This window comes from Equus asinus, chromosome 20, assembly GCF_041296235.1.
Source record: "Equus asinus isolate D_3611 breed Donkey chromosome 20, EquAss-T2T_v2, whole genome shotgun sequence".
NCBI classification, from domain to species: Eukaryota; Metazoa; Chordata; class Mammalia; order Perissodactyla; family Equidae; genus Equus; species Equus asinus.
Genome location: NC_091809.1, coordinates 88,233,097 through 88,305,185, shown reverse-complemented (window position 1 = coordinate 88,305,185; position 72,089 = coordinate 88,233,097). Strand labels below are relative to the sequence as shown.

At 39.5% G+C, this 72,089-nt stretch overlaps 3 protein-coding genes and 3 pseudogenes across 3 annotated transcripts; 2 read left to right on the top strand and 4 right to left on the bottom strand.

The window, feature by feature from the left end:
- Positions 1-915: 915 nt before the first annotated feature.
- LOC106830382 (olfactory receptor 51I1-like) lies at positions 916-1,824 on the bottom strand. Its single transcript, XM_014839961.2, has one exon. It carries the CDS (start codon positions 1,822-1,824, stop codon positions 916-918), a length of 909 nt encoding a protein of 302 aa, XP_014695447.2.
- Positions 1,825-16,421: 14,597 nt separating this feature from the next.
- Positions 16,422-17,414, bottom strand: LOC106830380 (olfactory receptor 51M1-like). Its single transcript, XM_014839960.2, has one exon. It carries the CDS (start codon positions 17,412-17,414, stop codon positions 16,422-16,424), a length of 993 nt encoding a protein of 330 aa, XP_014695446.2.
- Positions 17,415-27,897: 10,483 nt separating this feature from the next.
- Positions 27,898-28,785, top strand: LOC106830167 (olfactory receptor 51Q1-like; annotated as a pseudogene).
- An 8,822-nt stretch (positions 28,786-37,607) lies between these two features.
- On the bottom strand, positions 37,608-38,518 carry LOC106830166 (olfactory receptor 51B6-like; annotated as a pseudogene).
- A 6,563-nt stretch (positions 38,519-45,081) lies between these two features.
- LOC106830379 (olfactory receptor 51B6-like) lies at positions 45,082-46,022 on the bottom strand (annotated as a pseudogene).
- An 8,453-nt stretch (positions 46,023-54,475) lies between these two features.
- LOC106830165 (olfactory receptor 51B5-like) lies at positions 54,476-55,414 on the top strand. The gene has a single exon (XM_014839588.3). The coding sequence runs from the start codon at positions 54,476-54,478 to the stop codon at positions 55,412-55,414; it is 939 nt and encodes a 312-aa protein (XP_014695074.2).
- Positions 55,415-72,089: the final 16,675 nt, after the last annotated feature.

Sequence of the window (72,089 nt, the reverse complement as noted above, 5' to 3'; positions counted from 1 at the left end):
CAAATATTTATTAAATAGCTAGAATATTCCAGACATTATAGGAGTCCCTGGGTGTATGTAGTAAGCAAAAGAGACAGTCTATGCCTTATGGACATAAAATGTACTGGGCTAGAGAGACAATAAAAAAATAAAACATATACAGATGATTACTTGATTACAAATGTGACATGTTTATGGGAGAAATGACAAGAAACAAAAGGTGCTGTTAATGCATAATAGAATGGGGGGGGCAGGGGACAACCAACCTTAACATCCTACTATGAGGGAGATAGGGACAATGTAAACCCAGGCCCCTACAAATCCAAGGAAAATAAGGCTCTCAATAAATTTTCCTCTCTCATGTTACCCCACTAACATTTATTCTGCAGTGACTTCAACTCAGTACAACTTCTGAAACCTCACACATCAAATTCTCCAACTGACTGAAGATATCCAGCTGACTGAACACCTGTTAATCTGGGTCAACTATTTACCTATTGGTGGCCAGTTAGTTTTTCCAGTTTTTTTAAATCTTATATCAAACATTGCTGAAATGAAAATTCTTACTCAAATTAAAGTCTCTTATTCACTTCTTATTCAAGTGACCATGAACAAGCATAAGAGTATAAATCTACAGAAGTGCTAAGAAGTGGAATTTCTGGGTTAAAGAGTATGTTCATTTTAAGTTGACACAAACAACAAAATAGCAGAAAAAACACTATACTATACTAATACAGATTACAGCATATAGTGTACAAAAATGTTTGTTCTCTACACATTCTGTAACATGCAGCATCATTAAGCCTTCTAATTTTGACCAAGTGATGAGCACTCCCTCCCTCCCAGACCACCTTTGGTGATATAACCACCTGGCTTGAGGGTAACCACTTCATTGGCCCTAATCTCCTTCATATTTTCTTTGAGGAAAGAGTTGGATTAGCCCCTGGCGAATCTGCTTGGTCTTAATGCTGTAATGATGGGATTGAGTACAGGAGGCACCAGAAGATAGACATTGGCCAGGAGTAGTCGGAGAGCAGGTGCAGCATGCTTCCTGAAGCGGTGCAACAGAGCGACACTAATCATGGGCACATAGTACACAAGCACTGCACAGATATGTGATACACATGTACTGAGGGCCTTCCACCGTCCCTCCCCAGAGGTAATGCCCAGCACTGTGTAGAGGATCAGCACGTACGAGATGATGATGAGCAGCGAGTCCAGCCCAAAAGTGGAAGTAACAATGCAGAGCCCCAGAATGCTGTTGGGATGAGTGTCCCCACAGGGCAGCTGGATTAGATCTGAGTGAAGACAATAGGAGTGGGAGAGGATGTTGTGGCCACAGAAGGGAAGACGCTTCAGGAGAAAGGGCAGTGGAAACATGAGCATCATACTCTTCAGTCCAAGTACAGCACCAGTGCCAGCAATACGAGAAAGGGTCAGGATGGTGGTATACCGCAGTGGATTGTAGATGGCCACAAAGCTGTCCACAGACATGGCCAGCAGAACTCCTGACTCAAGGATGGAAAATGAATGTATGGAGAACATTTGCAAAAGGCAAGCTTCAAAGCAGATCTCATTGGCACCGAAAAGGAAGATGCCCAGCACAGTGGGCAGTGTAGAAGCAGAGACACCAAGCTCTGCAAAGGCTAGCATAGCTAGGAATAGGTACATCGGCTGGTGCAGAGAGGTGTTTTTCTTGATCACTGTGAGGATCAGACTATTGCCCACAAGGGCCACAAGATCTGTGAAGCAGAATGGGAAGATAAACCAAGAGTACAAGTCCTCTAGACCAGGGAGACCAGTCAGTAGAAAATATTTTGGGGTGAATTGGCTGCTGTTGAACATTTTCCTGAGTCTGGAGTCTGGGGAATTCAACCTAGGCAGGGACCAGGGATGCAAACTAGAGTGAGACACACAAAGATTATTGAAGACAGAGGGACCAACAAATTTCTCTGTATGGTACTATCTGCCGAAGTATGTCCTTCCTCCCGTGCATAACCACTTGCTTTTGGTCTTCAATGCTAAATAAAAATGTGGAGTCATGATTGCAAAAAAGTATACTCCAGAATAAGGAAATCTGGTAGAGTATTTTATCATTCATAATTCAAACTATCCCCATAGTGGTTTCACTAAGTATATTTGTTAGGAATTAAATGTTTCTCACATCCCTATAAAGAGATGGTATTGTGTGGTTTAAAGAAGATATCATTGCAAAGACATTGACATAAAGAAAGCAGTAATCTTTCAGACATTATACAATTCCCTTTTAGAGCATGTTGGGTTTTAATTTACTGATGAGGACAGGGATTAAGAACAAAAGTATTTCAATGTCAGTGTAGAATTGCTCAGTAGATAAAGATTCTAAATATCCATCCCTGCCAGTCCAAGCAGCATCAAAGAATGTTCTCCATTTGAAACACAGAATTATCTAGGTTTACCTGGAGAAAACATCCTTAAAATGGGCTCAGTTCTCCATGTTCATCCCACAACCTCCTGGATGATTACTTTGGTTTTTACACATGGTGGGAGAGAGTGTAGAAAAAAGTCTAGCTATAAAGGTTAATGAAAAGATGTATTTTTCCCAATGGAATTCCATCAATGGAAAGAATTATTCTACTCATTGAAAAATTCCTCTCCTGTTGTGAATACACACATTGCAATGTGATTAACCAATGCTTACTGTGTGTTTGGACACACGGACAAGAGACCTAGAGTATAGTGCCTTCAGATCATGTGTCTGAAACTGCAGAAATAATGACAATTTTAATCCACGATGGCCCACCTCAGTAGCGCTCATGCCTTCTGAAACCCTGCCTGGGAAGGCAACTGGTATCTGTTTACATTATCTAAGACAAATATATCTGTTAAGGTGAAAAGAAAAGACCTCTGCATACCAAGCAGATATATCTGTGATGGTTGGAAGATCAACCAAACTTCTGTGCTAGAAAAAAAAAAAATGAGAGAGGAAAAAATTGCTCTCTCACTTATCAGATATAGAAAATAGATCTGACCACCCCAACTGGAAACAAGCGAAACCAGAATGAGATAAGGGGGAATGTACTGGAGATGAGGAAGCTGGAGGTATTAAAAGATGTGATACAGTTGAATCTGCAGATATGATTTTAAACTCCTGATTTTTTCTTTCCAGTGGTCTATTCTGTGAACTTACTTTAAATCTGTAATATGAAGACAATCCCACATAGAATAAAAATTAAGAGGAGACAATATAATAATGTATATAAAAGAATTTTATAAACTATCAGTAATCACCAGTTATAAGAAAGGAACATTGGCCATTTCAGGAGACATTAGATCTTCAATGAAGAACTATGCCTTCTCACTGAGGGATAAACTTTAGTGATGACATAGGGGTGTCCCTTAACTAGGAACCACTTATGTTGCTGATACTCTGAGGTTGATCTCTTCTCTAATTAATATTTGGGCTATACTGTCCCTTTCAACTCAACCCTTCCTTGCCTCAATTTAGCATCTTATTAGCTAAGTCATTTACTTCCTGCTTAAAGTGCTTGATGTTTCGATATATTTTTAGAAATTTCCTTGGATTATTTAGCACTATTCATTTATAATTGTATACCTTATTTATGGATCCCACATTTCACGTTACGTATTTTGGAATTTCAGAGCAGTTCGCATAAAAGGTAGGACTGCAGACCGTGGGGTCAGGTTTTCTCAGCTGGAATCCCGGCTCAGTCACTTTCTGTCTGGGTCTCCATTTCTCCACCTGTAAAGCAGACATAATCATAATACATAGCCCCATAGACTTGTTTTGAGGCTTGAACAAGTTAATGTGTAGGGAGCAGTTAGCCTACATTACATTTTCAATAATTGTTACTATTGGTGAAATAATAATGCTAATAATTATATCATCAATATAAATCAGGCATTGAATTTTTATATCTTTTTTCATTCGGATCATTCTCTCCCCATCCTTATGGATAATATTTATTTTTTAATTTATTTTGCAAATAAGCAAATTTCTTAATTGCCTAAAATTTTCCAGATTGAAGATAGCAACGTTGTACGTTTATCCTGGTCTTATACTGCGTCACTACAAGTATCTGGAATATCTCTAGAAAATCATTTGACACTGCTTCCTGATCCTTCAAGGACACTTCATCTCACACAGATTAAAAGAGTCTGTTGCTTTCCACAAGCTCCTCTGAGTATTAAACACAAACAAGCAAAGAAACAAAAACATGTTTGCATGAGGAGTGAGCCACTGCATAGAACTGTCAGTACTGAGTATCACCTGCCATGTAAAAGGGAGCAGAAAAGTTGAGAGAGAATGTGCCTGGCCATGATGCAGGCTCTGGGGAGGGAAAAGTGGTCCAGGAGCCAGCCTAAACTTTGGGTTTGACATCTTCATAGTCTATTAGCTAGTATCTTAATTTTGGAGACTACAACAACAAAAGTGAAGCAAACTGATTCTAACATGCATGATATCCCCTGGCACTTCAAAATAGTCTGGTATAGAGGAGGTTAGTGGCATCCGAACATCATCCATCAATTTTAATTAATAAGGTAAGTAGTGACTTTTGTTCCCCACACCACTGTTTAAGATTGACAAATAAATGGCAAGAAATAGGATATATTGGAGTATATGAGGAAGCCATTCAGTGTAAATCTAATTTGGCCTGACCTTGCTTTTCCAAAAGCACCAGATGTGGCCGTTGAGCATGCATTGTATATCTGCTTTAAGCATTGGCTATGTCCCAAAGACAAGAACAAATGGCCTTAAAGATGCAGCTTCCCCCATATTGGCATTTCCTTATGGATAAGCAGCTCTCCCTAAGGTAGGAACTGATCGCTGTGCACACCCACAGGTCGACCACCCAGCTCGAGACAACAGACCTGCTACCTGCTGTGTCCACAGAGACAACAGACTTACTATCTGCTGTGTCCATCAATTGCTGTGCCAACACAGCAATCTTGTGACTATTGGTAAAAGGGACATTTCAAACATATGTGAAACATGCTCTTTGAGGGTATATAACCACTCTGTACACTCCACTTCTTTGGTGTCCTTCCTTCCTTAGGGAAGGAATGTCGCAGGCTATATGGTCGTCCCATTTGGCTCAGAATAAATGCACCCCAATTTTCATTTATAGAGCGGTTATGGACTATTTTTGTCGACAAGATAAAAGGAAAATTCTTTACAACTATACATGCATCCTCTCTGAATGGCGCACCTTCTAATGCCTATGACACTCCGATGAGGAGATTTAGCAACCTGACTTGACTCCTCTCTAAATCCTGACACACCCTAACTTGTCTTTCTCTCCTGGTCATTCCTCTGATTTTTTTTTTAAATCTTGTTTTGTTTCTGTTATTATTGTTTTCTTTTCTTAAGCTGTCTAGAATTCAGTTCACCTAAAAATTGTATTTTAAAACAAATACAACCTCCACCACTCCTTCATAACATGTGACTCAAACATAGGTTCCATGATGTCCTTCCTTGCTAGTGCATACAGTTGATCACTTTCTTCAGCAGCCTCCCCCAGCACTTCTCTCTGGAATCAGTCGGTTCCATACATTGCACTTTAGTTGTTTAGGTGACTTTCTCCTAGTTGTCTTCCAGCTCTTCCAAAGAAGACCTAGAGACTATTTTTAAGCATACCTTCAAGGATTAATAAATGGAAAAGGATAAAGGGAAGGAAGGCAACAGGAAAGAAGGTACACACTAATTTACAGTGATGCTATTCTAGGCTGGGAGTTTGGTGAGAAAAGTATTTTTCCTTCTTTTATCAGATGACAGCCTCTTTGAGGACACAAAAATAATGTAATGTCCTTTGCCTTCATTGTATAGGAGGAGTTGTTATGTAGGAAGTCAGAGATTGACACTAATGAATGAGATGCAAGGGTTAAATGGGAAATATTATAAGGAGAGGTTAAAGCCTGGTGTCTGGAAAAGAGGGGGACAAGTAAGAACAATGAGAACAGAAAAGAAAATGTACTGATTTAGTGCTATGTATCAGCTACTCTGGAAGGGTGCCCTGTGTATGCTATCTTCATACGTCATCTTATTTATTCTCAATATACACAAAATGACATAATCAACCCATTTTACAACTTGGGAGACTAAGAAATGGGCATTTGAAGTGACTTGACAAAGTCGCAGTGGCAAAAGTGAAATTAAAGATAGGAGGGAAAGGAATCCTGAACCAAAGCCGTAGGAGGAACCAGTGATAAGGAGTGAGATGGGAGCCTGGTCAGCCCGAGAGGTGGGTGAGGGAAGAGTGAAAAGCATAGGGCATCCGAGGAACTGGGTTTCAGAGCAACCAGACCCTAAAGCTTATGTAGCTGCCTGCGTGGGATGGAGAGGAGAAGGCATATTGGTACTGAAGGTGAACAAGAAGAGGGTAAATAGGCTTAAGAAATGAAGATAGATTTAAAAACAGAATTAAATATCTAATTTAAAACAAATTGGCTTTGGGGACGAAAATAGAGGACTCCTCGCCCCAGGTTTTCTGAATTAACAGAGAGGCGATGGATAAAACAGATTCTAAGTGTTCCTCTGCCACACCAAGGCTTTTGAACAAAAGTATGTCCTCCAGGGAGGAGTCTTTTGTGACAGAAAGAAAGGGGAAATAAGGTGTGTGCTGGAAATGAGCTGCATCTCAGAACAAAAACCACAGGGTCAGCTCACCAGAACAAATTTCCCATTCTGACCCAATAGGCTGGACTTCCAGGGCAAACGCCACTCCTTCTCTATGAAGGCCCACCTGCCCTCACTGTAGCTGGTCTCAGGGCTAGTCTGCAGCTCACTGGCTGGAGGCAGAGGCTGACTGGTCTTCTTCTTTATCATGACTCCAGAACTTTTATCATCTCTCCTTCCCTCAGTTTTTCCTATCAGTCCCCTGGGAGACACAAGCAAATCAGCCTCAGGAGAACATGCTGCCTCTGGGCCTGCAGAAACAATTGGGCCAAGAGCAGACGATCCTCAGATGTGTTCCTTGGGGAACCATAAGTCAAAATCTGAGAAAATATAGAACAGGATCATGCGCATGCACGAGCGAGTATGTGTGTGTATGGACATGTCTCTGTGAGTATGCTTTTATGCACATATGCAAGTATGTAAATTTATGTAAATGTACACATGAACCCTTGCCTGTGCACTCATATGTGTGCAGGTGTATGTACAACCATGCTCCTTTATGTAGAATTTTATTTGCAAGTTCGTATTAATCTATGAGCATGCGTATCTTTCCATATATACATTTATCAATGGATGTGTGTACATTCATGTCTGTGTACGTCCATGCATGTATTGCATTTCTCTTTATACATATGTATTTGTATAATAGCATAAGTTTATTTAAAGATCCTTCTAAAACACTCTGATACTTGTTTTATGTCCTAAGCCTTACTGGTGAGGGACATTCCTGTGTCCTATGGGCCCAGCAGAAATCCCTTGTGCCGAACTGGTAAAGCACGATCTAAGGGGCCCTTTTAATTTGTATCTTGTACTCAGATCTGGGGGTTCTTTCCTTAGGTTAGCAACTCACAGACATGCCTCTGTCACATCACCACCCACAGATTTGATTCACTCTCAAACTCAATTGTTCTCACTCTGATAATAAATTAGGTTTTCATGTTTCTTTCAGCTAAATTTCCCCTCTTGTTAGGGCTCTGAGAAAGCAACAGCCTCACTCACTGTGTCCCCGTAGCTGAGTCTAAGTTCTGTTGCACGCTGCATCTCCCTCTTCTAAATCACCCACAGTACCGAAGTAGAAGCACCTGATGGCACTGTCTGCTTTCTCTCTCTCTCTCCTTTTTTTAAGGAAGATTAGCCCTGAGCTAACTGCTGCCAATTCTCCTCTTTTTGCTAAGGAAGACTGGCCCTGAGCTAACATCCATGCCCATCTTCCTCTACTTTATATGTGGGACACCTACCACAGCATGGCTTGCCAAGCAGTGCCATGTCCACAGCCGGGATCTGAACATGCAAACCCCAGGCCACCGAAGTGGAACCTACCCACTTAACTGCTGCACCACTGGGCCAGCCCCTGCCTTCTCTCTTTAACTTTACTTTTTCGTTGTGAATGTATGAAAGGTCTCGGAACCTGTTTCCTCTATGTAAAAGGGAATGATTGTACTTGCTTCCAAAGGCAAAAAATAGAATTTAATGAGATAACTTAATTGAACAAATCTCAAAAACAGTAGGCACTCAAAGTACTTTTTCTTCGTGGCAAACAGAATCCCACTGGCAAAGAAATCATTCTCAGTTTCTTTTAGAATTAACCTTGGCCTTCTCTAACTCTCCTCCTCCTCTTGCCCTTGCCCCTGGGAACCACCATTGACATTTTGTTTTGGAGCAGGCACTGACTCTGCTGGTGGCCCCCTCAGCCATCCATCTGAGATCTAGTCCTAACGATGGCCTTCACAAATGGTCATCTCTCCCAGCCTCCCCTGAGGTAGAATCCTCCATCTCCAGATCAGGCAGGTCTTTGCAGCCAGAATTGCCAGGATGATTTCCTCATTTTCAGCTGCTCAGTTGCTCCTGTGTTCTGAATTATCACCAAATCCTCGAAAGGCTGGCTGCATAAGACTCTCATCTTATGGCAGTGTCCTTGTTCATGTTCTATTCTAAAAGCTCATGAGGAGGATCTGTTACCTAGTCTGGTTGCAAGAGGAAATGCTCATGAATTTCCCCCAAATCAGCAATCTAGATTCATTTAGGTGTGGAAACATCATCCTTGTCATTGCTTTTGTATACTTTGTGTCATTTAAGATCTCTCGTTCCCAAAACATAGAGTTGATGGTTAAGCAACTACACTGGGATGAGGAAGTCTTTTGGTGAAGTTGAATAAAGACTGATTACATGCTTGGCACTCAGGTTTTCCAACAAACCGTTTAGAGGTAAGATTTCCTGTTCCTCCTCCATAGCTACCTCAGCTTGCACTCTGAGAAGAGCTCCATTCTACTTTCCCTGAAATTAACCAGAGATTAAGTGATCTCTGTTCACTAACAGCTTATTTGTCGGGATCACTTTTTCTGTTCCAGCTACAGCTTAGAGTCAGTCCTATCAGGAGTCTATCCTCCTACTTTATGTAAACATAACAATCTGTCAAACAAGAATTAGAACATCTGTTTTACAAATGGGAATCAAGAGAGGATAAATGTGTCATGGATGAAAGACTGGATTAGGAGATGCAGCAAAGATATTTCATAAAAACAATTTATTTTAACTTATTTCATTTCTCTGGCTGCTTTCCCATCATCATACTTCAGGGGCCTGGATGGAGGGGGCCATTGTTATTTCTATGTTTTTAACAATTCTTATTTAACTGGCAGCTCTTAGAAATCAAGTTGTTCTGTGCTTTATGGGCACTTTCTCCTTGAATTCTCACTATATCTTTATAAAGGATATACCATTTATTCCTGATTTTGTGGATGAGGAACTTGGCTCTTAGGATAAATTAATTTAAAACCATGCTAACTCATTCTTACAATGGTAATCAGAATCACAAGTAAACTATTAATTTATTGTTATTGCATTAATTACACTTTGATATAAAAACCTGTGGCAATTCGCAGTATTGAATTATGTTATTCTGGTCTCACTCTGAATCAATTTCTATCAACTTTTTTTCTTAAGTATAGGTAACGTGTACGTACTTCTTTGCATGTCTTCTAATTTTTTTCGTTGAGACTGAACATTTTAGATAAGAAATTGCAGCATTCTGGATTTTAATTTTTTTCTGGAATGCTGTTATTGTTAGTTTTTGTTTCTTTTTATAATAACTTGCCTGGACTAAAACTAAGGGATTTTCCTCCCTTATGGTATGTGGCTGGTGATGCCTCTGCTCACATTTTATATTCTTATTTTGATTTTTTCAGCCTATCTGTCTAGGGTGTCACCCCTGTGTCTGCATAGTTTATATGTTGTTTTCAAACACCTTTTCTCAGTAAGGTTTCCATCCTTGTCAATGGATTTGTGTATGAGCTGGGGAATGCATCCAAAGATCAAGCAGTTCTCAAAGCTGACTTTTACTTTCTGCTAGGCCTCCTGGGTCTCTCCTGCACGTGCTCATAGTTCCCCAGTCAGCCATGAAGGTGTGGAGAGTAGGCTCCTGGCTCTCTCAATTCCAGAATCTCTGTGTAAAATTTCTCCGTGGTGCACTGCTTGCCCCATCCTGGACCACAGTTTGGGGCTAGTAGATCTCTGGGATTTCCCTGTTAATTTATCACCAGTTTTGCCACTTTTACGGATAATGCTGCTGCATTTTCACCCTCTACCCCAAATCATCTTCGCTCTTCAACAGCAAGATGTCAAAGCCCCATTCTGGGGAAATTACAGTTCTCACCAACCACAGGGAGTGGTTGGAAAGTAGAAGCAGACCCAGACAAGAATGTCATAGGCTTGCACTAATCCTACTAAATGTTCTAGCAGTTTTCCGTGACTAAATAGTCCTCAACTTGTTATTTGTGTTTGGTCAATTTTCAGAGTCCTGAAATGGTTGCTTTTGACAATTTTTTTTTTCAGTTTTATTCCTGTGTTTGGGGAAAAGATTTGCTGAATTCTTTACATTGCTATAATTGGAAGTCTCCCATCTGTGGCTAGAATTTAAATGTAGTTATAGTAATAATGAAAACAGTTTGAAATGCATACAACTTATTACACATTTAACTTTTTTTCATTTATAGCATGAATGAATTCATATTTTGACCATTTACAAAATATTCATGACATCAGCACAGTCATAGATTATTTTTCCTTCTCATTTGGGACAAATTTCTTAACCTTGTTTGAACTCTAATAGTGAGAAATCCCATTCATTCAAATGTCATTTATCATATATTTAAGGCATTGTTAGATATTAAAAGATTAGTAGAGTAATGTCTAAAAAATTATATGAACATTTAAGATTCAGAAAAATGGAACAATTTCTGTCTTTTAAGATTAGTGTTACTGCCTGGTCTTGGGAAATCTGAATTCTTTTTCAATAATGGGTAAAAACTGGGTCATAAGTGAGTAAGTTATAGATGAAAAAGTATTAATAGTTTTAGAGAACAGATAGTTGACCAGATAAATAACCAGGGGCTTAATTTATTTCATGTTTAACTACAGAAATTAAGAGGATGAACAGAACTCAAGGAAAGTTTAGACCCAATTCAGATGCAATACACATTTACCACTAGTCCAAGTTCACTTTAAAATAACACTACACCACTTCATGGGGAGTGTGAGTACCTTATCATGACAAAATGGTCCTAATTCCTTCCTCCCATCCCTTGTATCATTGCTGTTGTTCATTTGACTTATATATAAGCATACATAAGCATATATATATTATTTATACATAAGCATACATAACTGAATACTTTATTGCTATTATTTTCAACAAAAACCTCTAATCTATTAGATAATTTAAGAACAAGAAAAATAAAAGCTTTTATTTTAGCTTCATTTATTCTTTCTACAGCACTCTCCATTTCTTTATGTAGATCTGAGTTTCCAACCTATATCATTTTCTTTCTCTCTAAGAACTTCTTTTAACACTTCTTGCAAAGCAGATCTTTGGCAACAAATTCCCTCTATTTTTATTTATCTGAGAAAGACTTTACTTCTTCACTTGTGAAGGATGATTTCACAGGGTATAAAGTTCTAGACTGATGGTATTTTTTCTCTCTCAACACTATATATATCATTTTGTTCTCTTCTTTCCTGCATGGTTTCTGAGGAGAAGTTGGATGTAATTCTTAGCTTTCTTCTTCTATATATAAGATGTTTTTATCCTCTTTTTTTTTTTTTTTTTTTAGGATTTTTAATCTTATCTTTGATCTTGTGCAGTTGGAAAATGATATGCTTAGGTATAAATTTTTGGCATTCATCTTGCTTGGTGTTCGCTGACCTGCTTACATCTGTGGTTTTGTGTCTGACATTAGTTTTGGGAAATTCTGTCATTATTGTTTCATATGTTTCTTCTGTTTCTTTCTCTATTTCTTTTTCTTCTGGTATTATCATTACACATGTGTTACAACTTTTGTAGTTGTCCACAGTCCTTGGATATTCTGTTTTGTTTTTTTTTAGTCTTTGTTCTCTTTGCTTTTCAGTTTTTAAGGATGGTATTGAATATCCTCAAGCTCAGAGATTCTTTCCTCAGCCATGTCCAGTATAGTGACAAGCCTATCAAAGGCATTCTTCATTTCCATTCCAGTGTTTTTGATCTCCTCATTTCTTTTTGCTTCTTTCTCATAATTTCCATATTTCTGCTTACATTGTCCATTTGTTCTTACATGCTGTACTTTATTCCCTACAGCCCTTCCCAATCTGACAATTCCAATGTCTCCGTCACATCTGGTTCTGATGCTTCTTCTGTTTTTCCAAATTGTGTTTTTTGCCTTTTGCTATCCCTTGTAGTATTTTATGGATAGTTGGATGTGATGTAAAATACCCTCCTCAGCAAAAAGAGGAGGATTGGCAGTAGATGTTAGCTCAGGGCTAATCTTCCTCAAAAAAAAAAACTTAATTTAGAAATAAATTCCTCAAGAAAGACTTTTGTTGACTCCTACATGATTTCAGATCTCACTATTATAGTTCCATTTGTGCCCCATTATTCTATTGAAGTCCTTAGAAAAATGGGTCATGATTGCTTGATTTGTGTCTGCTGTGCTGAGGGTAAAAGGAACAGCTGTAAACAGACTTTAGTGATATGATGGTGAGATGTGGTGGAGGGGAAGCATTCAATAGTCCTACGATTAGGTGTCAATGTTTTAGTGAGTTTGGGCTCCTGGACAGTGAACCTTAGAAGTATTTCTCAGGTTTTTTTTCTCTCTCCTTAGGTGGCATGGTATGGTTAGAGTGGGTTGAAGTTGGGTATTTCCCTTCCTCCAGGTCAGTTAGGCTCTGATAACAGCCCAGTAGGTTAGGCCCTGGTTAATTAGTTTCCCTTGAGTGCAGGCCTTGTTAAAAGACAGTGCTCTGACTTATTTGAATATACTTCCTTTTCTCCTCTCCCTGCTGAAAGGCCTAAGGCATTTTTCTCAGATATTTACTGAAGGACGCTGATAGAGCTTCTCGCAGTAGCTGGCAAATAATAGTCATTCAATACATTTTTATTGAATGAATAATCTGGTCTGCTCCAAAAGGGAAAATAGTTTCAGGTGTGTGTTATTATTTTGTTCTCCTGGTGTGTAAAAGGGAGCTGTTTGTCATTAGAAAGCTCTTCTCTTCAAGAGCAAGCCATGTTGAGTCGCCATTTCCAAGGACTGTTTTTCATGGTTCAACTTACTCATTTCCATGCGAGGTGTAAAACATTGATGAGTGACAGTGTTCTGAAGATCACTTTCATGCATGACTCAATATCTTGGCGTATTTTCTATAGATATGCTGATCAACAAGTGGAACTCAGATTCAATTCTACTTTATGGACCCAATCCTGTGCTAAGCATGAATAAATAATAATGGAAAATAACATGGTGGTACCTGCCCTCATGTAGCTAATTATCTAGTGAGCACAGCAAACACAAATCAAGCAATCATGACCTATTTTGCTAAGGACTTCAATAGAATAATGGGGCACAAAAGAAACTATAATAGTGAAATCTAAAGTCATGTAGGAGTCAACAAAAGTCTTTCTTGAGGAATCCATTTCTAAGTTAATCTTTTTTTTTTTTTTTTGAGGAAGGTTAGCCCTGAGCTAACATCTGCTGCCAATCCTCCTCTTTTTGCTGAGGAAAACTGGCCCTGAGCTAACATCCATGCCCATCTTCCTCTACTTTATATGTGGGATGCCTACCACAGCATGGCTTGACCAGTGGTGTGTAGGTCTGCACCCAGGATCTGAACCAGCAAAACCATGGTGGCCACCAAAGCAGAACACGGGAACTTAACAGCTGCACCGCCAGGCTGGCCTCTTAAGTTAAATTTTAAGGCCTTTTTCCCTAGAGTTATTATCTAGAGTTTCCTGTTTATCATTCTCAACATCGTTTTTAATATTTTTCATATATATTTTGTATCATCAGACTGCTTCATGTTCACTAATTTTATTGGTGAAATATGATATCTCTTTGTTATTTATTTTGTGCTTTCCAAATTTCTAGTGAAGGTAAACATGTTTTCAGAAATTTATTTGCACATTACTTTTTCTCTTCTGGGCATTGCTTATATCTTTGCTCAATTTCTTATTGGATTCCTTGTCTTTATTTTTTATTGATTTATAGATGTTCTTTATATATCCTGGACACTATATCTCGATTTGCTCACCTAGACATGAGTTGTAGATATCATCTCTTAGGCCTGTTTGTATTGTCTCTTTGTTTTGGTGTCTTCTATTTTACTATATTTTAATACCTATCAACCTACCTTCCTACCTACCTACCAACCTACCTACCTATCTATTCCCCAGTATTTTCTTTTAAACATTTATGCCTTTAAATGAATGTTTTTTTCACATGTACTGTAAGGTAAAGATCAAATTCTATCTTCCTTATTAATAAAAAATAGGCTAGCACTGTTTATGGAATAATCCCACATTTTTCAACTGTTTTTAATATTATCCCTTTCAAGTACCATTGTATCTGGAGATCTTCTTCTGGAATGTTGTTACCACTATCTCTTCAACACTACCTGCTACCAACATCTCTCCTTTCATTTAGACCAGGCAAACAGAACAAAAGCCAAGATCTGAATCAGAAACCAGTCTAGCAGTTATCAACCATCTGTATACCACTCTAAGGAATTCTCTCAGATTATGCATTGGCTAAAGAAAAAATGAAGAGACATGGGAGGCTGGGATATGGGGACAGGAAAAGTGGCCTTGAGTGGAGGCAGCAGTGAGGTAATTCCTGCCCTAGGAACCTCTAAACTCTGAAGTACATAGTGAGAAAGAGAGAATTTAGTTTATTAAAGAGATTCAGCAGGTTTTCCTTTGGACCCAGATCAGGCAGAAGGAGTGGTGGACTATATACAAGATTTCCCATGCCCTAGACCTGTGAAGAACAACTCTCGGGAATCACTTCCTGGTCTTAGTCATTTTAACCCGTGGCAGAGGAAGCAGAGCGTCCAGAGGGCCTGATTAAAGCAGGACCAGGAAAATGATGGGGAGCACCCCTTCAGATGCCATCAGAAAGGAGTCATCTTGGGCTTCCTGGAAGTGAAGAGGGAAAGCTTCCTTAGAGAGGTTCTGTCTCTTAGCTTTAGATCCCAATTTATGCATTTATGTATCCAGAAATTCGTTTAGTACCTATTTATGGAGTATCTATTATGTGCCAGTCATTGTATTTATACAGTTTTACTGGTGAAGGAGACATGTATAATTCCTCCAAGCAGCTTAATTTAGTAATCTATTCTGGAAGACCAAAAAAAAAAAAAAAAAAAGAGCAAACAAAACTAAACACAAAGCAGTACATTACTATGTGACAAATGTTACAGTGGTAAATACAGGGTTGTGAGGGGACAGATGGAGCATCTGCTCTGGTGTTAGAGAGAAGGCCTGTCAGTGAAAATGTCAATGAGGAAGCAACCTCAATGCTGAGACTCTAACATGAATTTCATTTAGTCATTGATGGGCAAACTTCTCTGCTGATTTTAGGTTTTAGGTTCACTACATCCTGAGCAATGGGATTATGATTTAGACATGCTTGTAGTAGTTTCTTTCATGGAAACTTTGTCACATTTCATGTCTTTGTGCAAGATCTCACAACTAACGTGCCTAGAGGCAAATGCTGACTTCACCATACTGTCAGACCTGAGGTTTGGGACTCATGGGCCCATAGGAAAGGTAAAATCAGAGATCAGGAGTCAGAGGTAGTGTCAAAGGCTTCTACTTGATGGAAAAGGCCAGGAGGGAGCATATCTTCAGATACATTTGGAGGGGTTCTGCCTGAATCAGCCATTAGGGGAGTTCTGATACTACCCTCAAGATTGTGACTCAAGGAATCAAAGGATAGTGCTTAGCCAGGATAGAAACCAAAGAGAAGCACCTTGGCCAGGAAGAGAAGAGGCAAGCAGTCCCAAGGAGCTGCAGGAGGAAGTGCATTTCCTGAGGTGAATTATAACAACTGACGTTTATCTGTTCTCTGCCAAGATCTGTTCTGGGTAATTTTTATTGTTTATTTACTTTTAGATTTTGTTTAGTTTCATTTTAGTTTTAGTTTTTGCACATTGATAATGACCCTTTAATAGAGTTTTTCTGTGGGCAGTTTTTGTTGCTACCAAAATAGCTAGATCTTGTATATAGGCAGAGGCATTATAATTCGAGCAACAGAAGGTCAGCATCCCTAACCCATAAATCAGGAAAGATACTCACTACATTTTATTTACAGCAGTGGAAAAAATCTTGGGGAACATGAAGTGTAATAATTGGTAAATCCTTGGCCTGATTTTGGGTCTTCTTCTAAAAATACCCAGTGGAATTTTTAGCAGTAAATCCTTGGCCTGATTTTGGGTCTTCTTCTAAAAATACCCAGTGGAATTTTTAGCCCCAGGACTTAGCATTTGCCTTTCTAAGACCCAGGAGCTTGCTTATGGCATGGCGGATGTCCTTGGTCTTAATACTGTATATGATTGGATTAAGCATGGGAGGCACAAAGAGGTAAATGTTGGCCATAAGAAGGTGGACAGCAGGTGGAGCATCCTTCCCAAAGCGGTGCACCAGGGACAATCCCATCATGGGCACAAAGAACACCAGCACAGCACAGAGGTGTGAAGTACATGTTTGGAAGACTCGAAGCCGCTCCTCTTGAGAAGTGAGTCTTGCCACTGTGTACAGGATGACACCATAGGACATAGCAATGAGCACCAGATCCAGCATCACAGTGAATACCACCAGAGCCAACCCATACAAGTTGTTGAATGTGGTGTCTGCACAGGCCAAGTGTATCACCTCCTGGTGTAGGCAAAAAGAATGGGAGAGGACTCGAGGCCCACAGTAAGGAAAAGCCTTCAGGAGGAGGACAATGGGAACAAGGGCCACAGGTCCCCGGAAGATGACAACCAGGCCTGCCCTGACCACTCGCTGGCCAGTGATAATGACAGAGTACCTCAGGGGGTGGCAGATTGCCACAAAGCGGTCAAAGGACATGACAAGGAGCACTGAGGACTCCATGAAGGAAAATGAGTGGATGCAGAACATCTGGATTTGACAGGCTTCAAAGTAGATACTATGGGAATTGAACCAGAAGATTCCCATAGTAGTGGGCAAGGTGGACATTGAGAGTCCCAGGTCAGTGAGGGCCAGAAAGGACAGTAGATAGTACATAGGTGTGTGCAGACGAGAGTTTGTCTTAACAATTATCAGAATGAAACAATTGCCCGAGATGGCCACCAGGTACATAAGGAAAAAGAGGATAAAAATCCAGTGTTCGATGGCTTCCAATCCAGGAAAGCCAGTGAGGTAGAGCATGGGGCTAAACTGAGTGATGTTGGGCAAGGTCATAAGCTGAAGACTGGGGGGATATTGGGCCAGCATTCCTCAGGGACTGAGCTGAAAATAAATGGATATTTTTGGTTATTAATTCTTCAGTTTCACTAACATTCACACCATTATTAGTAGAATCATGGCCTTCATCATCTTTGGTATCATCTACTTCACTGCTTTCAATTCAATCATCCTCACTACCTGATTGAAACTTTCTTTGATAGTACCACTTTCCCCAGCCTCACCTACAATTTCCGTTATTTCTATTTCTTCCCAGTCTCCTTTGGGGCTTCTTTTCACTGCTCATCCCCGAAATATAGCAGTTCTCATCCTTGGCAATTTTCTGGCAATACTTTACTTTTCCTCCCCAGGCAATATCATCACTCTTATGACCTCATTTACCATGCATATGTTGATAAATATCAAATCTATACTCCATAACTTCTCTTCTTTGTTTGATTTCCAGGCTCATATCTAATAGTATGCTGAGCATCTGTATCTAAACGTTTCATACTTATCTCAAAAGCGTGTGAAAAATATAACTTATAATAACTTCCTCCAAAAGAATTTTCATTTATTGGTTTTCATTAACTCAGTAGTAAAAGTATGGACTTCTGAAATAAGTTGAGGAAGAGATATTAATTTGAGAAATATTAGTATACAGGTAGAATGAGGAAATCTGAGAAGTGAACATAGAAAGTTTCCAGTATTGAGCCCTGAGCAAATCTGAAATTTAGAGGTGGAGAAGAGAAGACTCCACTAGAAGAAACTGAGGGGGAAAATGCCAGTTAGATAAAAAGAAAACCAAGAGAGTGTGGCCTTAGATACATTTCAAGAGGGATTAATGTTACTGAGAGGTCAAGGTAATAAGAGCTAAGTGACCAAAAGCTTTAGCAATGTGGAAGTCACAGCTGCTCTTGAGAAGAGCAGTTTCAGTGGAGTGGGTGCATATAAAATATCCCTGCGCACCCCCAAAAAGGCTATGTTCAAGATTTTTGATGCCCCGGGGCCGGCCCATGGCGTAGCTAAGTGCGCACCTTCCTCTTCGGCAGCCAGGGGTTTGCCAGTTCGGATCCCGGGTGTGGACATGGCACCGCTTGGCAAGCCATGTTGTGGTAGGTATCCCACATATAAAGTAGAGGAAGTTGGGCACAGATGTTAGCTCAGGGCCAGTCTTCATCAGCAAAAAGAGGAGGATTGGCAGCAGTTAGCTCAGGGCTAATCTTCCTCAAAAAAAAAAAAAAGATTTCTGATGCCCCCTGCTGGGATCATGGCCGCTTCTGGGCCAGAACAGCCACAGTTCCCAGATATTTTCTGCAGGACAACTTGAGTGGACAACCACGCCCAGCCTTGAAGTACTAATAAATCAGTTATATGAAAAAAAAAAAAAAAGAGTGTTCCTGAGAGGACTGGAAGAGTGAGAGAACAGGTGGTCTAGGGCAATGTACTAGGATTCCAGGCAGTGATGAAGGTCCCCTTGCTGTTCAGAAATTCACAGTGGAACCAGTCAGCGTTTAGTGTGTTGTTAATCACTACATTTACCTGCTCAAATGCAGGAGAGAAGTTTGCAGAGAGTTGAATTTAACCAAATCATAGTTAGGATAGGCCAGCATGACTAAAGTTAAGGGTACAGGCAAAGGAGTGATTATGATGATGTACTGTGAACACTAAACTGGATAAAAAGAAAAGTTAAAACACGAGAGAGTGAGGGAGAGTAAAAAGGGATCATGGTTCTGGAGTATGTGATGGGATTGAATTGTTGATTTAAGGTAAAGGGCAAAATCTTTGATGAGAGAAGATCAAGGAGCAGAGAGTCAGGCTGCTGACCGAATCAAAGGAGGGACTATTGAAGTCACTGAGAATTATGCCTGGATCAGTAATGGAAAGAGAAAAGTGCATCAGTGCAAAAATCTTCGGTGAATAAAGAGATGACTGGAAAGGTGGTCGGTGCATGCAACGTGGAGGAATAGCAGCGAGAATGCATGCTAGCATGAGCAGAAAAGATTGAGGGAAGAGGTGGCATGAAGAAAACATGTTCAGAAAGACCAGAGCCAGCCCTTCATCACTTTGACAAGAGGGTGAAAACTCTCCACACTTACACTCTCCATTTCTTCACCCATCAATTTCCTACTCAACCAACCACCCAATGATTTCTTGTTTTTAAACCACTTCTCTAAAGCAATGTTCTGTAAATTCACCAGTGACCTCTAGCGGCAAAATTCAATGGACTCTTAATCATACCTGATTTCTTTGCAAAGATTTTGTTTATGGCTGTACCTTCCTTTTTAAAACTCTCTCTTAAATTTTTTATGCCAATACTTGCTGATTCTCTTTTGTTATGACAGTTCACATTCAGTCCCTTTCATCCATTGCTCAAATGTTTGTGTTACTCAGTCTCCTGACCTTGGACACTTTTTCGCTCATTGCATTTTCCATTCTTCTTATTGTTATTATTAGTGGTAGTAGTAGTAGTAAACTGATGATGCCTAAATGTTATCTTTAGTCCAGACAATTCTGCTATGCATCAGGTCCGAATTTTTGCTTTCCTATTAGATGTCTCCAAATGGATGCCAATTAAATCCAACACGTCTAATATTGAGCCCATCATCTACCCTCTCCACATGTGATTCTCCTTTTTATGCATTTTTTTATAATATCATTCACCACTTTCCAGTCATACAAGAAATCATTTTGGATCTTGTGCTTTACTTGACACTCTCTCTCTTCCCATATCTAATTTTTAACCAGGTTAAGTATTTTCTACCTCCTAAATATCCCTGTAATCTATTCCTTTGTCTCCACCCCTGTGCTCACTGTCATATTTCTTAGTTTTTCTCTACCTGCTTAACTGACTGTATGTCACTTAACTTGCAAGTCCTGACAGCCTCTCTCCTTGATCCATCCCCCACTGCAGTCATGGGGGTTATCCAGAGAATGCTAACTCTGTCAGTCACTGCACTGTACTCAGTCCTTCAATAGCTCCCCTTTCCCTGGGTTAAAGTTCAAACTTGTAGCAGAGCTGTAGTGACAGCTCCCACTTATTGAACCCATGCAAAATTCAAACACTGTACAGAACTTTACATAATGGTGTATATGTCTCATAACCATGAAGCGTTTTATCCCCACTTCACAGAGGAGGAAACTACAGCAAATGTGAAGAACTTTCCCAAGTCCTCACAGTGAGCTCCTGTCAGAGATGGGATGTGAGCCCATGTGTGCCTAATTCCAAAGTGCCTGGTCCGTATACAATGTAATGCTCTATCTTTAGTCAGGCCCTTCCTGCTTTGGCACTTATCCAAACTCATCTTTTTTCTACCACAGTCAACAAAACCATATCTTCTTTTTACAATTCCCCATATGTACTTTTCCTGCTTGTATTCCTTATATGGCTTTATATTTTGCTTTCCTAATATTAACCACCCTTGTTTTTCTGACCAGTGAACATTTGCTGGTCCTTTAAGACAGCACAAATATTTACTCTGACAAATCTCTCTTAACATCCTTGTGTAGAGTTAGGCAAATCCTTCTCTGTACTCATGTAGTACCTTTGCTGTAGCGCTAATAAAGTGTAAATGTACACACATATGTATTTTATATTTTGTATATACATAAATATATGTACTTATTTATATTTATATATAGTATCTACTAATATGTTATATATAAGTACAAATATGTATAAGTATAAATAACATTTATAACTGGATTATCTTATATATACTTTATATAAAATATACTCTTTATATACCTTTATATACTATATAGATTTTCTTTATATATAAGTATAAAAAGTATAAGTATATACAGGTAAAATATATACTCAAACATGTCCTTATACTTGTATATTCATATATATATTTATCTTCTATACAGTATATATAATATATGTTGTTTGTATATTATATATAGTCCTTATATGAGTGTGTGTGTGAGTTTATGACTTATGATTTAACTCACATTTTGTACCAACTGAAGCTATTCTCTAAGACCCCTGGAGCCCTGAGCAGTGTCTAACACATGGTAGGCACCATTGTATATTTTTGCATAAAAAACTAAATGAGTGAGTGAGTGAATCAAGTGCTTACCTCTTGTCCTGATTAGTGCTTGGAGTTCGATGATGAGTCCTGTTTTCACTGACTTCAGAATAAGAAGGACAGGGAGAGGAATATGAGGGGAATGAAAAGTCTATGCAGAGAGCATGACAGGGCTAGGATTATTCCTCCTGGAAAAAAGTTCTTGTGAATTTCTCTGAAAATGAAAGACAATTATCTGTATTAAGGGAGTGAGAGATGTTTCTCCATTTCTACTGAAAAACAGGAGTCCACTCATCAGCACACACACATCTAACGGCAACGTAGTTACAATATTCACAGCAGCGGAGGGACAGGTGAGACCTGAAGAGGAAATTCCTGAAAAGGGATGTTCCCTATGCAGTGAGCAATTAGATGGTGACCTTACCCATGTATTCCAAATATTCTTATGTTCAATTTGATATCTTCTGTTTTTTAAAACAAATGAGCAATGGAGGCCACTGTTTCTTATGAATAGGAGAATATGCAAATAGAGCCATCCCTAAGCATATGGATTTGGACCAGATTCCTCATTCTTGACCCAGGGAGAACATTCCCACGATGTTTAAACACATCTGTAAGCATGCCTCTTGTGACTGGAGTGACAGAGGATTTTGCAAGAGGGGAGGGCATAACCTGGACACTGGGGAAGTCAGAGGGGCTGTCTGTATTAATATGAGCACATTGAGGGCAGGACCTTCTCTGCCATGTTCACTGGTCTGGCACATAAAATGCTCTGAATATATGTATCAAATGAATGAATAGCTGTTTGGTTGATAAGAGGAAAAGGGAAAGCTGAGTGTACCAGACAGCTTGACAAGGAGGAGTCTATGAAGACCAGATGGTTTATGACACCCTGATGCCAGTGGGAGGCTGATTTCCTGAGCAAGAAGGGTCTGGCTAGGCCATGTAGTCCCTGGTCAGGGAGAGCTAGGCAGTGCCTCCTCATGGCCTTTGTAACAGAATACTGTAGATGCTCTCTCCTCTTCCCCACAGAAAGCAGGCCCTGATCATTTCTCTGGCTCTGATTCTGTGCACAGACTTGGAGAGTATCAGAAGTGGAGGAGATTCTGTGGGATCCTGGATTCCAAGACATAATTTTGCAAAGGAAAAAACTAAGTACGGCTCGGTGTGGGGAGTACACTTGCCTAAGGTCATTCAAGCATTTTGAGGAGGAGCCAGAATTACACTCAGACCACCTCCTTCCAAGATCACTACTTTCCTAGACACCTGTACATGCCCATCTTCCTGCATTTTCTCTCTTTCCTTTCATATTATCCCCTAATATCCACCCCTGAAAACTGGCACAAGACAGCAGTGGAAGACTCACCAGCAGTTGCTCATCTAGGAAGTGAAGCCGAGGTGATCTGTACTGAACAAGGAAGAGGGTAGGTGAGATGACACCAGAGTCAGGGAGAGGCATCAGGCTGTGGATGTCAAGGAAGGATTTATCCTCCTTCTCCCTCTGTGCGTGTGAAACACCTTGGCTCCAGCTGGGAGAAGGTGAGGACAAACAAAAAGTCCCCAGGGCTGGGAGCTCTGTGGAGAGGAGCCGTCATTATTCTCCTCTTCTTGCCCTTCATCCCTCTCTCCTTCCACGGCCTCACCTGAGGCTGAAGAGCCCTAACTTTATAGAGTTCGATCTCAAGGCTTTGGCTGCTGACAGATGTCTGCTGCAGGAAAGGTGGTACTGCCTCCTCCGTTTTATCTGCTTTATGAAGAAACCCATCCCTGTCACCTGTCACTTCATTCACTCTGTCCCTCTGCTCATTAGAATGCATCCATAGTTTTCCAAGGAGCTTGATATGGTATATGAAGATTATCCAAACAACTTCCTCATCAGCTCTCAATTGCTCATCTTCCCTGAAGCGCCACAGCTATAACTGCCCCGAGCACCTCTCACTCTTGCACTCATTGTCATGCATGTTTCTGTATTTAATTGTACAAGATCATTCTTCTGCCCTTTGCCTCTGCCAGTCACTTATCTTTGAGCCTGGAGTTCAGTCAGGTTAAAACCCTCTGCATATACTGCCATCCCACACACATGCCCTGGCCAGCACCTCAGGCTTTTTCACTCAACTCTGAATGTGTGGGACAATCCTGAAACAAGCCCTAACACAAGCAGTCTCCTCCAACATTTCCTCCTTTCTCGCCTTCTTCATTGTTCTGGTGGCAAATACCAGCATCTTTTAGAAAGATCATTTGTATTTCTTCCTCAGTTTATGTTATAGAACCTGAATTGATGTGGTCAAGTCACATGCATACTTCTCTCCCTTTTCAACATACACACACACACACACACACACTTGGAGACTGGCATGAGCAAGGTGTTATATGATTATAGCTTTCAAACTGAGTGTGGTTGATCAGAATTGGGTGAGGGTGAAACCCAAAATGGGGCATATAGATCCAAAATGAGGACAGATGCCCATGAAACTTATAACATGCCACTGTGTTCAAAACACACTTAAACAGAAGTGGTACCTCCTTAGACAAGGTAAATAACTGTTAATTATGGCCAGAGTGTAGGCAGGCAGAGTCAAGGTGACAGGACAGAATTTAGACAGAATGACATCTTATCAAACTGTATTTGATGCAGAGAGTTCTTGCTCAGTGCAAAGGGAGGGAGCTGACCATTCCCATTTAGATTTGTAAGAGAGGAAATTGTACCAGGAAAATCTGAGAAAATTATGCCTTTATTAAGAACATAATTTTGTCCTTGTCTTAGGATGTATATCCTAAGGATTCTTAGGATATATAGTCATTTTAAGGATAGTATAGCAGCAACAGTGCTGTTACTGTTACCATCAACAACAACTATTGATAGTAGTTAAGGTCATCTATCACATATAAGATGATGAAGCAATCATCATAAGTGCAACCAGAGAGATGAACAAAGCAGTTACGTGAGTTTGGTTGGGTGGTCACCCGCCCGCTTGGGAGGCCCAAGGAAGGTACGCAAACTGACCTATGAAGACTAAGTAAGAATTAACAAAGAAAGGGGTCTTTATAAAAACAGATTTCTGGGAAGAAGGAGTAGCATGAGCTAGGGCAAAGAGGTGAGGAAATTTTTCTGAGAACTATACAATTTTTCAATACTCAAATATAAAATTTAAGAGAGGTAATGTCTTGGAATGAGACAGTGAGGTAGGCAGGCTCAAGACTCTGGAAGGGTCTATATGATGTGTCACAGACTGTATACATTTTGACGACTGGGTTTCAGAAAGCAGAGAATGACCTTATCATATGTTTTGTAGAGTATATTGTTAGCAATATGTAGAAAGGATTCAAAGTCTGCACTGGACACAGACATTATTTGGTGTAAGGAGTTCGGTGAGGATATTTAACTGATAGCTTTTCACATAGCTAAGCAAGACTGTTTAATGGATAACCTGCCACTTATCTAGAGACTTGTAATATTTGCCTTATTATATGTTTTACTATCATCTATATGTCAGATTTCTACTCTGCTTTTCTGAATTATGTAATAATCGAAGGACTGGTGCTTAAGAAATAGTTATTTAAAAACAATACAAAACATTCTTAGATCTTTTTGTTTTTTTATTCCTCTAAATGATCTTTAGATTTATTTTATTACATCACGAAACAGTCCTCTTTGAATGAAGACTGAAATTTGATCAAATAACTTTATCAATTTTTATTCACTGTGTGGCTAAGTGCCCACTCTGAAAAACCCTGAGAAGGACCTCGCAGATGCACAGGTAAAGATGACATAGTCTTGCCTTTATGAAGCTCCCATCTAGTAACGAAAATAGATTGCTAAACAGAATTCTCCCAACAGTGTGCCTATGCCAGGCTGGGGAAGCAGAATAGGTTTCTGAAGGCTGGTGGCAGGGGTGACAAAGGAACAGTCCTTTGCCCCAGTTCTGCCCCCTTAGGAAACACTGGAATCTTTTGAGTGTGAAGTGAAGTGAATGTTAGTATGTGATGGTCCAGGAGGGCAAGTATCTATATGTTGATGTGAGTCATTCAACTCTGAATGTATTAGAATCCTTTACTAAAGTATCTAAATCCATCGCTAAAAGTATCAACGCAAGACTGTGCCTATTTGTATATGTGCTAGTGGTTTTAGTGTGTAATACTATTTTCAATCTGCTTGTCTCTGTGTGTGTGTGTGTGTGTGTGAAAGAGAGAGTGTGAGACGCAGAGATATATCTCTTTGCCTCTGGCTCAGTGTGTTTGTGAGAACATGACTGTCTTAGCTCATCTCCTTGTCCACAAGGAGCTCAGCTGAGCCTATTCTGTATCAGAGCATGAGAAAGGCTGTGGGAGAGAAAGTCAGGTGTATATTTGAGCTTGGTATTCTTTTCAGAGTCCCAGTATAAACCATATTTAAGGGACCCTCTACCCAGAATTAATACCTAGTTCACTGAGCCAATCTTGGGGGGTACGAGATTGCTCCAGACCTGAAACAAGTGGTTAATATGCACCTGTAGTTTTCCAATGTAACCACCAGGGGGAGCCCTCGGCCCTAAAGATGGCCTTAAATTTAAACCCTTTACCCCCGTTTCCAACACGTGGAGAAAGTGGATCTTCCCTTCCAGCACCATCTTCCCAGATCCTGTGTACCTCCTACGCAGCTCCGAAAACTGCCAGCCAGCATATTCCTCCTCTAAAGATGATCCTGTCTCAATCTCTTGCATATGCAAAACAGGCATACTCACATCTACACAACCCCCCGTAAAATCCTGAAATTGATGGAGAAAGATGATATTTTTTCTCTACTTTCTCAAATCTTAAAGATGATAACCTCATAGGATATAGACCTCTCTGTGTGGCCTTCGGTGCTAGTCATATTGACCAATCTTTGGATCCCCAGTCTGACGAGACACAGACCTAAATGAAACCCTTACTCAGGGTCCTCAGTCTCTCCAGATGCACAGACTCATTTTGGGGTCTCTATCACAGAAAATGACTATAGAGTCAGCTCACTATTCCCCTTATCCAAGGTCCAGGCCTGTTGAATGAGAGCTTCCCTGGATGAACTGCATTTTATGGTGAGGGATTAATGCGGATCTTTCAGGCTGGAAAGACCCATAGAGCTTGAGTTTGCCAAACTGATCCTCTAGCCTGGTCCAGAGCCCTTCAGAGAGCTTCATGTTGGAGTGTATTTTGTCCATTCCTCTGCCTCCCTGGATGTGAGTACAAAGCTTGGAATGTTTCCTCAGAAGAAAGTTCCACATCTTCCCACAGCAATCCTTTCAGAAAGCTCTTTTTCCCTTATATCCTCTCTTTCCAGTCATTCTGAGAGGATCCAATTTTCATTCTCATTGCCAAAATTTTTCAGATGGTTCTTCTGCAAAACCAAGGGTCCACCATACCACCACCATAACCAACTTGGGCTAAGGCCTGCCTGTCATGTTTTATTTGTCTGTCTCTTCTCATGGCCCATCAAGCTCAGAAAACTCAAACACCTATCTCACCAACACAGGTCTGACATTATACAGAAATTTTCCTAAGTCACTCCATAGTCTCTTCCACAAATATTGTTAAAGAGAAGGCAAGTTCCCTAGGTTTTGTCTCTTTTTTATTCAGTCAGTAGCCATGAGTCTGTTGTGAGCATATTTCAGGTCCGTACATTCCCTGTACTGTGTGTTATAGAAACATAAAGAAGTGGATTTTGCCTACAATGAGTAGATCTTGCAACACGTTGGAGAAATGATGCTAAGAGTTTAGAAAGCCCTTAGAAAGCATTAAGGAGAACAATTGAAACAGACATCCATGTTAGGATGCTTGAAGAATGGAAAATATTTAGGAAATTATTATGACAATTCCAATTAGAGAGGAACAAAGTCATAGAATATAGGCAAAGAGAGGAGACCAATGAGGCACATGTTAAAACAGAGCAATCTACACAACTTGCAGACTATCAAGTGTGAATAAAGTCTGATATACTGACATATTGACACCTCCTCACATAGCAGTCTGGACCCATTCACTGAAGCCAAGTAAACATATCTTCAAATTATCTTATATCTGAGGTCTTGTTGTCAAGTTCTAGTTTACCTAACTACCTTGACTTTCCCAGTTCCTTTATAATAATCTGTATATTGAGCCTAGAGATAACTATTCCCTCCTAAGATCTTTTACTAACTTTCTAAGTATGCTTCATCAGGATTCTCATCTCATTTTGTTTTTTCCTCTCCATCAAAAGCATATTCTCACCTGAGCCATGATCAAGGAGGTAACGTTAGTTTAACAAGATCTCAGCATCAGTGTGAAATTCCCTGCAGAGAAATAATTTCTCATAAAATCTTGGTGAGAGGTAGCTGCTCTCCCCTCTTCACTCAAACAAAATGAGCATCACGGTCAGGCCAAGGATAAACAAGGCAGTCACCTAGAGAGCAAAATTTAAGGAGGTACTCATTCTCATTGTTGTGCAGGTGCATGGTCAACAATTTCAAGACCCTGAGACTGAGTGCCTCCTTAAATTTGCTCCTCAGATGGCACCTTGCCTCATGTTAGTCCCATTGAGTTCCTCCTTCCATGAGCCCATGTACTTGCTCCTCCCTATGTTGGCCTTGACAGACCTGGGGCTTACCCTCACCACTCTGCCTACGGTCATGGGGATCTTCTGGTTCAGTGCCTCAGAGATCAGCTTTGAGGCGTTTTTTGCTCAGTTCTTCTTCCTCCATGGATTCTCCTTCATGGAGTCTTCTGTGTTGTTGGCCATGTCTTTTGACCACTATGTGGCCGTCTCTCACCCCCTCCATTATGACTCCATTCTCACCAACTAGGTGAGCAGCAGAATAGGTATAGCCATCATTTGCCGCTGTGCTGTGGCTGTTCTTTCCCCACTCTTCATGCTGAAATCACTTCCCTTTTGTGGCTCCAATCATCTCTCCCATTCCTACTGCCTCCCTCAAGACATGATTCGCCTGGTGTATGCCGACACCACTATCAATAATTGGTATGGATTTGTTCTAGCTCTGCTCATTATTACACTGGACCCCCCGCTCATCGTGTTCTCCTATGCACTCATCCTGAAAAGTGTCCTGAGAACTGGCTCCCAGGTTGGAAGGCTCCAGGCACTCAATAACTGTCTGTCCCACATTTTGGCTGTTTTGGTCCTCTACGTGCCCATGGTGGGATAGTCCATGACTCACCGCTTTGTCAAGCATGCCCCTCCAATTGTACATGTCATTATGGCCAACATCTGGCTACTATCACCTCCTGTGATGAACCCCATTATCTACAGTGTTAAAACAAGATTCATCAAGGAATTTTTCACCTCTTCTCTCATAGACCATTGTAGTAGAGTGTGGAGAAGTGGGGTTTTGGTACTATCCCTTAAAAAGAGAATTTGGGAAACTTGGAAAGATATGGTTTGAGTGTCCAGTGATATATAAAGCAAAAAGCAGGAATAAGAGTTAAATATATTATCATGCTTCCTGAATCTGTAGTTTAAACTAAGCTGAATCACTGACACATCATGGAGCTTCTTCATTTACACGACATTTTTGCACACAAATTTCCTGTAAATGATAATTCCCAACTTTTTCTTTTTGGCTTGCATCTACTCATGAAATTTCTATTCTTAATTCTACTTGGTTATTGGTATTCTTATCTGTCACTTGTTGTTAGTTCATGGCATTCCTAATTGTACCCAGAGCATCCTCTGTCAGGCATAGTTTTCACTTGCTTCTAGCTTTATCCTCCCCTGTCCTCTCTGGGTAAAAAGATGCATTATAATAAAATCTCATCTCCCTGTGTCTCATTGTTTGGGGAGTGACAGTACAATTAATACTCATGCTAGACTTTTTTAGGTTTTGGTGAAGTAGGATGAGTCAGATCCCACAGGTTAAAAGTTCAGTCCCACAAGACTGTCTTCCACTTCAGATGCCGGTTGCAAGCCCAGCTTGCTGCCTTTGCTTCTGACCCACCAGCTACAGATTGGAGATTCCAAGAACCCTTTCTATATCAGGATGCCAATCCCAAGTCCAGGTTGTTACCCGTATTTCTGACGAACTGAATACAAATCAGAGGTTCCCACGACCCCCTCCTTGAGTCAATTAAGTTGCCAGAGAAGCTCACAGAACTCAGAGAAACATTTTATTACTAGATCACTAGCTTATTATAAAAGGATGCAATTCAGGAACAGCTAGATGGAAGTGATGCACAGGGCAAGGTATGGGGAAAGGGCGCAGAGCTTCCATGCTCTCCCCAGGCAAACTTGCCACTCTCTCAGCACTTCCACATGTTCACCAACACGGAAGCTCTCCGAACCCCTTCTTTCTGGGTTGTTTATGGAGCTTTCATTATATAGCAATGATTGATTAAATCTTTGGCTATTGGCAACTGATTCAACCTCAGCCCCCTCTCCTCCCCAGAGGTCAAGGAGATAAGCCTGACAGTTCCAGGCCTTTAAACACAAGGTTGGTTCTTCTGGCAACCAGCCCTCATTCTTAGATGGGCATTCAAAATCACCTCATTAGTATAACAAAGACACCTTTATGCTCTTATCACTCGAGAAATTCCAAGTATTTGTAGCTCTGTGCCAGAAAAGATAACAAAGATTGAATACATATCTTACTGTAAATCCCAGTATCACAGCGACCTAAAGGGTATAGCCACTGTGGCCTCAATCATAAATGAATTATAGAGAAGGATGCAAATTAAGACATTTAATATATACCTGAACCTGTATCTTTTGAACAAGCCAACTCATTCATGAACTTTAAGGCTTTTATCTAAAATAAATCAAATTTGGATTCCCTAATTGTTTATTATCTGTTGTGTTATTTCAACTCTTAACATTAATGTCAGGCTTTGGAAATAATGAGATATAGTTTTTTTCTCTATCTCTTTAGCTATTGTCATCACTATCTCTTGGGGGCACCTCCGCTTCTGGTTACTCTGTTAATTCTCTGTGATGAAATTGTGTATCTCTAGGCTACAACTCAGATTTTCACAGTTTGGTCAATTTCTCTGCTGAATTTTTATGGACCACAGAAAGTGAGAATCATATTTTCTTTTGAATGTTTGTGTTTGATTAAAGAAAATAAAGGTTAGTATGAAAGACCCTGGATCCTGGCAAAGGTCTGTGAGGACTAGTGTATAAACGTCAGAATGTGGTGTGGACTTTATAGTCATGTCCCAGTGCCCTTGTGTGTGCTAGAAATGTAGGGCACTATGTCTAGAACAAAGTTCTTCCTTCAATATCCATCACTAAGGCCAGCAGAAGGGAGGGTTCAATCACTGTTCTGATCACTCAGACTATGTGCTCTCAGGAAAAGGCAGTCCCTCTGGGCAGCCCTAAGAATTTTGCAGAGTCTCTTCTCTGAAATACGGTCCTATGACTTTTTTCCCTTTCAGTTCGTTGAACTGGAACACCAGGACCAATAGTAATACGGCAAAGCTTTTTCTACCTCTGCCTTTGTCAGGTCACCCTTTAACTATTACCAGCTGTGAGAGCCCTCCTTTGTCACACTAGCTTATGCAAGTCTTTCTTTGTTATTCTCTGTTGCATCAAACTTTTTGTTTCTTCCATATTAGTTATATAAAGTTGTAATTATTTTTGTTGTTTTTTTAAATTATTTGTCTCTCCTATTAAACTATAGCAGCATAGAGGCAGAGAATATAAGTACCGATATATCCTTAGAACCTAGTAATTAGGAAAATATAGCAGCTTCTCATTAAATAAATAAAGTGGTTATCCTTAACTAAGTAAATTAAAAAAGTTGATTAGATATTCCTTTCATTAGATTTCAATGCTCAGTTGACAGGACAGTAACATATCAAGAAATGTGCCCTTCTAGGGATTTGAATTTAACTTTATCTATAAATCACTCTGATCTGAGAATCTGGCCACTTTAGTTTATTCTAAGTGGATAATACACGTAAAATTTCTGTGTCACTTTACTGTAGTGGCTCCAGTTGGCCAGTCAGTATAAGAGAGAGATCTTCTTCATGTGTTTAATGTCACATAGCATTGGTAATCCAAACTCTGAACTTAGGATTCACTATAAAAGACTGAGACTGTCAGTGATAAGAATAATAAATGATAACTACATTAGCGATTACTGTTATCATTATTACTTTTTAACTCACTATTTGGTGGCCTCTAGCATTTGATTTTCTCATTTCCTTTCCTTCTCCAGGAGCAGCCTGTAGATGCTACAGAAGACACAAGATGGCTGGAGTGGTTCAAGGAAAAACTGACTCCTGGGGTCATCCAGAGGGAACTTTGAGGAAAGAACTTGGTGACACCATACAAGGAGGGTTAGGGACAGGAAACTAAGGTCTCTTTCCACAATTCTTTTTCCTGAATGGAGACGCCAAGACAATGTCTTCTCTTTTTCTCTCTATTGTTGACAGTAAAGCCAACGAAGTCATCACTGAAAAACCATTGTCTTATTTGGAGTCTTAGTCTACATTCACTCTCACCCAAGAATGCACACAACTAGCGCTGCTCTTAGTGTAGCACGATGGAAATAGCAGCGCCACCCACAGCCTCTGCCACCGACTAATAAGAATATATATTTGAATATTTTCGTATGTGTGTATGTAAATGTGTAGAAAAAGGTGCGGAGGAATACATGGTGGATTATAACGAGGGATTGTCTCTAAGGAAGACAGGAAGGTAGGGGTGAGGGGTCTTTTCACTTTACATTTAATATATATGAAGTATATGTAATATGTTATATTTATATTATAGGAAAATTTAAGATATTTCATGGAAATTTTGTAAAACAATTATTTACTCGTTATGTAGTCTTGAAAATTTTCTCAAATTCAGATTTTATTTTTTATCAGTAAAAATAAGATGTAAAACATTCTGTTTTATAGAGCTGTACTGAGGTATGATAAATTTAAATCTCCTAATAGTTCTGCACTTGGCATATAGTGGCTGCTAAAATACTATTGCTAATAGATTTTGACTAACTATTAGTAATAATTTCAATTAATATTTGTTAGACCATCATTTTGTGCCTATGATCCCACACACATACACACACATATCATCTTCTATCATGTTCGCCTCATGCAGTACTAGATAACAAACAGGTGCTCAGGTTATATTTGTGAATGTTTGAATGAATACCTACTTTTAAAGACTTCATCCTCCTTATATGTCTAATCTGAGATTCTGGTCATATGGCCATATATATTTTGATAACTCAAACACTTTAACATAGATTCTGCTTCAAGGGCACTCAATAAATGTTGATGAATGATTGTTCAATCTCAGAAGGAGTCCAAAAAGCATCTGGTCTACATGGCTGACCCATAGTTTAGCCTTCTTGTAGTCTGTACCTGATTTGTGAGGGCCATGAGGAAAGGAAAAGATTCTAAGTAAAGGCTTCCAGCATCCTCAGGAATTCCTCTGAATCCTCATGACAATGTTCAAATTCAATGTTCTACTTCCAGGAACACTGTGGCTTACAGAAGAATGCCACCACCAGCTCTACACATTTGCTTCTTCTAGTTTCTAAACTCAACACCTAAAGTCACTCAGCCTCTTGGAATCTCAAAATCTTTTGACGAATAGAACTAATACCTCCATCATGTCTAGCTATCTCAGAGTCCTTGTGAAAACAGAATGCAAGTCTTTACTTTAGGATATTTTGCACACTGTCAAGCATTGTGCTTGTGAGCAAGTTGTTACTAAGTCCTCACTTTCTTTGGCAGACTAAACCTTTCTCAACTCGAATGTCAAATGATCCCATTTCCATAAAATGTCCAATAATACTAATAACTAAAACTTCTATAGTATTTACTATGGGCCAGGAACTATTAAGAGCATTATATATATTAATAAATTTAAACATTAACACAATCCAATAATGTAGATACTATTGGCATCCCCATTTAAAGTTGAGCAGGTCATCACACAGAAAGATGAAATGATCTGCCAAAGTGTACACAGCCAATAAAGGGAAGCTGACATTTTAAATCAGATTGTTAGACTCCAAAACTACTGTACTGGTTTGTGTATAGTGAAATGTGAAATAATGGGTTTTTAGACAGTGAGAGAGGTCATAGCTGTATTAACCATGCTGGGTCATAATTAAGTAATTGATTAAAGATGCAGCAAACGTGAGTGAGCTGGATGCTCCATAGGGACCAAAGGGCCAATTGAAGTTTGGATTACTTGTAAGGTGTAATAAAGTGGTAGTTCTGCCTTGGTTGGTAAAACTTTGAAGAATTCTTGACTCCTTACTAACTCCTGACTAACTTTGAGTAATGACCAGTACATTCTTAGTCTTGGTCAAGATTTAGAGGTGAGGCAATAGATAAATGGAGAATGCATAAGTAAAGGAATTCATTTGAATGCACATAATGTGCCAGTGTGTCTTGTATGACATACCAGCACATCAGAAGCAGCATTTTCTTTTGTTTTACCTTCAAAAACTTCTAAATATGGTTTTATTCCAGTTAACGAATTGACTAAAACTCAGTGGTTAAATGACTTTGCAAGGTTGCACGCCTGTAGTGTCAGAGCTTATCTTCTATCTGAACCATATTGAGACTGGAGATACTGTCCTCCACCCCATTCCTACAGTCCTTTATCCTGGTTCATTCACTGTAGGAGGAGGTGGCAGTATTTGCTCAGCTTGGGAGGGGGATGGTGGGAGACCATAAGGCATGTGCCCAAGAGATAAGACTACAAGTCCTGGGAGGGGCTAAAAGTTTGGGCCTGTTGTCTCAAGGGTCAGATAGAAGCCCCACCTCAACACTTTCAACCCTGCCTGCTCAGGAACTCCTGCTTCAGGATGGATAGGTGCTAGTGACTGACGATGAATTATTCTTCTGAATTTAAAATTCTATTGCAGAGACTTTGGGTGCCAGTGGAACACCCAGATTTCTCTCCTGCTTGTAACATCCCACCCATGCAGAGAGCTTCCCTTGGGCTCCTTTTCTGATCCTTCTTTCTGTCTCCCTGGCCTTCTCTCCTCTGCTTTTTACACTACCTTCTCTCATTTTCCTTCCTTTCCATTCTACTGACATTTAGCTTCCCACCTGAGGGTGGTTCTGTCCTCTTTACTCGCTGTTTCTTATCTTGCCTGCTTGGGCTAAGTCACCTAATCTTTAGCACAAAGCTGGACAAACAATGGATGTCCTTTAGAAGCTGGTTTGTTACCAGCTGGCCCACAAACTTGCTAGTGGCCTGGCTTCTCCCCGGGGTGGTTGGTTGATTCTAAGTCCCTCTCTAACTAGCACCAAGCAGTGCTTTGACTTATGCGAGTCCCACTACTGGTGACGATGTTGGGCTCCCCTCTCCAGCTTACATTCATGCCTCTCTGACCACAGCCAGAACCCTCAGGTCCCCAGAGAGGGCAGAGGTCCTCTGAAAATGGTTAGGGATGTAAACTTCATCCTAACATCAAGCCACATCTATGATGTGATAGAGAATGTTGATTTAAGTGTAGGTGATGCCTGGATCATAATTCCTGACCTCCAACATTATATCTAATTTTTTTTAATTAGTGTATAATTTAAATGTATCAGGTTGTGTTGAATACAATCAGGTGTGTTTTATTGAAATGTTAATTCTCACTAGGGGCTCAATACACCTGGAATGGTCTGAAGTCAGAGTTACACCCAGAGCCTTGTCAGGGCAACAAGATGACATGTGTATGTCACTAATGTTTTAATATATGAATATGATTTATGGAAGGACTTCTTCAGGGTAGTAAAAGCTTATCAGCTCCCATGGGTAGAGAAGAAGATTGCTGCTGACTGGTAAGTCCAAATACGTTGGGCTGTTCTTCTGTTTCTATCTAAATGCATCTCTTCACAATATTTTCTACCACATGCTTTATCTTATATGAATTATTATATATTAAATATATATTTAATATGTATTAAAATGCTTATATATTAAAATGTTTTATAAAATAAGGAGAGATAAGATAACTTTGATGACTTATTGCCAGGCTGGAACAAGCCTAACGTTGTTTTGTCTTTGGCATCACTATATGCTCTAATCCCATGGTTTCCAGAGCTGGCAAACACCAAAGGCGCTAAAATGACACTGGTTTCAAGGCACTAAACCTGTTGCTGAGTGACTTCTGGTCCCTCACTTTCACTAGATACCTCCACGGATTATTGGTGTAATAAACACTTTATTTTAAGGTCTAGGCAATTACTGGCTCTAGTGGTCTAAATGTCTACAGAATACCTCATCAGACATAAAAGAAATGTTCTTTGTCAGCTGCAATAAACCACCCTTTGAATTGAAGGTTATTGCAAGCATTATTATCAATATAATTGGTTTTATTGAAGGTCTCTTATTTGCCCCACACTGAGAAGACTGCTGTGGCAAAGAGGAGAAGAAGCAGCAATAGCCTGGGAAACTGCCTTATAGTCTCCTGTTCTCTATTGTTTTTTCTCTCTTTTTTTCCCCTGTGTGTATCCAGCAGCTCTTAGGAAAACCCAGAGATCACAACGACTGAAAATCATTCACTAAAAAATCAACATTTCATATAATCATATTAAAATGAGAATTCTCCAATGGAAACTTAAGACAGTTGAAAAAGATGTCCTGTTAGGTTGGCTTCAGTATACCCAGATTACCTGCTTAAGAAGGGATGGGCAGACCCTGTGCACATGAGACTTTGGTCATTTACTTTTTGGAGTCTCCTGTCACATAGTGGATGGGCAAACAGTTTAGAAGGATGTCCCAGAGTGTACAGAGACATCAGAGATATACATGAAGATGCAGGAATGATAAAAATAGGGAGACACAGGAACATCATTTGTAAACATTATAGTTTATTATTTCATTTCATAAAAGAACATTTGATTAAGCTCCTACTCTATTCAAAAAATTGTGCTTGGAGCTGGAATACAGTGTGTTTCATAATCCAGCAAGGGAGAGGGAGAGATAGACATGAAAGAGGAAAGTTCAAGTGTGGTAGGTGTTTCTAAACAGAAAGATGTGCCAATCTCATGGGCCTATCACACACATGATGCGTTACAGAGCTTGTAAACTACACCAGAGCATTCACCATGGTCACACCTTTGACGTTTGGCTTGCCCCCATATTATCCCATGTTCCAGTGATTCAGCGAAGTTCTCTTACTTTGAGGATCAAGGGCAAGGGAATGTACAGAAGTCAGAAGTTCCTCTGTGTCTAGACAGAACCAAGCGCCCTGATGTCGTCATTTTTTAGGGAAATAATTTCCCTCTAAGTGGCCTGCTCAGGGCTTGTTGAACTCTGGTAATTTTACTCTTTCTCCTTCCTTTACTGAATCTATAACCACCCTTACTGCCACCACGGAGAGTGGAATCTTATCTGGCCCAGAGATCCTCCTCCGCTGATATGTGCGTGGAACCTAACCCTACAGCCAGGACACCTTTCTCTCCAGCCCAGGCCTTCTTCTACCCCAGCACAAGTGTCTCCTCCTTTTTCTTTCTTTCCCACTTAACTGTACACGCAAAGCCTACCATTTATTATATTACCTCTGTGTTTTGCACACATGAGGAATATACACCAAGTTCCATGCATGTCTAGTTCCAATCTGAATTAAATTCCTCTTCAGGCCCTGATTATTCATAATTTATGATTAGCACTCTCTCCCCAAGATTCAAAACATGACTTTTTCCTCTGTACCAGAAACTGGTTTACTTCTTCATTTTAGTACACTCACTGTGTAAACATTAAACGTTGATATTTTAGATGTACAATTGTCTTATGTTTATATGGTGTTCAATAGTAATCAATTATAAATCAGCTCAGACTTTCTGCTTCGGGATGACAATGTTCTAGAAAAGGCAACTAGCTTTCCACAAGGGACAAAAAAAATCAAGGTCAATCGTTGCAGGGATGCCCAGTCCATATGAGAAAAAACAGCCACAAATAGAATTTGTCTTAAATTTGTTGGACTATGTCACTGAACTCAGTGTCACATCAGAGCTGCTACTCGTAGAATGAGAGTATTTGAGCACAAAATGGATATCAGTTGAATGCATGATAAGCACCTTGCTCTGTGTTTAGTGCTTTATATGGCTTGTTGTATTTCATCCTCCTGGAAAAAAAGGAGTGGCAAAAGAAACAGTTGTATCTGAAATATATTTTTTCCTGATATCTGTCCATTTATTTTAAAGTGTTTATTAGAATCTTATGCCAGTCCAGTTATAATTATGTTTATAATTTCTTAGTCCTTTCTCAGACAAGAAATAGTGTTCATGAAGAACGTCAGGTTCTTCATGGAGGCAGAGAGTATAACTGGAGTATACTACTGTGAATCAGCCTAGTGTTAATGCTATAGATGACAGAATTCAAAAGAAGGCAAAAGGAAATAAATGTAGCTCATTGTGATGTGTACTAGGTGAGGAACATTCCCCCCAAATTGGTGGATGAATGTGACATAGAAGACCAAGATGCAGCAGATGTGGGGGACACAAGTGTTGAGGGCCTTGGACCTCTCCTCTCTAGAAGCACTGCTCAAGACCATCTTGAGAATCAAAATATAGGAGCACAAGAGTATCATGCAGTCTAGTAGTACCATAGAAAACATTGCCACAATAGGGTACAGGCAATTGAAGGTAATGTCAGCACAAGCTAGTTTGATAAGTTCTTGGTAGAGGCAGAATGGATGAGAAAGGCCATGGTATCTGCAACCAGAAAAACAATAGAGATGCAATATCAGGGGCAAGATGAGAACAAATCCTCTAATAAAATTTCCCACTCCAATTCTTATCTCGAGTATTGGGCAGAATGGAAGTATATCTCAGTGAGTTGCAAATGGCAATGAACTGTTCATAGGCAATGGCAAGCAAAATTCCAGACTCTACCAGAGACAGACTGTGGATGAAGTAGGCTTGGAGAAAGCAGGCACTGTGGCTGATTTCCCTGTGATTCATCAACATAACACACAGCACTGTAGGCATGGTAATCAGGGTCATCCCAATGTCTGTAGTTGACAGCATGGCTAAGAAATAGTGCACGGGATCACGGAGGTTATGGTCATCCATAATAGGAAATATGAGAATGCCATTGCCAAGAAGTATGGAGATGTAGACAACAGATAATGGAGTGTAGACCCAGTGGTGTGCCTTTTCCACGCTCACAAAGCCAATCAGAAGAAAAGATGTGGCAGTGATGTTGAGTTCCATGATGAGTATTATAATAGGATTAATCTTCTCTTAAGGACATGTTATGTATAGGTCTGTAGGTCTTTGGAAATTCTCCTTTAGTGGCTTCCACTATTTTACTTAGTGTAGATCTTCCCTGAACTGCAGTGACTCCAAAGAAACAGAGCATATATTCTTAGAAGAATCTTAAAGATTGAAAAAAAAAAAAATAGCGTGAACAACAACTACAAATTCAGTGCCTGATAAATGTTCCAGGTGATGTACCAGGCAAGTATATACAGTAGTGAGTACATAACACAGATTTGGTTCTTGTTCTTCTAGAACTTAAAACTTGAAATAGATTCAGGGAAAAGAACAAAGAATAATAGTTATATAAAAAAATTATGATGGAGGATTTACAGGATTCTACGGGAGCATTTACATCACCTGCTTTATTAAATCTGGCAAGGTTTGGGCACAGTCAAGGAAAGCTTCCCAGAGTATGTAGTATCTGACAGATGTATGGGAATCAGTCAGGTAAAAAGCAGGGAACTTCGTTCTGAGGGAAGAGAATAGAAGAAACTCCTAAGGCAAGAATGAACTTGAAGAAATAATGATACTCAACACAGTTAGAGAAATCAAGATGAGAGAGACAAATGACTAGATTGTAGAGGTTTTATTGGTTCTAAAACATCATACAAGAGGGCTAGCATGGTAGTCCTCTTACAACAGGTAAGACTCAAAAACACTTAAACAGGAGCTGGCCTGGTGGCACAGCAGTTAAATTTGCACGTTCTGCTTCTCAGCAGCCCGGGGTTCGCTGGTTCGGATCCCGGGTGAGGACATGACGCCGCTTGGCAAAAGCCATGCTGTGGTAGGCATCTCACGTATAAAGCAGAGGAAGATGGGCATGGATGTTAGCTCAGGGCCAGTCTTCCTCAGCAAAAAGAGGAGGGTTGGCAGCAGTTAGCTCAGGGCTAATCTTCCTCAAAAAAAAAAAAAAAAAACACACACACACACAACACTTAAACATCTATGCTTTGTAAATACTTCTGTCAGTGTTGGGCTAAGCTAGGACATGAAGAAATGCCAATATATCACCATGGGCATTAAGAAGAATATTCTAGAGTAAGGTCATTACTCATATGTATAAACCCTCCAAGACCTCTTGACTTTCACTTTTAGACAACTTCTTAGTTGAAGTTCCATCTTCTCCAATTTTTAACCAGGTAATTTTGGACAAATTCCTTTGACTCTCACAACCTACGATCCTCATCTGAAAATGAATGCGGCTAGTTAACTTTGCCTTGCCTTGTGAGCCCTAAATCCATTAGTATTTTGGAGAGCACTTTGTAAGTGGTGAGATACTATGTATATGCGAGAGATTTTTGTTACATTTTTTGTAAAGGGTCATTCTGATTCTGTTTGGCAGAGGCAGGCTGTGATCACTCACACTCAGATACATTGAATGATTCCATTTGCTCAAAATGTTTTGAGAAAAGGTTTAGGATAATGGGGATTTAAGAAGGCATGGGATGGCAGTGGCTGAAATGAATAGCGAGGCTTAGTGAAAGGTTACTGGTGTCTGTGGTGGAGTGGCGGGAGAAGGAGGAAATGAGAAAAAGAGAGGAGCCCTTTGGTAAGTGCCAACAGGATCCACTGAAGCCTGAAGCATTGGCTTCCTGTGGTGGTAGGAGCGGGCAAACTTTGCCTTGGTAGAGGTCAGTAAGAGAAGAGCATAACGTAAAAGTCAAAACAAGAAAAATAAACTTTGTTTTGATAGGTATGGGTCTGAGTGGCCTATTTTCACAAGTCTAGTCATTGCTATTTCCTATGCCATGCTGAGTCAGGAGGACCACAGAGAAAAGACAGAGATGGAGCTAGAGAGCACAAATGCTTTCTATTATACACAAACACGGTCTGCATGTATTGCATATGCTCCCTGTTTTTAAATAGAATGTACACAAACCTACTCTCCCATTTTTTAACAACTGATACTGAAAATGATTAAAACCCCCTCACAAGTTTAAAATTCAAGAAGATAGCAGATTTATCCTTTTCCTGCACCATATTAGAGGAGGGGAATTCCAGAATTGTGATCTTCTCAGTAGTATCTCTGAGAAAAACCAGGCTTAATATAATATATCCTCTTTCTGTGTTCACACTCAAAGACTGCATATCTGTGCTTGGTTCAAAGTAATGGGCCTATTTTGTGGAGCTTAGTGCTGATGATGTGTGAGTGTGAGTGTGTGTGTGTGTGTGTGTGTGTGTGTGTGTGTGTGTGTGTTAAGAAGTTAGGGAGTTGGAGGAAGAATTGCTTATTAATTAAGGTCATGTGCTCAATGACATAGTTGGGTGCTACTGAAATAAATTCATAGGCCCAAGATAGAGCTGCTCTGGCATGAGGTGTCATGTCAGCAACTTAGACAGCTTTCATGTCTCTGTAAATGTTCCTCTTGACCGTAACTGCAGTATATCCAGTCAGCCAGCCCCCAAAGGCCAAGCCAATGCTGGGTCTTCTCACCTCAAGCGAAGTTGCCTATGTAGCCCCAGCCAATCAGATATTTTCAATTTTTCCCTTTCTTATTCTTTATTCTTTATCCTATAAAACCTTCCTGCCTGCTGCTCCATTTGGCAGTTGCCAAGTAGAGACTGTCCACTTCACATGAAGTGTTAAACAAAGCTTGTTTGTGTCACCTAATTAGTCTTCTTTCATTGTCTTTTAATATTACAAAGACCCATAATTCTAAGACTGTTGTTTCATGAGCTTGAAAAGTAGATCCTTCAACTCACGGTGGGAGGGTCCATCCCTGGGGAGACCTTGAGATCTTATGGTGATGAAATCTATTTCCTCAAAGTAACCATTCTGTTCCAGAAACTTGGAGACTTTAAGAAGACTCTCTGTGTCTCTCTGCTCTTAAGTGTCTTCTCATGGAGGAACATCACCCAGACATTTATGTAACAAATTTTACATTTACTTTTTCTTGCGTTTCTTTTTCCTCTTGTTTCCAACCTTCATTTCCCCAAACTCTGTCTCATACCTTCTTCTTATCTTCCGTATTTCTGACCTCTTCTCTGCTGTCTTTCTAGGTAATTTATAACTAACAATACTATCTATTCTAATACACGGTATCCAATAGAGTTGATTTAATTACCAAATTCCCATTACAAGACTCAGTACATAATGTTTATACTTTTCCAAAGCCAGGAATTGATCATCTGATCTATGGACACACTAGATTCCTGACCTTCTTACCAGTGAATACTAGCTCTGTATGGCCTTCTATCCAAAGCATTCAACAATGTTTTCACTTGGGTAGCATCCCTTGCGGGTGAAAATGGGTACCACCGTCTCCTACTCACTCCGCCCCAACATCAGATCTGCTATCACTCCCTATCTCTGTGAGGTTTGAGATCCTCCAAAGCTGCAGCATGTATACCTCAAAGTGGAAGGGAGGTGACAAAGAAGCTCTCCTCTGCCTTTGTTTTACAGGATTTGCACATTATTTTACGATGGATACTCGATTCACTTCTTGGAATAGGCAACAATTTAAAGTAGAGTGTGTGATGTTTAATTCTTCAAAGTTTGCCTCTGCTTTAATCTGAGACTGGTCTATTTGACAAGTTTTTATTTCTGTTTGTCTATATCCTTGCTCATTTTAGTGCCTCCCCTCCTCAACCTGACTTAAGCTCTTGAGGAGTAAATACCTGGTGGAACACACAGCGACAAAGAGGACATTCGTTCAACCTCTGAAGAGAGCAACAAAGGAAACAGATAACCCATCTCAGAGTCCTGAGCCTCACCAGAGATATCTGTCTGTATTCCCATAGATTTTCTGCTTTTTCGTCCAAACAAGCAAAGGGAGGGGAAGGTGGATCTTGGCTTTTTTCTGTTTCAAAAATCCTTAAGCAGAGTTTTGGGGGGAACCTTTGAGATATATCCCTATACTCCATCACCTCTTGACTGACATGTTACTGCCTTTCTCTATAAGTTCCAACAAGCCAACTCTCTATACCCCACCCTGCCCTGCCACGCCCTGCTACCTATACTGCACCTTCCAGGAGAAGACACAGTGGAGCCACCTACTGACCTGTTCATCAGTCCTTTGTTTATTGGTGCCATAGATGTGACACTGCAACCATTTGTTTGGTCAAGGTCTTAGTTCCAACACCACTTGTTTAGATTAAATCCAGAAGCTAAGCTTCAAAGAGCCTTTGATTCAGAAGATTCTCCACAAAGCCCATTTCTGCCTCCTCCCTCCTTCTTTGTCTCCCAGCCTTGGGGATTTGGAGCTTTGAAAAGTGGTCCCCAAAGGCCTCATCCTGTGTCCTGGTTTGGGCATTAGCCTTGTCACCATTTAATTTTAAGCATTACATACCAGTAGGAAAGAAAATGTAGGAAAGATGACCTTTATTGCTCCAGCTTTTTTGAGAAATTCCAGGACTTTGCCTCTACATTGGAGCATGTGTAAATATAAGGATCAGAACAGGATGTGAAATTAATCTCTCAGGAAAAGCTCCTCACTCTACCTCCTTTGACCTGACTGTTGAGATATTCAGCTGGTCCCATGATCCCATGATGCCAGAACTCTGCTCTGTTTCCTAGAACTGAGCTCTATCAAAAAATACCTGAAGTTCCCAGTCCTTTATTTCTTATAAGCTCTTTCTCTGACCTCTCCATCCTATCTATGAAAGATAAGGAAAGACATAAAGGGAATAAAGAAACTTTTGAGTGTGCCAATCAAGTGTAGCCATTTGAAGACTCTGTAAAAGATATTATTACTCTAACATCCTTTATATTAGTCTGCTATGACAGGCCCCAGGATCATGGGGCCTAGAAAGAAAGTCAAGAAAGATTTCCTCTGTTGTAGCTTAGATCCCTCCAAATTCATTTTCAAGAGGACAAGGAAACAATGAGTTCTGACTTAATGAGCTGTGATTTTATATTTTTGAGGGTGTTAGATAAGAATACAGCTTAGGATGCCTAAATACTTGAATGCATTGCAAGGCACAATAACAGAGATATTCAGGGGGCATGCATATCCAGAGACTGAACAGATGAACCAATAGACATAGATATACAGAGAGCCATGGGTCACTTTTATTCATTTTAATAAAAATTTGTATTTTACTAAAAATTATCCATGTTTCTGTAATACAAAAGGGAATAATATGATATCATTATCTTCGTGGAGCACACAGTCTAGAAGCTATGAAAGGAGAAACACAAACGTCACACATAATTACAGACATACAGCTGAGTTGAGTAAAAATAAATAAATAAATGAATGAGTAAACAAACAAATAGTCCCTTGAGTTTATATAGTAAAGATCATTTAGTAGCCTGGAAGATGCTCTAAAGATCCGGTTTCACATTTGCTTTCTCCTCGTTACTCATAAATCCCAGGAGTTCTGGGAAATTCTCACCTTTCTGTGACCAACAGTAGGTGCAGGAGTCAGAGACCACTTTGAATGCCTGTATGACAGAGCCCAGAGACAGAGTCTCTATATATGAAAGGAAGTGACTAGTCACTGGGGAGCCCCTTGTGTAATCCTAGTGTTTCATACTCTATCTTCTGTTCATAATGTCCTTTTTGATTCACTTTAAAATCTGTCATTTGAGTCATGGGTACTGGCTCTTCAGCTGGCCATAGGATCATGAACTCCTTCTCCTCATGCCTTCACTGGGAACAAAATTAACTCTGATAGATATGTGGAGCCAGAAGAGACCATTTTTTTTTCTTCTAGTCATAAGAATTACCTCCATCCTCTCTCTTCCTCCCCTCTCACACGTATGACCAACTTTTTCTCAACTCTGTTATTTTGCACATTCCAGGAACACTCATCTAGCCTCATCTATGATGTAGTTCCAATGTGGAACTTAGTAACAATTTACTACCTGAAAGTGTATATCTCTGTTCAGCAGTATCTAGGACTAACTCACCAAGACAATGGTCAGCTGGATTAGAAATTATATCTCTGTTAATTGTTATATATTTATATCTCTGTATTACATTATTTACATATATTTGTACGTATATTATTAACAACAATAATAATGTTAAATAGATGTTTATCAAAAACTTAACTGAACAGACTTAGATATAACTAGATATACTTTACTTAGAGGTACCATATTGAATTGAGGACAGGGTAAGATTTGTTGCTTCACTTTGTGTAATTTTCTAGAAATAGAAACTAGTTCTATATAAGCAAAAAAACTAGATGAATGTTCGAGGTCAAGAGTGCCATTGCTAGGTATACAACAGCCAATACATGCAGAACATGTGGAAAAACAATGGGCTTTGACTCAAACACTGGTGACCCATACCCTAGATCCAACAATCATATATTAGGTGCAATAGGCTCACCAAATAGGATGAATTACCTGAGAAAACAGTCAGCTAGTTGGACATTTGAGGAACATGCTTAGTGTTGTACATATCTTATGTCATATAGAACTCAGCAATCAATGGGCAGGATGAGATGATATTCTAAATAGCAGAGAGGTTGGTTTCCACTAATATGCCTGTCTCCAGTTGCTGCTAACAACAAAGGTGTCAATTTGTCCAGGTTCCCTGAGTTATTGCCTGGAGAGCAGTAAGTCAAAGCTGTACTCTAGAATGAGGCAGGGAAAATAAGTGAATTATATTATTCTGGATCTGCTTTGTTTTAATGCTATAGATGACAGGGTTCAGAAAAGGGGGGAAAGGAAGTAGATGTAGCTCATTTTGGTGTGGACCACACGAGCAACATTTTTTTTTTCATACATATGGATAAATGTCAGACCAACTGCAGTGACATAGAAGACCAGAATGCAGCAGATGTGCGAGACACAGGTATTGAGGGCCTTGGCCCTTTCTTCTCCAGAAGAAATACCCATGACAGCCTTGAGGATCAAAATGTAGGAGAAAAAGAAGGTGATAAAGTCCAATAAGACCATTACAAATACAACCACAACTGGATAGAGATGATTGGAAGTGATGTCAGCACAGGCTAACTTGATGACATGTTGATGTAGACAGAAAGCAGGAGAGAGTACATGGGATCAACAACAGGGAACCAGTGAAGGTCAATAATTATTGGCATAATTGACAGACAGGCCCTTGTGAATACCCCCATCCCAATCTTCATTACCTTGGTGTTGGTAAGGATGGAAGTGTATCTCGAGGGATTGCAGATGGCAATGAAACGAAGGCCATCGCAAGCAAAACACCAGACTCTACAATAGAAAGAGTAGGATAAAATAGGCCTGAGAGAAGCAGGCCCCACAGACAATCTCTCTGTGATTCAACGAAATGATGCCCAGAACTGTGGGCGTTGCAGTCAATGTCACTCCAAGGTCTGTGGCTGTCAACCCAGCTAAGAAATAGTACATGGGCTCATGGAAGTTATGATCATCTCTGATGAGAAAGAGAAGGATGCCATAGCCCAGAAGTATGGAGATGTAGACCACCAATACTGGGATAGAGATCCAGTGATGTGCCTCCTCCATGCCTGGGAAGCCAGTAAGCAGAAAGAGCAAAGCAGTGGTGTTGAGACACATTGCAGGCCTTGCAAAGAGGAAAATATTCCCTTCAGGTGATGCAATAGAAGTGCTAGTTCTGTAGAAGTCTCCTTGAGTATGCTGCCTGTTCATATGCTGTTTATGAGTCATGACTTCCACTGCTAGCAAGGATGGTAATGTAGTCCTATCCTGGAGATTCCTAGGTATAGTGGAGTAGAATGTATAAAAAACAATTCTACTTATTTTTCAGGGTTGACTATAAAGAAGTTTATAGGACCATATGCCAGGGATACAGCAATGTATGCAGAGTAAACCTGGTTGATATGCTTATAAATTATATAACCAAGAAAAAACAAAATGAAAGAAGAAATCACTCTACTTAAATAGTGCCCTGATGGAACTTAGTGGGTGTTTTCATGGTGCTCCTTTTCTTGACTGGTGATATTGAAGATAGATGCAAAGTTTTCCCAGAAAGTATGAAACTTAAAGGATAAGTAGAAAATTGATTCTAAGGAGTGTTGGAAGAGCAAGTATAAACATTCTATGGCAAAACAAGTAATAAATAAATAAGCAAATAAAATAAAATAGACTTAGTTGATTTGAGGGAATGCCTAATATTCAATATTTGTGGAGGGAAAATCCAGTTGTTGAAGTTCTGGAGACTTTTGGGAGGATACAAAATGATATGAATTAATTATGTATGTTCATCTCCAAAACACATATATTTCAAGATCTACGTTGTCTGGAATCATAGTATCTTAGTTTTTAATGTGCTGTGTCTCATAGAATTCAAAATTTCATAATATAGATACAAAAATGAACAGTAAAGGGTGGATTTTATGCTAGACATTTGAGAGCAGTATTTATTAACAGCAGAAGACAAATTACTGTTGTATATCACCTATTGGAGATACAAAGATAGAAATTAGTTACTTAGGCAAGTTTCATGAGATCATATATATATATATATATACATATATATATTTTTTTGATGAGGAAGATTTTCCCTGAGCTAACATCTATTGCCAATCTTCCTCTATCATCTTTTTCTTTTTTGTATGTAGGTTGCCACCTCAGCATAGCTGAGGAATGGCATAGGTCTAGGATGGGGATCTGAAGCTATGAACCCATGCCACTGAACTTAACCACTATGCCATGGGACCAGCCCCCTGAGGAGAATATTTTTAAAAAGCTATAGAGTCTAATGAGATTTAGCAAAAGTGAGAAGGCTCTTTGACACTCGAATTTTAAGGTATCATCTGGTACAGGCAGCCAATCTCTGGGAGTAAAAGAAGCATGCATTGGTGGCATCAGCCAGAGAAAAATGGGGCCACTTTCTGTTGTGGTTTGTATGGGCTGTACATTTCACATGCTTTGAAAAGAATATCTTGCTATGAGTTTAATGCATGACTCCCAGGACCCCTTTTGGCCCACAAAAAAATGTCTGTAAAGGGCTGGCTTGATCACTTAGTGGTTGAGTTTGCTCCCTCTGCTTCAGTGGCCTGGGGTTCACAGGTTTGGATCCCTGATGCAGACATACACACCACTTGTAAGGCTGTGGTCTGGTGGCATCCCACATACAAAATGGTGGAAGATTGCCAAGAGATGTTAGCTCAGGGCCAGTATTCCTCTTAAAAAAGAAAAAAAAACCTGTAAGATTACTGAGTTTTCACCATCAGAAGAATATGGGTGAAGTTCCAGCTCCACTATTTTGTAACAATAATGATTTTGGGGAATTCACTCTATCTTGAGCTTTGGTTTCATTATCTTTAAATGGTCCTAGCAATTTCTGTCTTTTTCAGTCATACTTTCGACACAGGGTGTGAGAATGGAATGGAATTGCCAAAGGAGAAGTGCTTTGCAAGGAGTAAATTACTCTTTGCTTTTGAAGTTTTGTTACTATTACTGAGAAGAACACTTAGCTCTCTATCTGGTGGGTATGCACGAGGATCATTCATTCGCCCTGATATGTGTCAAATTTTCTTAAGAAGCTTGGGGAACAAGTAGAAGATGATGGGGTTTTGAGGAGCCTGGTTTTGACTGTAACTGAAAGTATTAAACTGGAGTTCATCTGAGCAGTGGATAAAACATGAGTGAACGTGAAATGAAAGATGGAGAGCGGTGGGTGAGTGTGGGGACTTCTGATGGTAGCTAAAGACGACGGAAAGCCTGGAGGTCTGGGACTAGATTGAAGGAAAAGGAGCTCTGTCTTCACAGGGGTGAGAAGAGAAGGAATAGCTGACTCCTGCCTGTAAGTGAAAGGCTCAGAAAATATTCAACTTATGGAGAGTTAAAGATGCAGGAGTTGGGGCACCAGACAGGGAAGATGGAGTTGAAAGGGAAATGCAGGAACAAATAATTGCTGAGTTTCCATTATGTATCAGGACTCCAGGATACTACATATGCCTCATTCTTGTGTAAAATCCTCGCAATAGCCTATTTCCCCCATTTTACAGAGCTGTATTGGCTACAAGTCCAAGGTGACACATTAAGCAAATGACACAGTCCTTTCCAGGCATGGTGGATTAGGAAGATTCCAGGAATTAGGAAGAAATCTTTGTAGCATTTAGGAGTCCAACTAAGCTTGCTGCCTTTCTTTTCTGTTTTCATAATGAAAAGCTGAGTGCTGTACTTGATTTACTCTGAGCTGTTTTTTTGGTATGAGAGATTAGCTGTGAGTTCTAGAGGGGTTAAAAGCCCTAGACTTTTGCCTCATTCCTGCAGCCACCCATCATCTCCCAGAATCTCTGTCTTAAAGCGGACTTGGGTTTTCATTGATGAGAAACTAATTTGCAGTCTCCAACCCCACCACATGAGCTGTGGGCTCCATGCAGACACCCGGATATCCTGCTCAGACCTCTCACCTGTTCCCTCACCATCTCCTGGACTCTTTTCTTTCACTTTTCCTGACACTTTCTCCTCTATCTCAAATATATAATCTCTCTCTTCATTGTTTTTAGACCTCCTAAGCTTTGTCCTTAACATTCCTTTCTGGATAGTTCAAATTTTTAAGCTATTATTTTGATTATTCTATCTGTAGGGCTTCCCGTGGTTCCATTCTCAGTAGTTTAATCTTGGCACAATGCCTGGCATATAGTGTGTGTTCTTTTTGAGTTATTGAAAGATCATTTTCCCTTCCATACAAATTGATTTTCTGACCATCTTACAGCCTGATTTTGATCATGTTCTCAAATCGTCAAAGCACATAGATGAAGTGATAGACCCTACCCAGTGGTTGATTGACTCTGAATAAGTTCTGGGGATCTAATGCATAGCATGGTTAGCACGATGACAAACAATAGTGTATTATGTTCTTAAAAGTTTCTAAGAGTAAATTTTAAATGTTCTCACCACAAAAAAAATGGTAATTATATGAGGTGATAGAGGTGTTTATTAACCTTATTGTGGTAATCATTTCACAACAGATATGTTATGAAACGATCACATTGTACACCTTAAACTTAATGCTGTATGTCAGTTACATCTCAATAAAGCTGGGGAAATTTTTAAAAATAAAAGCTAAGAGAAAAATTCTAAAAAATCAATTGAGCATATCTATGGGGGTCTATTTCTGGGTTCTAGACTCTGTTCTATTGTTTCAAATGCCTCTCTCTCTCCATCAATACCACACAATCTTGATTACTATAGCTATACAATAAACCTTAACATTGAATAGTTATTCTTTGCATTTTATTCTTTTTCACAATTGTTTTAGCTCTTTAGATTCTTTGTCTTCCCATAGAAATTTTAGAATAAGCCTGTCTATGTCTCTAAAATGCTTTGCTTGGATTTTTACAGGGATTGCATTAAACTATAAATGAATTTGGGGAAAATTGGCATTTTTACTATATTGAGTATTGCAATCCATAAAAATTATGTCTCTCCATTTGATATTGTTGATCAGTATTTTGTAATTTGTAGCATCCAGCACTGTACATTTTTTAAGTTTATACCTAAATATACATTGTGTTAAAGAGATTATGTAGTTTGTCCACATTTACATTGCTAATGTAGTTACCTAGGGCTGCCACAACAAAGTATCACAGACTGAGTGGTTTAAACAACAGACTTTTATTTTCTCATAGTTATAGAAGCTAGAAGTCCAGGATAAGGGTAGTAGCAGGGCTGGTTTCTTTTGGAGCCTGTCTCCTTGGCTTGTAGATGGCCATCTTCTCCCTGAGCCACATATGTTTTTCCCTCCACACACACTGGTTTCTCTGTGAGCTTAAATTTCCTCTTCTTATAAGAACACTGGTCAGATTAGATTAGGGCCCACTCAGTCTCACTGTGTCTCTGATTTGCGTTACATGTTACTTTAATTCTAACAAAGCATGTAAAAATGAGACATTTCTTCAGGGACAGGAAATTTATTTTTCTGATAATATATGTTTATTTACCGCTAAAACCAGTAACTGGCAGGATGGTTCCTATCAGAGTTGAAGGGGAAACCACAGATATTATTATTCCTGGGACTAAAGTGATGAGGTGTGCCTAGCTGGAGCACTGTGTTACAAGTATGTTCACTGCGTTTCTAGGGTAAGAGAAAAATTCTGGCAAGATGAACTCAATAAAGGAATAGTGAGGACTACAGATTGTGGGTTCATGTTGGGTATTAGGGGAGGCTGACTGACTTTTACCATATTGACTCTAGTCCATCTAACTGTCCACTCTCAAGCTAGCTTTGAGATAAATCAAGCAGAACATATAGTTAGAATTCAAAGGACGCAGGCCAAGAAGATGCTTGTTTGCCCCTGAGAGCAACAGGCAATGATTTGAACTTTGAAGTAGATGTGGAGGATAAACAGCCTCCTATAGGTGATGCCAGGGTCTGCTGGAGCCATAAAAACAAGCGCTCTGATTTCTCACACATAAAGCTGCCAAGTGAGACTCTATTAGCTCAGTACCTTATTTGTAGAAGCTGCTTTAAGACCTTGGGGAGATTAATTAATTGTTCCATCTCCTTCATAGGAGGAATTAAGATAGAGAAAATATTTCTTAAGATCCCAATTTACTGGAAAAGGAAAAACTCTGAAGACGTGCTTTCTTCATCAATAACCTCACTGACTGGGTCTCTTAGATGACTTTGAGAAGGAGCCATATGATCTGAGTCTTCAGGCCAGACCCAAGAACCTTGCTCCTCCTTCCTAAAAACCAAACTATGGTGCATGTGAGTATGGGAAAACATCCAGAAGGTGCAGAAAGAGGATACAGGGAGACCCCTCTATAATCTGTGTAAAGAGAGGACGGGTGGGGAAAAAAGGAGCGGATCTTTATAGCCTATGGCTCTTGGTGAGTCTGAAGTTGATAGCACTTGAAAAGAGAATTAGGCATGAGTACCTAAGACCTGTCGTGTCCAGTAGTATGAATATGGTTAACCATCCCATGTGTCTTTTGTCCTTTGTAGAGGATGAACACAGAGGAATCTCTTATCCAACAAGAGATTTAAATGAGACAGAGAAGGGTTATGGCCATAAATGGCAGAAGGTTATCTGAATTTTTACATACTCAGCTATAGATTCTTCCTCTTGGTTCTTTCCTCAACCTTCATAACCTCTTTCATTCCCCATGGTCTTTCCTCAGCTTTTGCATCATCCCGCAAGCTCCCCCTCTACTCAGAAACCAAGAGAAGCTCCTAACTGAAGACATGCTAATTCCCCATGCATGAAGTAAAGGTAGCTCTGCATGGAATTTCTGGGAATAGAGAAGAGGAACCTGAGTTGAAGGTTATTGGCAAAATAGAATTGCTTCCACTTTGGGTAGTGTTCTCTGTAGTGATTCACTACTTGTGTTATATAATCTTTTACAAGACAGAATTCTTCACAAAATGCCTTAAGCAACTGGATTAAAGAACATTGCTGAAAAGTCAGAGAAGTAAAATGAATGAAGTTGTATTTAGAACACATAAGAAGAGGAGAGTGGGGTTATCTTCGCATCCAGTGACGGAAGAATAAATAACACTCATTATATTTTCAGTCAGCACTAAATTTTGGTTTATGTCTTTTTCCTGAGAATAGAGTATGGAGAATGAGAAGCATTTCCATCAGTTTTCTATCCATTAGGGTCAGGCCAAAAGGTCTGAATCATTGCCTCATGCCCAGTTTCCAGGCATCTCTTCACTGCTAAAAACTTCCAGGTAAATATCATCTGTACAGAGACAAGGTAAGAGGATGGTTATCTCTGGAAGTATCTTAAAGGTGGTAGCTTTCACTGGCAAAATAACTTCCCAGAAGCACATATGAATGAGAAGATAATTTTAATTTGAAAAAAAAAAAAAACAGACTGAACAAACTGTTATGGCACATGACAGGAAAAAAAATTGGACATTCATTTCCTCCAGTTCAGACATATTTACTGATAACCCTTGATTTCCTCACGAGTAAATATGTATCTCCTTCAGACTTCCCGTTCTCAATAAATGACTTCTCCATTTTCCAATTGCTTAAGTCATAAATGAACAAAGAAATATTCATTCTCATTTTGTGTTTCCCTCATTCCCACTTAAAATACTATTAACACTTGGTACTACCTCAAAAAAAGTATTCTTATCTGTTTACATTTTCTTAGTTTTCACTGCTCTCCAAGTCAAAGTCACCATCACTCTTCATCTGGATTGTTTTAATAGCTTTCCAACTACTCTCCTTTCTTTCATCTTACTTGATTATCCAATTCTTTAAATAGCAGTCCAACCATATTTTAAAAACTCAAATTTGAATACCTCACTGGCCCCTCCTCTACTGTGTTTTTTTAAATGCTCCAATGTCTTCTCATCACCTTTGTAGTAAAGACAAAGTTCCCATTGTTGTCTACAAGGCTCTATGAGACCTGGCCACTGCATAGATATCTGACATGACATATTGTCCCTCTCTTGTTTGTTCACAGGCTCCAGATAGGCTAATTTCCCCTCTCAAAGAAGCAATCTTCCTCTAGAACTTCATATGGGCAGCTATTCTTTGTTATTCAGGCCTCAGCTCAAATGGCATATCCTCAAAGATGCAGTCCCAGATCATGGAAACTATGATACTCAATACCATCCCAATCAATATCTATTAAATAGTGCTGTTTTATTGTAAAATTGCACTTATACGTATCTAAATTTTTCTTATTTATTTTCTAACTTACTTTGTGGCTTATAAGGCTAGAGACTTTCTCTTATTACCATTTAATTCCAGTGCTTAAAATGTCATGTCTCTCACATAGTGGGCACTCACAACATATTGAGTGAATTAACGTATACATCTATAATTGCATACGTGGATACGTATGCATGTATTTGTACATATGCACATATAGGTATATATGTACGTATATATATATATATATATATAATTGATGTCTATATGTAACATATGAGTGTGTGTGCATACCGTAAGTTAAGTGCTTTGCTAGGTGTTAGGCAAAGTGAATAAAACATGGTTTCTATATGCAAGAAGCCCACAATCTTGTGGCAGAAGAGATGTGAAAATCTTCTTAAACAGCATATCTCTTTCCTCCACTAGCAGAAAACTCGTTATTTAAGCAGCAATAGAGCTCTCATTTAGTACTGGGTAGGACAGTTTTGGAAGCCTATGCCTAGATATAAAAGGAAGGATGTCACAAAGATGGCTGTTTGAATACAACTGGAAAACTTGAAAGGAGAGAAATTTTGGGAAGTTGCTGTAGTGGGCCTACAGAAAAATAATGGGGAAAGAGAAATAAACTACATGGAAATAAGAAAAGATAAATTTTTTCAAACTGAAGGATAAATTCTATCATGAGCCACATTGTTGGCTGACCTATGCATTTATTCCAGCCTGAGTGTCTACAACCATCTAACTTCCAGACTATTGTAGTAAATAGTGAGTATTTATATAGTGTTCAGGCCGAGGCTAATAAGGTGAAAATTTTTGTTTTCTCAACACTCATCCATGAAATTTGGAAGCAAAGTGCCTCCTCCTCATATCTGTCTGCTCCTTAGCAGCAGTGGTAGTGGCACAGCTTCTTTTTACATACTTTTTTCTCTTTGATTCCTGACTTGTTGAGAATTCAGAGAAGTTGTAGATACATGGGGTAATGTCAGTTATGAATCAGTACTGTGAAGGCAATTACAGCTTTGGATAGTAGATTAGAATAAGTTTAGGGCTGGGCTCCTTGAAATCTTTCAAGACTGGATTCTTCTGTGAAATCTGATTGATGCATGGGTGATAGAAATGGTTTCTAAGCTGTAGTGTGCATCACACATTTCCTGGGGGTCTTGTTAAAATGTGGGTGACCATATGAAACTCCAAGAATTTTATTATGTAAGTAAAGGGTCATCCATGGAATATGTATTTAAGAACACAAAAGATACAGGTTGTCTTAAAAATATGTTTTTAGAAGCAATGGCTTATATTGATTTCATTATTACCCTTAAGAAAGAATTCTGAAACAACTTACTTGGAGCAATACCCTGAAAGAAGAGTTGCATTTCTGTGGTAATAACTGACAAAAAGGACGTTCCTTCTGGCAAACCCAACATGTGGCCCAACAGCAGCTTCAATTCCTTCCTGTTGACAGGTTTTCCAGGATTGGAGGCAGCTCACCACTGGATTTCCATACCCTTCTTTTTAATCTACATTTCTGTCATTTCTGGCAATGGCATCCTTCTATTTCTCATTAAGGAAGATCACAATCTTCACGAGCCTATGTACTATTTCCTGGCCATGCTGGCAGCCACAGACCTTGCAGTGACCTTGACCACAATGCCCTCAGTGCTGGGAGTCCTCTGGCTGGATCACAGGGAGGTTGGAAATGTAGCCTGTTTTTCTCAATCCTACTTTATACACTCACTTTCCTTTGTAGAGTCTGGTGTTTTGCTTGCCATGGCCTATGACCGTTTTATTGCCATTTGCAACCCCCTAAGGTATACTTCTATACTCACTGATACTCAAGTGGTGAAAATTGGGTTTGGAGTTATGATGAGAGGATTTGTATCTGTTGTCCCCCCAATCCTACCCCTCTATTTTTTCCCCTATTGCCACTCCCACATCCTTTCCCATGCATTCTGCCTTCACCAGGATGTCATCAAACTGGCCTGTGCAGACACCACATTCAATCGACTGTATCCAGTTGTGCTTGTAGTCCTTATATTTGTGCTAGATTCTGTGATCATCCTTATCTCCTATGTGTTGATACTCAAGAGTGTCCTGAGGATCACCTCCAGAGAAGAGAAGGCCAAGACCCTCAGCACCTGTGTCTCCCATATCTGCTGTGTCCTGGTTTTCTACATCACAGTGATAGGATTGTCTCTGATTCATCGGTTTGGGAAGCAGGTTCCACATATTGTCCACCTCATTATGAGCTATGTGTATTTTCTGTTCCCTCCACTAATGAATCCTGTAATCTACAGTGCCAAAACCAAGCAGATCCAGAGTGGCATTCTTTACCTTTTCACCACCCATAGAGTTGGAGCCTGATCTCTAACCATCACAGTCCCTGACACAGAATGTGAGATCTCTGGTTTTTGGCAGGGGAGCAAAGAAGTCTCATGATAGTCACCCACGATCTTGATAAAATAATTGTTAAAAGAGTTACAACTTGCAGTAAAGTATCTCTTTAAGCCCACGTCTTGTGCAATATTTTTTAAAAACCTCTGTATACTGACTCTCTTTCTCTCTGTTTGCCATTCAAGTCTTGTGATAACAATGCCTGGAGTGTTTATAGCTTTGTCTATAATATATCTAACATATATTTCTTTGGGATTAGAAAACTGGCAGACAGAAACAGTTATAAGGATATAAAATTATGAATCAGTTTGGATGAAATGGAGAAAAGTTTGGTCTATTTATATCCAATTCAATTTCTGGCTCCCATGAATTCTCCCAGAGATATGCACACAAATTGTGAGGCCCTATATGTTTGATCACTGAAGCTCAAGAATTTTCCCTTAATGAAGGATGTATTCTTCCTTGATTAGTGCTGTAATCACTTATTATCCCAACTATCTCATTGATTCCTCCCTTCTCCATCAAATGATCATGAATTTATTTCATGAATGATATATTTATTCCCCTAGGCAGTACCTACTTATGAAAAATTGTGATAAGAGGAACCATGGATAAATAAGATGAAATAGACATAGTTAGCTCCTCCTTCTCTCTTTACCCTCATTCTTATGCTACTACCCAAATATTTAGCTCTAATGTTGATGCCATCTCCCGAGCATCTATCAGTGGCTAACTAGTATTTCTGAGAGCAGGAGATAATTCCTTCTCCCTACTTTTACTATGAGCAAGGCCTGAGGGACTGAAAGAATTGGTTTCCATATTTTTTGAATAGTGTATTTTTGTATATATATCCTGACTCCCTTTTACAAGTATGACTATCTCAAGAAATAAAGTAATACTTTTCTTATTTGATTGAAGTATTCTGATGAGTTAGGAAAGGACTTGAAACTCAAGTTAAAGCAATCTCAAAGGGTGGAAGCTGTGTCTTCACTACATCTCAATCAGAGCAGAGAAGGAACTAGGTGAGCCAAGAGAAGGAACTTTATATAAGATGTTATTGGTGTCATTGGTGCTTCGTCTGTATCTGTTAGGAACTATGCACCTACTCTTTGTCCCTGTGAGTGTTGGTTGCTCATAGCTCACATTTACTGCTTTCTTCAGGTTATTGTTCTCAACTCAACTAGAATTGCCTCACCAAGACTACAGCCCCTGGTCCCCAGGAAGCAGGCCAGGGACATATACCAACCCTCTTAACTTCTGACATTAAACTCTATGTCTTTGCTTATCTCCTTCCCTGGTCTACCCTGCTTTTCCTCACCACCAGTGTCCTGAGAACATTCATTAATAAATGACATACATGTGAATCTCTGTCTCTGGCTTTGTTTGTAGGGAGTTCGACATAAGAAAGCTTCAGATCTCATTTCATTCCTATTTTATCAGGAAATTTAATTTGGAAGGATTGAGCTTATAAAAAGAGAGTAATTTTATGTTTTACTCATTTTTTTCATTCTTTCGTCTTCTGTGACATCCAAGTAGCATGATCTGAATACTAAATTGTTAGTGTGAGTGTGAGTATGTGTGTGATGGTAAGTTATGTCCTGTTTTCAATTGTCCATGAAACCAAACATGTGTCTGTCAACTGTTCCTCAACTTTTCCTACTCTACCCACCATATCCACCACTTATTTTATTCATAATAATATAATGAGGTAGATTTTTTTTATCACTAATTTATAAATGAGGAATCTGAAGATGGGAAAAGTTAAATATCTCATCCAAGGACATAAAGTTTATAAGCAGTATAGCTGTGATTCAAATTCATACCTAATTCTAAGGCCAGTATCAATTGTACTCCACTGAAATAGTCTCTCTCAAGTCGACTCTCATTTCTGCCTTGTACTCTACCATGCTTTTAGAATTCTGAGATTTCTCCTCCTTCTACTCCACAAACATGCTTCCATATAGGAGTTCGTACCAAGAGACAGATAAAAAGCTTACTGTTTGAAAGAATTTATCAACAATTACATCCCTTTGTGAAAAAACTATTACTTTAAGAATGCATGTGTCAAGTACTATAATGAGTGATCTCATTTGAAACCGAGGAAAAGTAAGTGTCAGGGAATCATCAAACTTTGTCTGTTTAGTGAGGTTATCTGCTCCAGGATTCAGGAACGACAAAGTCAAACACATTTTTGATGGTATCTTCTCTTTTGAGGGTAAATCAGAAATGACAAAGTTGATTTGTCAGCTCGACTTCCCTCTACTAGATGAAGCTATATTTCTGCTTTCTGTCTGCAATAAAAATATGGGGTTATAGGATACAGCTCTGCGGACCCACCTCCTTCGCAGAGGAGGCCAGGAAAAACTATCCCAGGAGCCTAATTATCTGCAGCCAGATGGATCCTGGTGAACCATTTTACTATTCAAATAACTTCACCAATTAATCCTCTTAGGAGTCTTCAAAGATAACATTTGTACCAGGTTCTACATCAAGATGTGGCGATTACCCCTCTCCTTAACTCCTGGTGCCCCAGGTAAAGCTCTGGTGACCATGCAAGAATGAGATAGAGATAATAGAGCGGAAAAGAAAAAATGACTGCTCTTCTTGGACTACTCTTCCTTCACATAGGTGATGCGAGACGGTAAACAGAGAACTGAGGAAAGCTGTCTGACTCCACGGATTCTGTCCACTGTAACAGATTGCAACATGAAAGTTCAACTCCTTGGAAAATACCGAGACCTCAGAGATAAGCAGTGATTTTGTTTCTGTCATGGGTGTTTATATGAATAATCAAGAGATCCAGGTTGCTACCTAGACTTTCTTGATAGCTCAGGGCTACCAAGAATATTTTTTCTATAACAGGAATATTCTTTGGAAGAAGCAGGGAAGGGATGAGAGACTGATGCTGGGAGTGAATGTGCAGGGCGGGGTCATCATGACACCTGTAGGTCTCTATGTTAGATCTTCTCCTCTTGATGCTGTTCTCTATGTTCGGTTTACCTTCTCTCACATCTCCTTGTTACCATTCTGCCCTCTCTTTCCTCTTCTTTGTGCCTTTAGCCTTCATTGATTTGGCTAATTCTCAGTTATAGGAAAACTACGTGTGTGTTCTTACCTCAATGCCTTCCTTTAAGAGCTGCTGTTCCCTTAAGTCTTGGAAATGATCATTGTATAAGAACTCTATTGTGGGTAGGACACAGTCACAACTGATCAGTCAAGTCCACCATTGGGGAAAAACTGGACTCTGGAGGGCCTGATGGTTACCACATATGCAGGTAGTTGGTGAGTTATGGGTGATTCTTAACCGGACATTTGTTTGGGAAAAGGCAGTGCTTGGATCAGTCAGCTTATAAATTAGTTAGAGTATCAGTAAGCATTATCCAGAAGTCAATGTCATGATATAAATCACTTTAGCCATCAGCATACTAGCCAGCCAATGCATCAATATGTTATTAATAAGATGACTAAAATTTCATTAATAACTTGACAATCAGTATGTTAAAATCCATCACTGCTTCCAGGAGGATTGATGTGTTAATATAGCAATGAGTAAGGTAAGCACTGCTAGTAATTGATTAGTAGTATATCTATGTTTTAATGAGAATCAGTCCTCTCCCTTGGTCTGAGAGATTGGTAATAGAATGTAAAAGACAAATTTTTTTTGTTAAATTTTATGCTGAAGCCTAGGTGATGCAGAAAAGATATCTAGAACTTAGCTAGAAGGAGAGGACAAAGTGAGGGATAAGATTATAATAAACCCAAGAAAAGTGTAATGAATCTAATAAGGAAGGGACAGAAAAATGACAGTATGATTGAGAATCGTTATGTACTTCAGTGGGATACAGATAGCCACGTATCGATCAAAGGTCATGGCAAGAATCATCAAGGACTCCATTGTATAGATTGAATGGACACAAAACATCTGGGCCAGGCATCCACCAAAGGAAATCTCACCAGCCTGCAGCCACAAAATGGCCAGCATTTGGGGCCAGTGGTGGAGCTGAGAGCCAGGTTGGTGAGTGAGTGAAGGCAAAGGAAGAGGCACATGGTTGCATGAAGAGCCCCGTCTGTCACAATGACCAGGATGAAGGCAGCCTTCCTGGCCTGTGCTACCAGATAGATACATGGGACAAAAGGGGATGGCAATCCAGGTGTGGGCCCACTGTAGCCCTGGGATCCCCGTCAGGAAGAGAGTGGCTGGGGGCCTGTGGTCACTGATGTTGGTAACTGACATTCTGCTTGGTAAACAAAGGGTTCTAACCAAGGAGTGACAGTGCACCTGTCCTTAACATCAGGTATTTGGTTCACTCATATAAAATGATGACCTTCCTGTGAAGTAATCTTTTTTAGACCAAGAAAAATATTTATTGCTATTAACTTGTTCTTGCATCTTAAAAGATTCCATCACCTATAACTCATTTTTTCCCTCCGACATATTCTATAGTCAAAAATTCATGGTTTGAATTCTATGTTCCAAGTACTAAGCTAGAAATTTAAGCATTTGCCCTTCTAACCTTTCCTGACTTCTCTCTCAATACATCCTGCACATCTTTCACTTGTCTTTTTTGAGTTGTATTTTAGTCTATACCACTCCGCTTTCCCAAGAAACCTTTTCTTTTTATTTTCTATCTCTCTAGTTTTTAAACATCAAGGCAAGTATCTCTGCTTCACAAAAGACTTACTTCTCTAGTTCTTGATCATCTTTATATTTTTCATCCATCTACTAGTTTGCAAATCCTATTGAGCTAGGACTACATTTTTATACAATTGCAACCTCCACACAATATGACTGTTTCTACCTAAAATTTTTTATCAATATTCACTAAAAGACTAAATTCTGGTAATTCCTAGTAAAATACCATTGACTTCCTGACTTAGTGCCATATGTTTTATTCATTTAATCAGAGTTTGTAACATATCTGCCCAGATACACACAAAATGTTTTCTTTTTATATCTTGCCGGAAGTGCCTATAGAGAGGCTAGACAACCTCAGTATGCTCAAATGTCTCATGATCAATTATCTACAGTGATTTTAGAACACATGTGGGTACAATAGAAGAAAGCAAGAGATTTATCAGACATGCTAGCTGGGGATACAGCACTCCCAGCTATGCAAAAGCCAGGTCAAAGTCCTATATTCTCACCAGTGTAATGACTGAATGTGATGGCCAGATAAGATATCACATGCTGATAGAGGCAGACTGAAGGACTGAGTGGAATGTCTTGGAGTTCACCTTCCGTAGACATTCTGGAAGAGTAAATTAATTTTTGCTGTAGAGAGCTAGTATTATATACATCCTCCCCCATTAACATTGTACAACTAAAAGAATCCTTTGTAGGATGACTGGAATCGCCAACTTTAGTCCTGATTCTGTCACAAGAATGTTGTATGACCTTGAGAAAATCTTTTCCCTTTTCTGGGCAGTCTTGGTTTACAAAGAACAAGGATTCTGGAATCCTAGTCTCAATTTTTCTACCTATTCACTATTTAGCCTTTGATAAGTCCCATGATCTTTTTGAGATTCAATTTCCTCATTTACTGATTGGAAATGACAAAAGCACTTGGGTTACTTATCTCACAGTTTTTGTAGTTGAGAAAGAGTAAAGTATCTGGAATTAAAAAGGTTGGATGCCAAAAAAAGATTCCCTCCCCATTTTTATAAGCTCTTTGTCCCATAGGTTCATGTTGGTGTGGTACAGAGTATAGTAATCATTCTGACTTCTGTCTTACTAGGGAAAGTCCAAATTCAGAGAAGTGAACTGATGTAATCCAGATCACAAAGCATGTTACTGTCAGAACTGAAATAAGGACTCAAGTCTCCTAATTCAAAGTTTGAAGTTTTAACCTCACTTAACTATTCATTTATTTGGCCAATACTTGAATTCTCTTATCTGTATTGCAAGGCATTCTAATATCAATATCTAATACTGCAATCTCTTTAATCATTTGGATTCCAAACAAACAAATATAAGTGGAGCACTCCTCTTATTTGCCTGGGAACTTTCACTGATGGCTGCAGCCACTAGAAGCAAGAAGTTTGCACAGGAGAGAGTGGAGAGTTGGAGTCACTAACATCTTCTCTTCCCCTCTTTTCCCAGCTTATTATTGCCAGCAAAGGAAGATTTCAGATGATTATTGTAAGGAAGCTGCTACTCTCTGAGCATCTTTCGACATGATACCAGAAAGACTAGGTAGAAGCAAGGTTGTTTTCCAGGGAAAACAATGGGAAAAAGACACTGAGCTGGAGCAACACTCTCAGGGGAATGAGAGAGCATCCTCCCAGATTTGTCCCACTCAGCCATGTCTCTGGGTTGCTGTGACGGCTAAGTATTTGAAGTCTCCCTCTTAGACCTAGATTTCGATAATTGAACATGATTTCTTTCTTTGAATGTAAATTTTTGCGGAATCTGACTTCAAGAACATACCTTTGTCACTGATATGCATTCACAAGTTGGGCACGCTGAGATTGGAACACTGTAACAGGTGTCATATGTGAGTGTGAGACTGTGTGGGAGAGTGATGGAGCAAAAGCTAGTTCAGGTGATGCATATATACTTGAATGAGATGGTTTGTTTAGGGACATGAAAAGAGTGTTTTTGTGCAGGTTGTATGGGTGTGATTTGGAGGATAATGGGGTCTGAGTGTGTAATCTGTGTTGAAATATCTGATCCATCCTCAGCTGTGTGAGCTCAGTGAGTGTCTTCAGCTTAGTTCAGGGTTCCAGCCTCCTCTGGTCAAGGGACTTAGTAAGGGACGTTATTTATTGAGTCTCGGTGACACTCAGGTATGAAAACCCGGGGGGATTGCTCTTAGGATTTAATCCAAAATGCTCATTCTTAAGGAAAGAACGAGGAGGGGGTGGAAAGGGGAGAAAGAAATGAGGAAGATTTTCCATAGAGAATTTTCAAGAAAAGTGAAAATAAAATCTACCAATTTTTATTTCTCTTTTCTTCTTTTACTTTCTCTCTTCTTTCTTTTTCTCTGCTTTCCTCCTGAATTTTGTGTATCTCACTGAAATTCTATACATCATGGGCCCATTGTGTTCCACGTGCATAGGGTATCACTAATGCTATATGCAAATAGAGTGGCAAGAAATGGCTCTGGACATTCCCATGCTCCATTGTCCCATAGCCTTCATATTACAAACAAAAGTTCAAAAATTAATTATTATGAATTTCAAGAACATGGCCGCAAGATGTTGAATTACAGAACCCTTCTGAGCACGGACATTATGCTACTGCCCAGGTTTCATGCCGATGAAGCTAGCCCTGGGAGTGAACATCAGGCCTCTAGCCAGATCTGCTCAAATCCTTTGACATTAGCCATCCATCAAGCCTTTGCACCAGGGTTTCCTTCCATCGAAGCCCCCAGAGCACTGCATTATTTTCCCTTGTCCACACATATCTCCTCTCATAAGAATATAAACCAGTGGTATTCAAAATTTTTGTCTAGGTACTTTCTAAAAGAATTTTGAAGTAGTATACACTTCCTCAAAAACATTAAGTTGGCATCTAATACTTGTCATTTAATATTTAAACAGCAGAAAAAGATATAATGTTCAGTATATTGTGAATAGTGACATTTTAAAATAAAACTGTCCCATCAGTCTTTTAAGTGTATCCTATGGAATCTGAATATCTAGAAATTTTCTTCCCCATTATCCATTTTAAAAATACATGAACAAGGTTTTCTCAACTGTCAAAAATTCAACATTATTGCTTTGTCTCCTTGAAGTTGGTCCATTTTCCCATATATCAATTTTTATGATTAAAATCGTGTGATGATGACTCCTACATCATTGTTTGCATTGAAAATATGTATGCAAATTGGAATTATTTACTTTTTTCTTTACTCAATAGGCTCCAAGTGTTAAAATGTTCTATAATTACCATTGCTTTAATTACACATTAATATAATCAATATAAAAACTTTAATTTCATATTGCTAAATGTAAACCTATTTTTTTAAAATACAGTCTTGAATAAGATGGAGTTTTTCTTATTTCTTATTTTCCCTTCAATTAGATTATATGTTAAAAGATCAATATTGATGGAATGAAACAAAACTCACCCACAGTTATTCTTTTTTTTTTAAGGTATGCTTTTTTTGAGTGTATGTGAGGAAAATTGGACCTGAGCTAACATCTGTGGCAATCTTCCTCTTTTTATTTCTCCCTAAATCCCCAGTACATAGTTGCGTATCCTAGTTGTAGGTCATTCTAGTTCTTCTGTGGGGGATGCCACCACAGCATGGCTTGATGAGCAGTGTGTAGGTCTGCTGCCAGAATCTGACCCAGTGAACCCTGAGCAGCCGAAGCGGAGCAGCAGAACTTAACCACTCCTCCACGGGGCCGGCCCCACACCCACAGTTATTCTTAATTTAATTTCTATAAAACTATTCTCTGAGAACCTTTGTTCTTATAGAAATAACTCAGCTGAGAGTGGAAGGAGTTTGCATTGCAGGGAACGTTGCTCTAACAGAATTGGTAACTGCTGGAATCAACTTCTGCTCTAAGAAACTAGATTCTGGTTATCAGAAACCCAAAAGAGAATGCCCACAGAGCTGGGACCCAAACTTGTAGGGATGGGCCACAGAGAGCTGGTGCTGGTGTAGCTGAGCAATGTGATGAGGCTGTGTTGAGGTAAGGGTAAGAGAAATGCACCACAAACTGGAATCAACTGCTTCTATTAGAATCCACTGCTGTTGCCAAGGATAAAACAGTTGCTTGTGTGACAATGACAAGAATAGAAAACTAATAGGAAAAACAAATGTCTTATCCTTCTTCCAGCTTTTCAGTCTGCATCTAATGCCTCCTATTTGCAGAGCACAACGTTTCTAATTTCAGAACTTCCAAATCCTGCCAAAATACTTTGCTCTAAGCCACATATTATTCTTAAAATAAACATGTATAGACAAGGAAGCAAGCCCTGAAATTGGTTGTTAGGATTGAAAGAGAGAGTGCCCATAAAGTTCTTGATGAAGTTCAGAGAATATTGTAAACATTAAATCTCATCAATGATTATTATATTTCTATCACCTATGCCACAGATGTTAGCTCAGGTCCAATTTTCCTCACATACACTCAAAAAAAGCATACCTTAAAAAAAAAAGAATAACTGTGGGTGAGTTTTGTTTCATTCCATCAATATTGATCTTTTAACATATAATCTAATTGAAGGGAAAATAAGAAATAAGAAAAACTCCATCTTATTCAAGACTGTATTTTAAAAAAATAGGTTTACATTTAGCAATATGAAATTAAAGTTTTTATATTGATTATATTAATGTGTAGAACTATAATATGAATTGCAGCTTGTCTGTTTAGGTAAGACTAGATCATCCCACCTGTTATGGGCTGGAAGTGGGTCCAGGGACCATTCAATCTGTGTGTCTGCATGAACTGTTGGAAGAGAAGCCAGGATATTTACTCTATGGAACAAAAGGATAGGACACCTTCCATGTTGGTGCTGCTGCATGAAGAACTTCCTAGATCACGAGATTGGAAGAGTATAGGGCATAGGTAGCATTAACGAATGAGATCTGGGTCCTATGTGGGGTTATTTGACTTTTTGCCTTTCTGACTAAATATCTACACAATTGAGAATCTTCAATTCTGGTCTCATGGTACACTTCTGTGCTTAATTCCCTCAGGTTCTACACAGTACATCTCACACTGCTGTTTGAGGATATGTAGTGTTGTATCACACCTCACTCCACATCAGGAAGTGCTTCCAATGTGGACCCTCAAACATACATTAAGGGACTCCCTCTAATTCTCCTACTTTTAACACATTCAGTGGTAGAAACACAGAAACAAAGGTCAGGTCTAAATTAATGACTTCAGAACAATGAAAACACCCCAAACAGACAGTCTTATCTGCTTTCTATATTCTGTTTCACAGATGAGAAAATGTTCATAATTAGTCCATTGAAAAACATGTGACTTTTTGTTCCCATCCAAGGAGAAGAACGTCATGACTATTACATAATATCATTTTATAGTTACATATCCCAAAATAAAATATGAACCCTGTGGGGGTGTGTGATATTGTGATTTATAAGAAATATCAATCAAATGACAAAAATATATTTCTCACATATGTTTGGTCCTCACCCACAGTTCTTGGCTCACAGCTCCAAAAACTCTTGAAATTTCCTGAGCTATAAGAGCAATTGCAGCATCTTTTGTTGTAATATTGGGTCTCTTGTCCTCAGTTTCTGAAAAACACTTTCGAGCCATAAAGGTGAAATGGGTGTCTGGTTATTCATAACAAGCCCCTTTCTACCAAAACTGGGTTTATGTTAATAAGGTGACTTTTGGAAAGGATCTAAGGATGGGGGCTGGTTACCTTGGGAACCAACTGTGAAAAGAGGGGTAGGACTTTTAGTCCCATCCTCGAAATTCCAGGGAGCAGAGAGGGACTGGAGGTTGAATCAATCACCAAAGTCCAATGATTTAATCAATCATGCATATGTAATGAAGCTTCCATAACAACCCAAAGGAGGGGGTCTGGAGAGTTTCCAGGTTTGGGAACCAGCATGCTTCCATGTGTTATTGTGCTGGGCCCCAAATTCCTTAAGGACAGAAAATCATTTGTTTGGAAGCTTGTGCTATGTATATCTTCATCTGGCCATTGATTAATATCCTTTAATATCCTCTGTAATAAGCCAGAAATCTAGTGAGTAAACAGATTTTCTGAGTTCTGTGAGCTACTCTAGAAAGGTAGTCAAATGAAAGGAGGGGGGTCTGTGAATCTCTGATTTATAGCCGGTCATTCAGAAGCACAGTAACAACCTGAGCTTGCAATTGGCATCTAAACTGACAGTCTTGTGTAAGTCCTTAACCTGTGGGATCTGATGCTAGTGTCAGAATTGAGTTGAATTGTAGGACAACCAACTGTTACATAATAGAATCCACATCTATCTGCGACCTGCCTACAGAGTGGAATTGGTACCAGACCTTCAAGGCACTTAGCATAGTGTATGGCATAGGAAAGTTTCTCTACAAATAGTTGGAGAAAGGAGAGGAAACAGTATTGCATAGAAATGAAAAACAGGGCATGCAATTTAATAAAAATATGTTCCTAAAATAAAGTGTGAAAGAGAAAGATCCTCAGGAAAGAAATACAGAAGATGAAAAAAAGGAAGACATGTGATCCAGGAAATGGGATTCTAACTCAGGAGAGCTGTAGGACAAATTCCTTGACAGCAGCTGGATAAGGGACCTGGGAAGCAACTGATCCAGACTGAAGCAAGAGAACAGGGATACTGGGAGCAGTTACCAAAAAAATTAAATAGTGTTTGATTTGAGACTAGTGTGATTAAGCGAGTGGTCAAATTTGAGGCAATGATAAACTCAGTGGTTTCATCAATTAGCCCAAATGGTATTAGACACTCGACAGTGGTCATAGATGCCTCTATGTTTCCCATTTCATACTTTCTTTCTTCTCAAATCACTCACGTCTGTTACCTCAACCTCTTACTCCCAGCTGATGACCTTAATTTTTTTCAGAAGAATGTTGATAAGATTAGACAGGAACTCTCAACTTCTTATCGCTAATTTTGGGCTTATCTTCTGTTAAAAGATAAACTGAAGCATATTAAAAATTTAGAGTTTATTTGAGCAAAAATCGATTTGAACTGGGCAGCATCCAATCTGGCGGATTGAAAGGAGCTACAAGGAGCTGTATGAAATGAAAGACAGATAGGGAACAGATATAGGCAGAAGGCAATGGGAACAAGGAAGTAATACGAGGCAAAAAAGGCAGGTTGGTTATTGCATGATTACTTTCTTTTAGGGGATGGCAGGGGTCCATCTGACAGATTACTTAACTTCTCCTGATCATGGGATTCCTGACCGACTGGTTTAAGGTTCTATTTCTGGGAGAGCCAAAACTGTAATTGAGTCTTACTTTGGTGATATGAGGCTTAGCATAAGTCACTCAATTTGGGGCCTGTCTTCTTGTTTTTAACACTTCTTTCTCCTGTATACAACAAAGGTGGAAGCATCTTTCTTCTCTAAATTTCTTGGCCCCATACTTGAGAGTCTTCACAGTCCTGCCTTTGTAGATTAATTTCTCACTAATTTCCCACTCATTCTTTAAGCCTTATAAACCCCTCCTTGTTCTGGCACCCTCTCCTCCAGCGCTCCCATTCAAGCACTTGTAGCTGTGTTCTCACTTTCACGTCTGCCAGGAATGACCCTTCTCCGTTCTTTCCCTGTCCTTTCCCTTCTGTGTGAGGCTCACTTCATAGTTTGTAGTACTGCTGTAAGAAATTATCACAAACTAACAGCTTAAAACAACAAAAATCTACACATTCCCATGACTAAGATCATGTCTAATGTTCAATGAATAACTCGATTTATAGTTACTTTAAAATTTTTTTTTAAGATTTCATTTTTTTCCATTTTCTCCTCAAAGCCCCCAGATACATAGCTGTATATTCTTAGTTGTGGGTCCTTCTAGTTGTGGTATGTGGGATGCCACCTCAGTGTGGCTCGACAAGCTGTGCCATGTCCACTCCCAGGATTGAAACCGACGAAACCCTGGGCCGCCTGCAGCGGAGCACACAAGCTTAACCACTCAGCCATGGAGCGGGCCCCTATAGTTACTTTTATTAACATACACCTTATACCATAGACTTTTAGGGTAGAGATTGTGACCTTGTCATAAATGAAACTACAGTTTTTTTGTTTTTTTTTTTTTGTATGGGAAAATTTAAGGAGATACACTTATGGCAAAGGAACAATAGACATAGAGTTCAGATAAATCCACGCGTGTTGAACAGGGCTTGGGTGATTCCTGAACTTTTCCCATGACAATCAGTGTGACTGTGAGAAGATCTAGGAGTCTATTAGGTGATGCACTTAATTCTTTGGTCTGACTTTTGTCTGAGTGGGATTCTGGAAAAGCCACAGCATTTCCAGCCTGCTTGGTCTCAGACAAACATTAGGTATCTGAGAGGTTCTTTCTAAACCCAGCTTCCTTTCCCGTCCTCCCTGATCTGGTTCAGTATGCATCTCCTGTTACTAATCACTATTCCTCCTGGCTATATCTGCTAGTATTTTCCCAGAAATGAGTTGTTCAAGCTCTTCAAGAATTTATTTTTATTGTGTTGTGTACTTAGGTCAATATCCATTCCCAATTGTTTTACTTTCAAGACCCAATGTTTGAGATTAAGTGATATATGGCAGCCAATAGGCTAAATGCTGCGCATGACTTATCTTGTTTAATCATCCTAATCATTCTATGATGTAAGTATGGGTATAATCTATTCTACAGGTGAAGAAATAAAGCTGTATGCGGGTTAGAAACCTTCTCAAGGCAAGGGGTGGAACCTAGACTCAAGCTCAGATTCACTTAGCTCAAAACTTTATCAGCTAATTGACTAGGTTGATTCTCTATTAAGTGCTGAAAAAACATTTGAGAAAAAAGCAGCATAGCTCAGGGTCCTCATCACCCTTGACAAATAAAAATGGCAAGTAATAGGATATATTGGAGTATATGAGGAAGCCATTTTGTGTAAACCTAATTCGGCCTGAACTTGTCTTTCCAAAAGGGCCTGACTGAGGCAGTTGAGCATGCATTGTATATCTGCTTTAGAGATTCCCTGTGGCAAGAACAAAGGCCCCTGAGATAAAGGTGCAACTCCTCTCCCCCTCCCAATGTTGGCATCTCCTTAAAGATTAAGCATCTTTCTTTAGGCTGGGAACCGATTGCAGCGCTCATCTGTGACCACCCAGCCCGAGGCAACACACCTGCCACCCTGCAGCGTTCACAGCAGACCTATCTGCCTTTCCATCAATCGCTGTGCTGACAGAGCAGCCTCGTGACTATTGTAAAAGGGACATTTCAATCATTTGTGAAACATACTCTTTGAGGGTATATCACCACCCTGATACCCCCACTTCTTTGGAGTGCTCTGTTCCTTTGTGGAAAGACTCTTCCAGGTTATAATCCTCAGATTTAAGCTCAGAATAAACTCACCCAAATTTTCATTTATAGATTGGTTATGGATTATTTTCATCGGCACCTTCTAAACCAGGGCAAATACTTTCTATAATTTGACCTATAATTATACTATGTGTGTGGTCAGCCAAAATTACCAGTGCTTTTTAAAATACTTAGGGTCTATTTCATGTATAATCCAGGTGAGAATTTCACATGTTCCAATAATTCAAATGCTAAAATTAACTTCTATGGGACTTATGGATTCTTCATAGGATTCAACATTTCTTGTGGATATTGATCGTTTTCACATAAGCTAGGTTAAAAGATTTAGGTTTAAATATTCTGCTAGTAACAAGCTGTATAAATATGAAATATCTGCTTTCCTTTTTTGGCTCTCATGACCTCTTATAAAAAATCAGGGGCTAAATACAATATTCTTACAGATCTCTTCCAGGTCTGGTCATTCCTACTCCTGCATTCCTACCCCTGTGAGTGATGACATACTGTCAGAGGGGTGTGGAGCACTGTAGATGCTCCATATTCGCAGCAGTCCATGAACACCTGAGCTGATATAAACTCAAGGTTCTTCCTGGATTAGCCTTATATTGCTCAGACCAGGGAGTTGGCAGAGATAACAGGAGGCTGAGATAACAGTTGGCAGAGATAACAGGCCATGCAGGGCCCCCACTACTGCCCTTCCTTCCTCTGCACTTTCTACAGCTCTTTCAGGTAGGTAAGCTGGGGTGTCAGACACTCCCGACAGAAGCCCTAAGGCACACTGCCCCTAACTTAGAAATCTGAGTTCTACAGTATGACATTCTGAAGGAGAGAAAGCTATGTCTATTCTCAATCAGTTTTTCCTTTTTCCTGCATGCTTACATCTTTGTCACCTTGCCAGTTTACATTTTCTATCTGTTCCTTTTGTTTTCTGAAATCCTGCCACGCTTCCTGATTCAGACATTACTTTCTCAGCTGGGATAATCCACCAAGCTATATTTCTGTTGTAGATGCATTAGTGTGAATAGCATCCCCACACTTTTCTCAGAATAATCTTGTATGAGGGGATGTATAAAAACGCACTGGCTGTTCTGGAAGCCACTCGGCAGGACCCTACTTAATACGTTAAGAGACTCTAAAATCAAAGATGTCTGCATAATGTATAAAAAGGCAAACAGCAATGTTTAGGAAGCGTTTTCAAGTAGAGAAGACAAAGGGGTCTTGAGAATACAGAATGGAGAAAAACCTGCATCCAGAGAAGAAAGGACAGAGGAGTCTTGATGCAGATGAAGGAGCAAAGGCTGATGAAAGCCTGGAAGTGAGGGTGTAGTGCAGGCTTTAGAACTCAGATTTGCAAAGTCTTTGGTATTAAGATTTTTCACAACTGTGCAGTTTGGGATTCACAGCCTCACTAGCTAAGTTTCTTAGCATATCAATTTACAACAAAGAAAGCCCAAACCCAGAAGTGATCAGTGATTTACTGAGTGCATCTCCTCTTCAAGACCTTACACTAAGCATGACAGGGACTGAAATAATGAATAAGGGTCAGGGCTGAGTTCTTGGAGCTGGTGAGGAAGGAGGGAAGATAGGATTCACAAAGCTATAAGGTAGGGGAGGCAGAGAAATGGGCACAGAAGAAGTTGCAAAACTATAGCTATGAGAGTGTTGGGAGAGAATTTACCAACACTGGCAATGACCAGACAAATATTCACAGAGGAGGGCACCATCAACCCTAAGGCCTGAAATATGAATCGAATGGGTATGTTCACACATTTTGGGCAACCCGTGGGAGCTGAGAAGCTGTGGTTCATGTTTGGATAACAGAAAATAGACCAGTCTGTGTATCTTAAGCTGTAAGGAAGGAAATATTGAGAACTGAGACCAGAAATCTCAATTTAGCACTGAAAGCAGAAGGTCTTTAATCTAGGCTAATGAGTTTGATATGGTTTCCTTGGTAATGAAGGAGGATGCAAGGTTTCTAGTCAGTATGGTGCCATTTTTAGATTTGACTTTAAAAAATATTATTTCTATTCCAGATTAGAAAATGAAATAGAGAGAGGGAGGAGATTTATTAGGAGGCTGTCATTATGGTACAAGAATGCAGTTTCTTGAGGCCAAAGTGTGAGACTGCAGGTGGAAGGAAATAGAGAAAGAGGCACTTTGGAGCCAACATTTTCATTGATTGTTATGTGGTTTAACATAGTAGTAAAAGAAATGAAGTGTCAAAGTGATGTTTTAATTTTGAGTCTCAATATTAAGCAAAATGATATTATTATTCAAATAAATGGAGAACAGAGATGAGAAGGAGTTTCATGGTCAAGAGGATGATTATTAATCCAGTGACTTTCAGTAGGTAGGTGCTATTCAGTTCTGAAGAAATGACTAAGAAATGACTTTCAGTAAAGTTAATTATTCAGGAAGAAAAGTGGTGTCATGAGTTAAACTGAAAGAAGAATAAAAAGATGAGTGGAAATATGGGAGTCTAGAGCATCTTGATGAATGTCTGGAAGGTGATCTCCATGGATGAATATCTTTCTCTCCATCTATCTTCTGTCTGCATGAATGAATGGAAGAGCTGAGAGACTATATAGACATAGGAAAGCTGGGGAGTCATGATGAGGCGGTAAATGTTCAGTAGCATAAGAATGGAAAGAGGAAAATTAGATGGGTTGATGAATAGGTGGAATACTCAGA

Bases quoted from the DNA above. Each gene is read 5' to 3' on its own strand.
- LOC106830382 (XM_014839961.2), bottom strand. From the start codon at position 1,824: ATGTTCAACAGCAGCCAATTCACCCCAAAATATTTTCTACTGACTGGT.
- LOC106830380 (XM_014839960.2), bottom strand. From the start codon at position 17,414: ATGCTGGCCCAATATCCCCCCAGTCTTCAGCTTATGACCTTGCCCAAC.
- LOC106830165 (XM_014839588.3), top strand. From the start codon at position 54,476: ATGTGGCCCAACAGCAGCTTCAATTCCTTCCTGTTGACAGGTTTTCCA.